General features: G+C 50.4%; 5 protein-coding genes across 12 annotated transcripts; 3 read left to right on the top strand and 2 right to left on the bottom strand.

The window, feature by feature from the left end:
• The first annotated feature begins 11,970 nt into the window (after positions 1-11,970).
• Positions 11,971-16,347, top strand: Atg101 (autophagy-related protein 101). The gene is made up of 6 exons (XM_037233976.1): positions 11,971-12,103; positions 13,457-13,521; positions 14,077-14,238; positions 14,613-14,826; positions 15,100-15,266; positions 16,009-16,347. Exons 2-6 carry the CDS (start codon positions 13,492-13,494, stop codon positions 16,090-16,092), a joined length of 657 nt encoding a protein of 218 aa, XP_037089871.1. The 5' UTR covers positions 11,971-12,103; positions 13,457-13,491; the 3' UTR covers positions 16,093-16,347.
• Positions 16,348-16,983: 636 nt separating this feature from the next.
• Positions 16,984-23,194, bottom strand: Mdh2 (malate dehydrogenase 2). The gene is made up of 7 exons (XM_037233975.1): positions 23,004-23,194; positions 20,462-20,656; positions 20,064-20,231; positions 19,243-19,368; positions 18,684-18,821; positions 17,769-17,960; positions 16,984-17,359 (listed from the first exon to the last, which is right to left on the bottom strand). Exons 1-7 carry the CDS (start codon positions 23,079-23,081, stop codon positions 17,231-17,233), a joined length of 1,026 nt encoding a protein of 341 aa, XP_037089870.1. The 5' UTR covers positions 23,082-23,194; the 3' UTR covers positions 16,984-17,230.
• Positions 23,195-23,428: 234 nt separating this feature from the next.
• LOC119110360 (pyrroline-5-carboxylate reductase 3) lies at positions 23,429-35,625 on the top strand. 2 transcript variants are annotated; one of them, XM_037234153.1, is made up of 10 exons: positions 23,429-23,473; positions 24,316-24,363; positions 26,392-26,469; positions 26,743-26,838; positions 27,542-27,717; positions 28,078-28,165; positions 29,153-29,298; positions 34,090-34,176; positions 34,778-34,902; positions 35,203-35,625. In XM_037234153.1, exons 2-10 carry the CDS (start codon positions 24,360-24,362, stop codon positions 35,264-35,266), a joined length of 864 nt encoding a protein of 287 aa, XP_037090048.1. In that variant the 5' UTR covers positions 23,429-23,473; positions 24,316-24,359; the 3' UTR covers positions 35,267-35,625. The 2 variants fall into 2 exon arrangements, with proteins under 2 accessions (XP_037090048.1, XP_037090049.1); XM_037234154.1 differs by lacking the exon at positions 23,429-23,473 and adding an exon at positions 23,482-23,494.
• A 404-nt stretch (positions 35,626-36,029) lies between these two features.
• On the top strand, positions 36,030-37,751 carry LOC119110077 (S-antigen protein). The gene is made up of 2 exons (XM_037233820.1): positions 36,030-36,083; positions 36,551-37,751. The coding sequence occupies exons 1-2, from the start codon at positions 36,030-36,032 to the stop codon at positions 37,724-37,726; spliced, it is 1,230 nt and encodes a 409-aa protein (XP_037089715.1). The 3' UTR covers positions 37,727-37,751.
• A 1,879-nt stretch (positions 37,752-39,630) lies between these two features.
• On the bottom strand, positions 39,631-44,995 carry LOC119109586 (neuferricin). 7 transcript variants are annotated; one of them, XR_005095433.1, is made up of 4 exons: positions 44,417-44,563; positions 40,552-42,598; positions 40,038-40,224; positions 39,631-39,718 (listed from the first exon to the last, which is right to left on the bottom strand). XR_005095433.1 is itself a non-coding variant. In XM_037233271.1 (2 exons), the coding sequence occupies exons 1-2, from the start codon at positions 44,942-44,944 to the stop codon at positions 41,520-41,522; spliced, it is 1,104 nt and encodes a 367-aa protein (XP_037089166.1). In that variant the 5' UTR covers positions 44,945-44,995; the 3' UTR covers positions 40,238-41,519. The 7 variants fall into 7 exon arrangements, 5 of the variants coding, with proteins under 5 accessions (XP_037089166.1, XP_037089169.1, XP_037089167.1 ...); XR_005095434.1 differs by having other exon boundaries at positions 40,038-40,193; XM_037233271.1 differs by lacking the exons at positions 39,631-39,718; positions 40,038-40,224; positions 44,417-44,563 and adding an exon at positions 44,920-44,995 and having other exon boundaries at positions 40,238-42,598.
• Between the last annotated feature and the right edge of the window lie 24,710 nt (positions 44,996-69,705).

Below are 69,705 nucleotides of genomic sequence, written 5' to 3'. Positions count from 1 at the left end.
AATTTAGTTTGTATGTAAACTCGCTAACGTCAAAATCTGAGATTTCTCAGAAGTGATCTTGGCGTCAAATATGGTCAACAAGGGCAAACTTCAGATTGATGTGCAAAGTGCCTCCAGACCTCACGCAACCGCCGTGAGCGTAGATACCTGTTCTAAGCAAAACGTCACTGTTGTTCATTGAAGATAAGTTACCTTGTTTGACCTTTACAAGGCAAACGTGACCAGAAAAAAATTGGAATTGCTACTTTTCTGTCATTCGAATAAGCAACGGGGATTATGATAGGGCGAAATGTTCCTAAAAACGAGGTGTTGGCCTGGGTCATTTGATCTCAGTGACCCAATTATGACCTTTTAAATCGAGATGTGCACAAAAAACTACCTCTTAAAGTAAGCTCTCGAATAAAAGCAAGTTAGTTTGTTTTCATACCTGACCCTAGGCCATTGTAGTGCTATGCAATTCTAAATTCATTAACAATTTTGCCCAAGAAACTATCTCGGAGGTGTACGGTTTGTGTAGCACCCGTTAATGCATCAGATTGAACAATTCCCTAGAAATGGCCTTCGCTGACAAGCCACTGCATGACTTTGACTTGCTGTAGGTCAGCAATTTTTCAAGGTGCATCAAATTTTTGGTGCCAAAGAGGTTTTACATTCAATTGCCTACAGCTATGCAAAGTTCGGTGCATAGATAACCGCGCAAAAAAAAAACAGGAAAATGGAGATATAAACTGCGTCGATATTTCGGCAACGTGCCTTTCTTGAAACGAAAAGCAGAATATATACCACTGATAGCACTTCTGCTATTCATTTCGATAAAGGCATGCCGCCGAAATATCAGCGCATCATTATCTCCATTCTCCTGTTTCGCTCCGAGTAAAAGGGCTATTACTACTGTCTTATCTATGTGAGTGATAGTCATCGCAAATGCACTTAACAACTTACGCAAGTTTGGTGTAGCTTCACTGCGCCATTCGGAAGTCGTTCAGGAAAACTTTCGGCAAGACATATTGACGCCCACCCGAGCGCGTGTTAAAAATGGCATGTTTCGAATGCATGTGCATGACTCCTTGTACAAACTGTGATGCATCATGTATCACGCACGACAAAAACCGAGCTAGACTGTGGGCATGCAGTGTAAGGGGGACACTAAAAAAATCGAATTTTGGACCTAAAGTGCAATAACAAACTAAAAAAAGTAATAATTTCGAAGCAAGCCTTATAGTTTGAGGCACATTCTTATTTTCTTTGATACGAGAAGCAATGGAAACAGCCGGTAATGTCTGAAACAGTTTGCTTTGCTCTCCAGACAGGGTTAAACTAAAATGTTCACCCAGTCCCCCAGCAGGTACTGATGAAGGAAATTATAATCCAGTACCGCCATACTCAGTGCTCAATGTGACGGCATGTACAAACACGTCTTTCGGAACTTGATGGTTTAATTATAAATTGGCATGCCTTATGTTTAGAAAAATGCTTTCAGCACGCCGTGATTTTAATCCAGGATGTTCGAACAACCTAACTTGTATGAGTGCGTCAATAGGATTACAACCATGGGGTTGTAATCTAAGTTGGTGCAAGTTGGATGGGCACCAGCCCTCCTTCCGAACTTAAAGCTCAACCCCTCCCCTCCCCCCAGCTGACCCATGACCCATGCCGTGTTTGTGATGTAGGAGTGCATAATAATGGCATAACACATGTATTAAGAACGTGATGCACAGGTATGATAGGTGTCACACACTCAATAACCAACGGAAATGACACATACAACACCTGCGGCATAAACAATTATGTTCAATAATTGCGCGTAAAAATTTATCGGCGCATGTCCTACTGCTGCTTTTATGCTAAGGTCGCCCATACCAACAGGGGCGGAGCGTGAGCAATCATGGACACCGCGGCAGCCAGCAAAGAGACTTCCGTCAACAAGTATAGGTCCTGAGAGTAAGCGAGAAGAACCCAAGACTCATGCTGGTGGGCCCTGAACGATCGGTAGTGCACCGGCAGGCTAACAAATAGGACCCCGGCCAGAGCACAAGGCCTTCTGAGAAATGGGAGAGTACATAAGACCAGTATATATAAAATAATGCCCCTGTGCGATCAAGGTCGCCCGGGCAAGCTAAAAGCAAGGACCCCAATAGGAGTGAAGGCTCCTACACAAGCAAGATCAAGGGGAAAGAGCTCTGGACCAATGCAGAGGGCTCCTGGGCATTGAATGGCTCGGTGTCTGGCCTTATGTGGGCCCAGCAACAGCACAAGGGCCTCCGAGCAATTGGAAAGATCCCCAGAGTAATATGAAGATCCCATGAGCAACTGAGTGTACTCCGACACGGCAAAAGCGTATTGAACCTTTCGGGTAAATTGGAAGAATACGCTGAGGGCCGCTGATCGATCAAGAATGCCCAGGTATTCTGCGGATAGTGCCCGAACGGCAGCGTAAGGCCCTACGAGAAAAATGCAAGGAGATCAAGGTCAACTAGGAAGGCTCCTTAGCGAACGGACTGACCCGGCAAGTGCGGACACATAATGCCCCGGTAACAGCGTAACGCCTCTGGACAACGTAATGAACCTCAAAATGTCCGCCAGTCTCCACTTCCCGAATCAGCGAGGAATTAACTTAGTCTGCTCTCGGGCTATTCACTTTCGCTTCTCTGCAGCCGAGGCCTTCTCATGAGAAGTGCGTCGACGCTGCGTTTTGAATCGGTATGGTCGCGCTCAAATCTCACCGCGTTGTGACCATACCCAAATTTTCGCGAAATTCCTCGGTGGTACAAGGACTATGCGGGTGCTTGCTTGGTGCTCCTCGCCGGCGAGGGTTAGTTCGGGATGGTCGCACGGCCTGGTACCCGTGGACTGGCAGCAACGAGCCTTTGGTGGGTTTGGTTATGGACACTGATGTAAAGGCCACGTTATTGTTAATCGTGTTGGAAACGCAGACCATTGATGATCGTTCTTGTTGTGATGCATTTTGGGTGCCACCAAATTATGGTCAAATACTGAAGAATGGCATGTGATGTTATCCGTCCACGCAATGATCAATGTCGCTGGTGTGGTAGTGTGGAACTTTGTGTATGGCATTTAAGCGCAGTCATTAAAATACATATTTTCCTGGGCGCAAACGGTCATTTGTTGCCCAGTCTTGCGCAAAAGGAATGGATGATGTTTCATGCAGGGAGCACGCTCTCCTAACCAACGGCCGGGAAGTACGCATAATGGAATTACCTGCATGTTGGGAGCAAAGTTCACTTCCCCTAAAGGACGTGGGGGGTATTTCAAACGGACAGTCCTTCCAGTAATGGTTAACGTCACGAGTAACTGCTGGCGTCGGCGTAAATTGAATTGGTAAACCTCGACGCCGGGAGCCACGTGGGTGAGTCAGCACACGGCGGGAGGGTACTCGACTCCTGGCGGAAGGCTAACTGCACCCATGGTTCGAGAGTAAAAAACGTCTGTGTGTTACTCCTCCGAGAACATGCAGATTGCGTGTTCACTCGCCAGCCTGGGTTCATCTGCTTTCAGTGTCTGTTTGTCAAGTTTTTGTCAAGTGCATGCACTTCGCGAGTAAAATCGTCGATGTCCGACCTCAATCCCAGCAGATTGTGCACTCACCCAAAGTGTGCAAGCAAGACGAAATTGGGTTTTAGAAGCTTTTGCATAAAAAGCTGCAAAGTTTGTGATACAATAATAACACATTTAAGGCAAGCAGGCTCAGGCACATAACGTCAAAATCTTTGTTGCGGTAACTTGGATAATGTTGCAGTGAACAAGTGAAGTTATGCAGTCGAAATCTGGGCCCATATAACCATTGCAGATGATACGCCATTAAAATCCAATAACTAACAAACTAATGTAGCTGAGGTTAAAGCAAAGCGCATGGGAAAACTCAAAGAACGCTTCCACTCCCCACAAAGCGTGACCGCGAAATGCGAGGAGGAATGCCAGCAACGGCTGTTTAATGACGTCACAAGCTTGCGATTTCCAGCAAGCCAAGCATGAGTCGAGATACCCGCCGTGTTCACCTGGATTGCACACTAGCGAGACGCCTGTGATGCTCAGCTGGTTGATTGGGTTATCGGCCACTGTCGGTCCCATATCAGTCCAGTGGGGTTTGGACTTCCGCTCTGGATACCGGCTCTCCTCGGGCGCCTGCCGGGGCGGAACACGTTGAATGGCTGCAGGGGAAAGCTGACAGCCAGCTCGAAGACTTCGAAGAGAGAAGCCTGTTTCATATTTTCCTCATGGCGTATGTAGGAAGCAAGGTAACGCGGGTGCCATGCCAGACAGCCATAAGTAACAGCACGTAACTTGTTCACCAGCTGAACGGTCGGTCACGGCAACATATTGGGTGAAGCTGGACCTCACTTGGAGTCAGCTTTACTGGGAAGCTTATAACGAATGCTTTCCATTGCCCTTTGACACGACCAAGTCCATAATACTGTTTGTTCGTGCCTTGACACGAGCTCGGGTGGGGGCCAAGTTGACCCTCAGAGGGTGTTTTTCCAAAATAACCTCCAAACGACGGGAACCAGCCGCACTTAGCTTTGCCTGGCAGTATACAATTAAATAGCCGATGTATTGGCATTTCAGAACAAGATATTTCTTGTCAGGTCACTGACCTATAGCAGGTCAAAAACAGGCTATACCTCCCAGCGAGGCAGCTTTTTAAGAATCGCTTCATCTTCTGCGGTGGCAGAGTGTTAGGCGAAGCCATACATCTCTGAGACGTTTATTTCGATAGCTAGACAGCTGAATTTAGGATTATGACCGATTCATCTAATTCTGGGTAAGGTATGAGAATCAAGTTAAATTTAAAACCAAACAAACTTTTTTAAATACGTTGCTATGCAGGGATAGTTTTTTATGTTCAATTCAAATTTCTTGATCACGGGTAGGTCCAAAAATGTCACTAAAATGTAATGACACGATTAGCCTTTTGTTTTTGGGAACAAAGGAAGCCCGGCGTAATCCTTGACGTGCATTAAGGATACACAATACAACACAAAATACGGACCTATCTATCTTGCAAATTTGGTGTCCAACGCTCTCAGTTAATGAGATCTCAGGGAGCGAATTGGCCCTCTAACCGAACGGCGTCGTATTCAACCGGCCACCCGAGGGCATGCTAATAGATCTTTCAATCGCACATTAGTTTTTGGACAAGTGCATTAATGTTCCAAGAAGCCAACAGCAACATCATTTGCTTACTTTCTTTGCGTTTTTCAAAGCAGGTTGTCATTTTTTGTCTCCGATCAATTTAGATGGCACAATACTAATTGTGCACACCGAGCATCGGGTGACAGCGATGTCTACAGGGACACACACACACATCCTGGGACAGCACAGAATATCTTGTCGAAGAAGACTGCAGTCACCCTGCAGCAAAACGGAAAAGAAAAACGATCAGATCATTACCTTGCCGGGGTCATCCCTGCGGCGGTCCGTCAGCACCACAGACACCTTTGTTGTCGGCGGGCCGCCGGCTGAGTGCGGTGCTACCGCCTTCTTCTGGGCCCACATTCCCGGGTCCAAGTCCATCGGCGCCTTCCGCCGGTCAGGCTGACCCGCCCCGGCTCTGCGACGGTCTGCTGGAAGCGTCGGCCGGTCGACTGGAGAAAGGTCAGCCGCGGCTCGGCCAGGCGCAGGCGTCATGGAAGCCTGCGCACCACCCCGTTTCCATGGCGTGAGCGTGACATTCGCAAACCTGTGGCCAAGATGGGGGGGGGGGGGGGGGCGATGCCAGCTGTTTTGTTGGGGTACAGCCTCAGTTGGGGTATATGCTATTAACAACTCACCCATGGAGGCCATGATGTGGTCGCTTCGCTGCTATGTTCGTTTAGTTTTAAGCAGGGCTGTAAGCGTCTTTTTACCATTGAAATACTCCTACATCAAAGTAAGTCATAAATTGATAATTAGCATTTGCTTAAAGCCAGGTCTTTGCAGTTCTAACCCGCACCTAATTTGGGATTTTTCATTATCGATGTAACGTGTTCAACGTAAGTCCCTGCAGAGGGCAACATTTCGAAATAATCGTGTCGCCCCTGTTCTTACTCTGTTGGTCTTCGTGCAAATAGCTTAATGAAACATGGTGGGCACATCCGTGGCATACCTGCACTAGAATATCTAAGCATACAAAGTGACCTTCATTTATTTTGAAATGGTCACCTTACTTCCGACAAACAAATTCATTAGCATTGTTGACACTATTTCCTCCGTTATCCTCCACGTCGCGTGCCGCACGTCTGTCACGCGGTTTCACTATTCACTTTGGTGATCTCGTTAAAGTCTTTTTTTTATTCCGGGGTCAGCGCCAGAAGTTCGCGACGAAAACGCTCAACGTGCAATATTGCTCGGCACAATACGTCTTGCCCTTTGATGTCAACGGCCCTTTAGCACAGCCGCTGCACGGGCCGCAAACCATCTCGGTAGGGGCAAAAAACGAGCGCCTGAAGCGATCCGAACCCACCCCGTCACGGATGAGTGAGTCGGACCACGGTGTCTGTTTGTATTCTTTTAGGTGGACCACTGCCCCCCCCCCCGCCCCATCCCCCCATGCCCAATCTTGCCCCAACGATGAGTTGCCCCCCCCCTCACCTTATGCGGACTAAGTGCAGGCAGGACATTAGAGATTGTAGCAAAGATGTATCTTAACTTTAAAAAGGGGTCTACTAACTGTTTCATAGGTAAGAGAAACAGAGGCAATATTATTTGCGATGTCTTGTTCAGTTAAGTGCAGCTGACTAGGCTGATCACACTTTTAAAACTCCACGTTTGTATCCTGTTTAGTTGACTTTTTCTGTTTTCCCTACATGCTGTGGGCTTTTAATTACACGACGTTTATGTCTTGTCTCTGGCCTCGATTTTGTGCACGTATGTTGTTGGTAGAACTCCTAACCTACACTTTATCACTAGGCTTCTCAACACACATCACCGTTGGGTTGGGTTACTTTCACCTCACCAGTTTATTGTGAAGGACCTGGGGAAAGTAAGTTTAAAACAATCGCTTCTCGGTTAAAAGCGGTAGAAATAAAAAAACGTGCTCGATTTGAGGCATAGTTCAGAAGGAAATTTATGTACCGGGCAGACATCACCTAATAAAGGCTGTTCATCTGTCATTTTTCAGTCACCATTAAGAAGACCCAGCAACTTAACGACAACCGTAAAACGAGCCAACGCTGCCATCTCCAAATGGCTACCAGAGTCACGGGACCGGAGAGACGTGCCTCGCCCGTGTGACGGGACTGCATAGTACCTCTCCATTGACATCAGATCGTACTGCAAACCCTTTGGCGATCTGATAGTCTGGTGGTGATGGTCTGCTGCGTCAGGGGAGCTGACATTCACCGAGCACAGCTATATTAATGAATTATGCACATATTTCACTTTTCAGTATGCTGTAGAGGTGCAAGTGCACCCTTTCAGCTCAAAAAAGGTAATAAATGTATGCTGATGTAACTAATGTTTAAAAGCATATGAAGGAGTAAATATATATATATATATATATATATATATATATATATATATATATGGGGGGAGGGTGTGGGGGTGGGGTTGTGGGTGTGGGTGTGGGTGTCATGGAAAGTCAGAACAAACGACATCCGGGAGAAAAAAGGCACTATTCCCCTTATGGCGGTTTCCAAGACTCCGCCCCCCAAACATCTTGAGAAATGGACACCCATGAATCGGAATACAGGCGATCTAACCAGCTGAGCTACCGGGACGAGCATGGAAACCCCCTCCCCATCCCGTATGGATTCAAATGGCCCAGAAGAGGCCCTTGAAAAAGTAATTTTACAGGGTAGGTTTGATTTTTTACATAAAAAGATACGCAACTCAATTCTCTACAGCTATGCACAGTTTAGCGCGACAACGCCGCTCCGTTCGGAAATCATTCTGGAGAAGCCTTTGAGGGGGGTCGAATTGTCCTCCCACCCAACCTGAGCGCGTGTTAAAGGTCAGTCTAGAAAAATTCATCCGCTGCACCGGACACTCACGCGACATTTGGTGCGCTGAATCCCGCGCTCGCGTGAACCGATCTTTGGCCGGGTTAAATCACTGGGCGACTTTAAAATATCTTGAAACATCGATTTTCTGTGCGCTGGCGAGCCCAGAGCGCTCGGTTTTTGGCATACGTGCACTAATGTGTTTTCCGAGGTGTCATTGCTACGCCGGACATTTCGGAGCGACGTTTTTTTCAGCCTGGACCCAAGGCTCTTCGGACAACACGACTTTACCACCATCCATGCAGCCAAGTTGGAACTACGGAACTTCTGGTCCGATTCTCTTCAAACCAGCAGCAATCGAAAGCTGGTATGTGGTTTCATTAACCAGTCTGAAACCGGTGACTTTAGGTTGCCATCTTCACCTTAAAAAACCGCATAAGGCACTCTAGCGCGTTGCAGCCAAGCCCAAACTCAGAAACCGCTCAACCGATCTGCTTGAAACCTTTACCAGAAGATAGAGCACATGCAATTTCATCTGGTGACTTCGGTGACAACTTCAACTGGTGACCTCGGGTCACCATCTTCACCTGTAAAAACCGCACAAACCACTTTAGGGCACTACAGCCAAGTCCAAGCCCGGAAACCGCTCAACCGATCTGCTTGGAACCGTTGACGGAGGAGAGAGAGGATGCGATTTCATCAGGCGTACTGAAATTGGTGACCTCAGATTTTCATCTCTCTCTTCAACACTTTCTCACAACATCATTGCTCGCGCGGAAGACCCGACTAAGCTGGACAAGCTATGGAACATTCTTATGCCAATAATTTGTCATCTGCCTTCTATCGTATGTATATTGTGTATCTTTTTTGTTCCCAGTGTGAGTATCGGGAAGCTGAAAGAATAGAAACTGAACGAATACGCACCCTAAAAAATATAAATCACTTTAGCACACCGAAGCGAAGCCCACACTAGCAGGGCACTCAGCTTGTCTGTTCGGAGCTTCAGCAAATAGCACATCGACGATCTCATTTGCTCCTCTGAAACTGCGGACCATATTCACCTTCAAAAACCGATACAGTTGGAATTCGGATAGGCATCGTCGATAAAAGGGACCGTTCCACAGAGGTATGGGGTTTTAAACGACTGAAAGCCATCTTGACGGTCATTCGGTGCAGTTCACAGCTCTAACCTATTTTTAAAAACCCTCAAGTATCCTCTAATCCTCTTCTTAACCCGTCTAGATGCTGAGCTTTACCGCTGTGAAGGCCGGCAGACTACTTTAAGGGGACTAGTTCAAGGTCCCTCATGCATCTATGGCGCCACGATGGAGTCATTCAAATCCTGACATGCTATTGGCATGCAGCGATCAAGGTCAAGAAAGATATAACCGTCGAGCAGTTCATACCTTGTGTTCGCAAGCAATATTTTGTGATATAGCGGCCGTCGGTTGGCTTTTAACCAATGCTGTGCAAGGCGCGGTGACGTAATCAAACAATAACACATTGACGAGCATATTTATCATCCTGAGAAATTGTGGTTTCTAGAGCAGTCTTTTTCTCTTAGGCGTATACCTATAGTTATAAGTGAGCTTATTTCATCATGTTGCATGCATGCGTCAATTCTTCAGATGTAAAACAACCCATGAAGGCATGTGGTGCCTCTGGTTCTGCTACCAAAACGCGTGTGTAAAGCTTACCCTGCTCCACGTTGTATTGGTGATGCAGCTCCAGCCACGACACTCTTCCAGCGACATGACCCACTGCCGCCGGCTACGGGCGCATGCCCGCTGACCGAGGGTCACGCGGCGGCCGACCGTGGCAGATCCGAGCGCGCCAGACGCACGTCAGGCCACGAACATGTACCATCCGATTTGGATTTTTATTGCTCCTTGATGCTTTCTGGCGGGTACCACAAGTTTATCATCCTGAGGGTTTGAAGGGGTTTGTGTGGCAAGAACCAGGCTCTCAAGATTTGCAGCTGTTGAACTGGATTGCTTATGATGGGTAAGTTTGGTGTATTTGGCATGGTTCTTCAGAAGGACTTGCAGCGGAGGAGAATGATTGCTTGAATGAGGTATCAAATGTTTTCAAGGTGGTGTCTTTCTCTTCACCTGAGTGGATATTCCTCCTGCCCCCACCCCGCGCTCTCCCCAGCGGCGGAGCCAGACTTTGCGGCAGGGGGCTACCGTGATTTGCAGTGGGTGGAAGCTATTTTTGCGAGGTAGTTCCAGCCCTCATTTGCAGTGCCTACGCATTACGAACAGACTGACAGGCCCCACAAACTGTTATAGGCACAGTAACTAGCGTATTAATGAGCTGCCAATGTTGGCTTGCCTCGGTGGCTTAAACAATATTATTTTAGCTACGTATTGCCATTTGCACACGGCTTTCTCCTAAGGTTGTCACCAAATTGCGGTTGCTGGACCCAACATTTAGTTCCTCATGTCGCGTTTATCAAGTTTAACACGCACCCCGGTGGCCGGTTGAATACCCTTAGCTCGGGGGGGGGGAGGGGTATGTCAACTTGAACCCCAAGCAGGTCTCGAAAAAATAAGAAAGATGTAGATATCAAGTTCACAGGGTAGGCTAGAATGTACGTGAACTCACTTGTGTCAGAATTTGAGGCTCCTAAGTCATGACCTTGGAGCTAAAATAGGTCAGGTAAGTTCAAACTCTGGGTAAGTGTCTTGGTTGTTTGGTTGTATATATAAATTCTATTGATCTATTGTCTACGAAGCTTTCTCAGGTCCGTATGGATTCGTCTAACACTCAGTTGCTGCTTCACATTAAAAGATTCCGTCAAAATACTCTTCGCTGGCATTACTATATCAATGTAAAAGCAGACGCGATCCGTTCTTCAACCATGCACCGAGGCCGTTATGCACCAAAACTGGTGAGTCACTGACAATCCCACCTTCAGTAGGGACGAAGCCACATCAGCAACCCCTCAAATCTAGGATCCCAGTTTACCACAATAAAGCACCTTTCTTCATGGTTACAGGCTCTTCCAAAACAAGAAAATGCAAGTTTTGCAATAAAAAATAATTTGAGAGCGTTACGTGAGCGTCACGATATCGACCTCTCATAAGGAACGATGGGAGTTTCCTAAAATTGTTGGAGTGCAGTGGTTTCCGAGTCTGGACTTGGCTGCAGTGCCCTAAAGTGGCTTATGTGGCTTATAAAGGTGAAGGTGGTGACGTGAGATCCCCAGTTTTAGACCGGCTGGTGAAATCGCACGCGTTCTATCTTTTGGTAAAGGTTCCAAGCGGATTGGGAGAGCGGTTTCCGAGTTTGGGCTTCGCTGCAATGCCATAAAGCGGTTTGTGCGGTTTTTGAAGGTGGAGATGGTGACCTGGGGTCACCAGTTTCAGGACGGCTGATGAAATCGCAACCTCTCTCTCTCTCTTCTGGTACAGGTTTCAAGCAGATCTGTCGAGTGGTTTCCGAGTTTGGACTTGGATGTAATGCCCTAGAGTGGTTTATGCTGTTTTTGGAAGGTAAAGATGGCAACCAGAAATCACAAATTTCAGAGCGGCTGAATGAAAATGCATGCGTCCTATCTTTTGGTAAAGGTTTCAAGCAGACCAGTCGAATGCTTTCCGAGTTTGGACTTGGCTGCACTGCCCTTAGTGGTTAATGCGATTTTGAACGGGAAGATAGCGATCTGAGTTTCTACAAATCGCATAGTGATCGCACGGTCCACCAGTTCCTAGACGGCTGATGGAACTGCCTGCGCTCTATCTTCTGGTAAATGTTCCAAGCAGATCGGTTGAGTGGTTTACGAGTTTGGACTTGACTGCAATGCCCTGAAGTGAAGCCACATACTAACTTTCGAGTGGTGCTGGTTTAAAGAAGGTCTGACCAGCAATTCAGTAGTTTGAACTTGGCTATACGGTTGGTGGTGACGTAGTATTTTCCAGGCTCTCTTCAAACCGCTACTTGGCTCAGCCGTTACTCACTTTTAGCCGCCAAATAGTTGCCCACCACTAAATGCAATCTTATTGGCGCAGCTGCGTCATGTTGGGATGATTGCTATTTATCGAAAACGCACCAGCCAGTTCCGTGAACTTGTTTTGTAGGATGCGTGGGTATCGTGGCTGTATGGTGGTGTGAGTTAAGCAATGACTCAGGGCATTCAAAGTTCGCACATAATACTCGACTCAGAAGTAAGTATGGAGGTGGAGATGTGTTTGACTGTTTTCACACATTTCTGGGTGGGGAGATTAAGTTTCGGCAATAAATTGGACCAGTTCCACATCTGTGTGGGCTCAATTTAAAACCTTACGCTTTTGTGATAACCTTGCGCCGTAATGGGTGAATGTTTGGGTCTGCCAAGGATGAAGTGTTTCAAAGAGAAGAGATGTATTGCATTGTTTTTTACAACCATGTCTTTCAGGCTATTGCATATTTTATCATTGTGTATGGCTGCTGTGCCTAATTTGTACCATTGGAGCTCCGTACTATATGAAATGTCTAATTTATATAATTTGCATGATATGCATCTGCATGATTTCTGGCAGATTGCCCTATTATGATACTCCAGTTTGAATATTTGATTTTCCAGCATCTCCTCCATTAGTTTGCTTGCAGATGATTTGGCCACAGTCAACTGGACTGGAATCATAAGTATTAGTCAAAGAGAGTGAAAAAATCATGACATTTGGATGTATGCTATGAGGCACATTTTAGTATGTTGTCTCCAGTATGCTGTCAGGACATTGAGACCGAGATGATTATACAGTCAGTTGTCATATGCTGCTCATAATGTTAGTACAATTATACATGCCAGGAGGCAGATGTGTACAGTAACTGTATGGCTGTATCTTATTTTGATTCATGTCCAAACATGAATAACTGATTAAAAGCTATTGTGAGGAGATTTGAGATGAGTTATGCTGGACCAGAACAGTCCAGCTCAGCTTGTGGTGACTTGTTTTTTAAATATATGATGAGGCATAGATGCCTTATATTCATGTATATATATATATATATATATATATATATATATATATATATATCATCTTGAAGACCTCATAATTGCACCTATAAAGTATCCAACCTGAGCATAGAAGCAAAGGTATAAGTGTAGCAAGGATTCCACCTGTAAAATGTTCTGAACATGTTTCTTATATTTTTTGCTTTTCTGTAGGGTGTTCCTGACCTTGACCCACCCTAGCACATCAGAAAAAGGATAAATGCAACTAGCACTTCATCTGACAGGTGCAAAGATTCTTACAACCTGTCAGTGGAATGAAAATGTTCTTGGGCTCTGGAAACCAATGCAAAGTAATTTTGCACTGCTTACCATAAATAGATTGTATTTGCTGCATGGTAATTCACTGCATTCCACTGACATGGTTCTAGTGGAATGCATATCACTTAGAAATAGCTATCATTAGACTTTATATGAAGTTAATGATTTTGTATGTGCTATCTACATGCCAATAGAATTTGGTGTGTTTATGTGTTCAATGTTTGTTAACAAAACACTCATGAAAGTTCCACTTTAACATTTGCAGGAAAAGACGGAATTGAAGAACACAGAGACATCACCATGAATGCTCGAACACAAGTCTTTGAATTTGTAAGTTGGATTGGATGGCTGTCAGAAGCAGTCACACTGAACAATTGTATCAAATGCCGTAGATCATTTTTGCAATTTGCACATTACCACAGTTGTCATTATTTCACCTCTTTTCCATGTGAGTTAGTTATTGGGTTTTAAGGATGCATGAAATGCAATGTTATTTGTGCCCTTTTGTGTTGGTCTGGTGCAGTGTCCACATAATGGCTGCCCCCCCCCCCCCCCCCCCCCAATTCACCTGTCATCTTGTCATCAGTGGCAACCCAACAATGGCGAGAGCGTTAAGTGGCAGAGACATTGTGTGGACACCAACACAGCAGATGAGGACAATGGTGTCAACAATTAGGTGATCTGTAATGCTGACACTTCAGCTCCATTATTTTGTTAAGCTGCACACAGCTTCCTGCTGGTCACTGCTCTGGGTCTCCGATTGCTGTTGAGCAAGGCACGTCATGTGCTCTCGTCGTTCCATCAGCTGTCCACTTGTCCCTGTGCGTGCACCCGACCCCGTGACCTTGTGGTGACCTCTTGTGTGGCCGGCGGCCATTTCGGCAGTCGTGCGAGGCCTGTATGGTGAACGACATCGTGAGCAGCGTGTTCAGCACGGTGCTCTTCCACCGCACGCTCGGCAAGTTCAGCTGCCACAGGCACAACTTGTACTCGCTCGGCTCGGTCGGCTTCCTGGACGTGGACCTGCCGGTGCTGGAGATCACACATGTGAGCATATTGGTGTCAGAGGGGTGCTTCCATGCGTGTCGTCTTCTCGCGAAGGCGTCTGTAGCGTTGTCTACCGCCGTCCGGGTTATCGGGGTCGCCACCGTTGACAGTGAGAGTGTCACTGACACTGCTGGCAGCCACCAAATACTTCTCACAACCGCTCACTGGTTCGAGCTGTGTAAGCTGTGCTGTATCATCAACCCGTTCCTGGATGCATTACGAAGGCCTTCTAGAGCGGTGCCGAAGCAACGGCGGCCGCTCTGCTCCAGCCGTTTCACCCTGGCGCGTGTGAGCCGACCGGTGGCGACACGTGCGCCTGTGCGGCGTCGCTGGAGCCGGCTCTGACAGCGCGTGCGTCGCCGTCTGTCCGCCAGGTGCGCTGCTCGTCGCCCAGCATGCAGCGCGTGCTGGAGCGCGAGGTGTCCCAGTTCAGCGCCATGATGGCGGCGGCCGAGCGGCCGCACCAGGGCCAGATCTCGCTCGAGTTCTTCCAGAAGAAGCGCGGCAAGTGGCCGTTCGCGACCGAGCGCATGCCCTGGGAAGTGTGGACGCTCCGACTGGAGACGGTCGACCTGGAGAACGAGCGAGGTCAGGCACCGTGCTAGACGCTGCGTGGTCCGCCGCAGCAGCTGGCGTGAATGGAGAACGCGAATTCTGAATACTACCATATTTCACATGTCTTATATCAGCCACGATGTCGCTTGGCCATGCCGTTTTTGCGGTTTTGAGTCTCAGCGGCTGTCGCCTGCTCAGAGTCAAGCCCTGCCAGCACCGAGCAGTATTGAGAAATGTTCTGCTCTCTGGTCTGCTGATCGCTGCCGGTGTCCTCTCCCGATCTGACCGTGCCTGACCGGCCGACAGAGCGGAAGGTGTTCCGGGAGAAGGTGGTGGACGTGCTGGCGGAGAAGCTGCGTCACGTGGTGCAGGCCATGAACCGGCAGCAGTACCTGCCGCACACGCCGCAGCAGGCCGACCTGGACCTCGTGTTCGACACCTCCTTCCCAGACGTGCAGCCTTACCTGTTTAAGGTGAGGACTGGCGGCAGCTCTCGGCCTTGTGGCCTCACCCGCGGCACGGCGGCTTAGATGTGGCGTTGGAGGTGGGGAGCAGCAGGCATGGACAAGCGAGGCTGTTGCGATGGATGATCTGTGCGGCTGGCAGCTGTCTTAACTTGGCGCCACCCCAAAGAGTGGACGTGATTTATGCGTGACATGACATGAGTGAGTTACTATGCAGCTTTCCTGGGATGACACCGGGTTTTGAGCCCGGTGGCAGTGTGACCGATTGATTTTGCGTGACCAGGGTGTTCGTGAGAATGGGAACAGGTAGAACTACCTCATGAGGATGTTGGATGAATCCCGCAATGCTCCTAGTCCTGTCGATGACCTGGTCAGAAATCTTTAAAATAGAACGCGGGCGGCTGAGAGGCAGCCGGGGCAACGCAAAGGACGGAACAACCAAGCGGCTCGATTTCATTACTTGGAATGTCAAAAACTGTCAAAACAACTCGTCAAAGGCTGCCTGGAACCATCGTGGGATGACCAGCTCATGGAGAAAGGTGACGCCTCTCCTCCCCCCCCCCGTCCCCACTCAGTCACGATTTCGTTTAGTTTTACCTACGTGTCGGACGATTTCGACCCCCCCCCCCCCCTCCCTGTTTGATAGCCCCGACCCGCGCGTCATGTCCTGGTGACGGGACAAAGTCGGCGGCGGTCCAGTGGTGACCTCCGCCGTATGTAGCAGCATGACGGTGACCGGCTGTTGCCACAGGTGGACTACCAAACGAGCGGCGTCACCAACCCGTCCGTCGGCACGGCCGTCAAGAAGCTGCTCAAGGACACGCTGGCCATGTGACGCCGGCCCGGCTAGGCGACCAATGGCGACGCGCCCGGCCGGCCAGGCGACCAATGGGACGCGCTCGGCCCAACCAAGCGACCAATGACGACGCGCTAGGCCTTGCAGCTTTACTGGCGGGCTGGTCGGAGCCGCGCCGCGCAGATCGCTTATTTATTCGGTGACGCAGACGGGTGCTTCTTTCAACACACTTGTCCGCCACACGTTGTCCGTATGTGTACGCTTTGCAATACATTTTTATTTATATTGACCCGACGGCAGGGTATCTGCTGCCAGCCTTGGGAGAGGATGACAGGAGCGTTGGTGTTATCGGGGCTCAAAAGATAAGGCGTCCGTTTCGCCATCCACCACTGGCTGTCCGTCGCTGCCGCGACACAGCTGGCGGCACAGGCTGCGGAAAAAAACGCCACGCAGACCGGGCGCTCGTTCAAATATTACCCCGCGCGCAACCTTCCGGTGAGGGTACCGACGAGAGGGTTCGTCGCTGGTGATTTCCAGTGACAGTCGTGGTGTGGACGTCATTGATAACAGCCCGATGGCGCTGAACCGTTTCGGCGGCGGAGCAGCGGGCGCTAGGCGGTTTGAAACAAGTTCTTCGCCACGATGTCTACGCCTCTACTACCTCAGTGTCTTTGCCGCGGCCGGCCGGCTCAGTTCAGTAGAACACCCAGTGGGACATTCCAAATTAATAGAGCTAACGAAGCAACCAATCACTTAAGCGGCAACAATATAGCTGGGGTTTGTTCTACGCCACTTTGAACCAAACCACGCATTATATCAAATTACGGAGTCGCGAGGCAGGCTGCGCGATCAGGGGTATCCAAATTTCATAATGGTTTTGTTTCTACCTGGTAGCTTCTCTGAAGGGGCCATCCGCAGGAACAGACAATGGGCGTTGCGGTGTGGGTACGCATCGGCACCCAGTGAGGATGTATTATAAGTCCGGAAACGCTGACGACACGGAGCTCATGCCGGCTGAATCACAACCGGGGCGGCGGCAAAGCCTCCAGCTAAAAAGACCGATAAAACCCTGCTATTAAAAGCGGCGTTTGTGAGCCGCTTACGCCATCCACTTCACGAACGTAACAACGACTGTCCTGACATTCAACCGCCCTCCAGTTGACCTGTGTGGGCCTGATCACTTCTTGGCGGCGAAGTCCTCGCCCTTCTTGATGGATGCCAGCAGCTCGGGCAGCGCCTTCTTCACGAGGTCCGACTCGAACTCTGACAACGTGCCCATGCCCAGGTTCTTCTCCAGACCGTTTTTCTGGAAGCCACGGAGCAGCGTAAGCAAAGCCATCGGGATTGCGCATCGCGCCTCCCCAATCAGTCTTGACCCGGAACACCACAAACCGCTGAACACTGGCCATTTGCATCGGCGACATCACGCAAATCCTCCTATCACTGACTTGCGCGATATCAGGAAGGCATGCGACTCAATTGGCCATACTACTGAAATCGGAAGGCGTCGGAAGTCGAAACCTAAGCACGCGAAGTGATCCATACGCCATCCGGCGTGCGCCCCCTCCCCTCCCCCTTATTGTGTGGCGACACCGCGCAGCGGGCCACCGGCGGCTGAGTCGTTACGCCCAGACATAAGCCCGCCGCCTTTCCCATCCCGAAACCGCCCTGTGTGGGTCACAGCGAGTAGCACGCACAGCGTCACGAACACTCACCCCGAGCAGACACGGCGTGGAGAAGTAGGGGCTCTCGGTGACGTCCGAGCGCACGTACGAGCACTCGACCACGCCCTGCTCGCCGTCCATTGCGCGCAGCAGTGAGACGGCGAACCGGGCGCCGGCGTACGCCATCGAGAGGGTGGCAGAGCCGGCGCCCGCCTTGGCCTTCACTACCTCCGTGCCGGCGTCCTGTGGAGGGCGGGGGAGGGGTCACCGCCGGTACCGCGGGCCGGTGACGTGGTCCGTCCTTGAGACGGAGCGGTGACCGGGGCCGGACAGTGAGGCAGGCGGGGAGGGAGTCGTTACCGGTACTGCGGGCCGGTGGCGTGGTCCTTGAGACGGAGCGGTGTCCTGGGCCGGACAGTACGGCAGGCGGGGGGGGGGGGGGGGCGGGGGGTCGTCCCGAGAACCAAGAGGGAGAACATCACCAGATCACCGGATATACGGGAGAAATGCCTAGAGTTTTCGATCTGACGACTAACTACCTGCGACATACTTGTAGGTACGGGCTAGTCGACGGTATGAAACCAATTTTGTTGGTTATATTGGCAGTATTCAACATTTCGAATTGTGCTTATGATCACGGGTCAGCAACCACGTTGGAAACTCCGTTAAAAAAAATCACAAAAATTCCTGGCAAACCGCTCTTCCACGGGTCAACCTCGTAATCAAGAGCACAACTTAGATAGGCTGGGATTAAGCGCAAAACGCGATGCAACTGCTAAGGTCTTCGATCAGGACGGTAGTGAAAATGCCCCGTGACTTCGACTAGACTTCCATTTAACCCCTTCGCAATCAGAGCGCACAAGCCGGCGTTTGTTGCCACATCGGTCTGGACTAGGCGGCCGTCGGTCGGCGAGGGGCTGCGCCAGCAGGGCCCGCTCGGCCCGCCGCAAGGAGCGGGCGTCGCACCTGGATGCGCTCCGTCAGCGCCTTCAGCTGGTCGGCCGGGAACTGGACGGCCGGCGTGCACTGAGAGATGACCGGGATGATGGTGATGCCCGCGTGACCGCCGATCACCGGGCAGTTGACCTCGCGCGGGTCAACACCCTGTGCGGACGGGAGGATGCCGGTCAGCACCGCTGGATGTCAGCAGAACGGCCAGAGCGCAAGTTGTACAGAGCCGAATAGACTTTGACAAACAGAGGACCAGGGCCATGGCTGTCGGCAACCCGATGCGAAGTGAGTCGTATATCTGCGCTATCCATCCCATACCCCGGTAGAAAACACGCCATTCCACACATCCACCATATTTCCCTCGCTCATGATAACCTTATCTATCCGTGGTCAGACACTTCTCCTCACAACATCCTGATAACACCCTAGCACCACCAACGATCAGGGCACACCACTCACAGAGCGAGGCGACACCCACCGAGCGGAATGGAAGCCCGCCCGAGCCCGGCGCCCGGTCAAGCACCGCTGACCGAGCGGCGCCGGCACCGACCGCGACCGGCGGCGCCGCACCCACCTTCAGCTCGCCGATGAAGGCGTTGGCGCGCACGATGTCCAGCGTGGTGACGCCGAAGATGCGGCTGGGGTCGTACACGCCCGCCTGCTTGTACACCTCAGAGGCGATCGGCACCGTGCTGTTCACCTGGCGGCGGATACGGGGTCAGTGCGCGCTACCGATGAGCGCACCTGCTCACAGGCGCCACGCAACGAGCGGCGCTGCAGCGCCACGACCGGTAGATGGTGCCGATCACGAGAGGGCTGGCAGTTAGCACTTACGGACCCTGGCCTGCGATGGGCCAGCCCAGCGAACCCAAACCAACTAAGTCGCCGATGAGTTTCGCATGCTAACACCGGTCGGCGGAAAAACGTACCGATGCTTCGAACCAGCGATGCCTCGTACCCTGTCGCACATACATGGGAACAACCTGCGACCACTGAAATGTCTGGCCAACCACGTGTACCGCAGAGCATACACAGTTCTGTGGTTGTGGCATGTCTCAGTGAGCGCCTCACCACACCGAACGTAAGGCCAGCACAGGTTACCAGCTAACATGCATCGGTCACTGGCTGACCAGCACAGGTCACTATCTGGTCAGCACAGGTCACTGGCTAGCCTAAACAGGCCACTAGCTGACCAGCACAGGTCACCACCTGGCCAGCACAGGTCACTGGCTAACCTGCACAGGTCACTGGCTAGCCTGAGCAGGCCACTGGCTGACCAGCACAGGTCACCAGCTGACCAGCACAGGCTAAAGGCCGGCCAGCACATCACCTGCCGGCCCACACAGCGCCAGCCTGCCCTGCCCCGCGCCGTGCAGGATTGTGCCGCCCGCTCACCGGATTGGAGATGATAGCGATGAACGCCTTGGGGCAGACCTCGGCGGCGGCACGGCACAGGTCGCGCACGATCGAGGCGTTGGTGTTGAAGAGGTCGTCGCGCGTCATGCCCGGCTTGCGCGGCACGCCGGCGGGGATCACCACCACCTCGCAGCCCTCCAGCGAGGCCTGAGGAGGACGGCTCGGTGTCAGCGCCCACTCCACGCGTGGCCGAACGTCTTGTAGACACACCGGGACCAGTCCAGTCTGGTGTTCTGTCGCGGCGCGCGGCTCAGCGGTGGAGCAGTCACGAAAAACAAAATCAAAACCACTGCCGCAAGCCTGACGGGATTTGAGGTGAAGGCTCTCCTACCGCCTGCACCACCAGCGATCCATCCCCGAACCGCTGCCCCTCTCACCTTGAGCTGGTCAGGCCCCACATAGCCAGTGACCTTGGCTGGGCTTTCGATGTGGCCGAGGTCGGCCGCCACGCCCGGCGTGTGCACGATGTCGTACAGAGAGAGCTGCGACACCTGCGGCGCCTGCTTCATCAGCAGTGACAGCGGCTGGCCGATGCCGCCGCTGGCGCCCATCACCGCCACCTTGTGCTGATTCTGTGACACAGACAGATGCAGACTGGTAGGAGCTGAGTGGCGGCGAAACTGCAGCCACCCAGGTCAATGGGGCTGAGGTGGAGCAAGCAACTGAACTTGAGGTTACTTTTAAAAATGCTGGGCCAGGAATTTCTAAAGCAGGGCAATTTACATTTCACTGGGGCAGCCCACAGCACTGCAGGGCAGGTCCTGAGCTTGGACACAGGCCAGCTGAACTGAGAAATATATAGCAGTGCAGGGTCCCCTGTGGAGCTGCAAGTATAGCCCTGTAGGCAGAGATCTACCAATTGAATTACAGAGCTGGTGCAAGAAATGGTGCTTATGCTCAAAACTTTTTGGTTGTGGGATTTTATGCTGCTTGCACTGAAACAGGTAAACCAGACATGCAAACAATGCCGAGCCAAATATACACAGCAATGTGGAGCAGTGTGAATAGTGATATCATGAACTCAATGCAGCCATCACTCTTTCCCTAAACATCAAAGTGGTCATGGCCTGGATTGCAAAAATAAAGTTTAAGGCCATGCACCCCTAGTTCATATCATCAGCCATTGTCCATGCAGTGCTGGATACCACATATAGGACAGGACGGGGGCTGCCAAAAACACCTCGATCATCAATCAGTCCGCTACCCAGGCTACAAAAATGACATGTTCAAACATGTACAGCATAGCAGCAACGCCTCTATGGCAGTTTATAATTTGGCAGTGCTGAGTTTGATGTCTGGTGGCTACTCATTTCAGGGCATATAGAACCAAGAAATTTGATGCTTTTTAGGTCATCTCAAGAGCAAATTACTCCCTCAGAAAATCCCAAGCTGAACTAAGTGGAAAATTCAGCACAATTTGGTCTGGCCCCAGATTAAAGCACACATGCTCTAACTTCAGTGAGCCTACATACGCCTCCAGCAAGGTGGAACAATAATTTCACAGGCTGGTCCCCCCTCCCATTTTGAAGAAAAGTCTTTGTGATGATTTTAAACCCAGCTAGACTGCAAAAAGAGGTTATCACAGACATGTCTGTTGTAGCAATGCCAGAAGAGCAGAGTTTTCCCAAAATTAAGATGTTATGCAGGTAATGTGTTGTAAAAATACTCCCACCAAATCTTGATAAGCAAAAAATTCAAATTTGATGAAATAAAGTCCGAAACATTCAGGGCATGCTTTAACAGAAGCATCACATTGAGGTCAAGCAGATATCAGGGAAGTGGATGGAGGGTCAGGGTATACATTGCTACCTCATGTTAAAAAAGAGCATCATACATTAATCATCATTTTTAAGGCAGAACATATCAATTAATCATATAACAGGTCATCTTAACTCTTACCTTGGAACTTAAATAACTAACATAGCGAACATCTGAGAGCATCAAACACGCAGCAACTGTGACCCGGCCGCCGCTGCTACCAGCGATCACAACATTACTGCCTAGGCCAAGGTAACAAGAATCCAATCACATATGTTTCTTGCATATCCAAGCAGTCTTGGGTATTGTTTGTAGATTGGTCCATATGGTGGGGAAATATGGCATTTTTGGGTGGGAATGAAAAGCAAAATGAAAATATGGTGGCTAAACAAAAGATCTTAATATGGTACATATATATGGCATGGAACATGGATGCCAGTGGGGCACTGGGTTGAAGGGGATAGGGTGGGGGGCATTAGGTTAGGCTGGGTTAGGTTAGGTTAGGTTAGGTTGTTAGGTTAGGTTAGGTTGTTAGGTTAGGTTAGGTTGGACTAGGTTAGGTTAGATAAGGCTAGGTTAGTTAGGTTAGGTTAGGTTAGGTTAGGTTACATTGGGTTAGGTTAGGTTAGGTTAAGCTAAGTTAGGTTAGGTTAGGCCGTTAGGCCTGTCCGTTTCATAAATCTACATAGACGCAATAAGAAACGCTTTTCATTGCATAATTATTGTTACCTTGGCCCAGTACATTTTTTATGGTTCCTGATAAGCAGAAATATTGTAATTACGCAACAATAACGCAGAAACGGCACTAGGAAGTCGGGGCGGTGGGGTGTGTGCAGTGCTCAGGAGCTCCCTATCGTAGTCATTAAAATTTGAAGGTAGGAGCATGAATCTACCTGTTTTACGATTATTTACGATATGTTCCGCCTTGACACGATGAATGATGCACAATGATATTTTCTAACATTAGGTACCAATGTATACCTGCACCGGATGGAGTTTTCACTTATTGGTAGCGCGATAGGTTACAATAATTGATTCAAATTTCTGCGCTTTTTAAACTGAAGCGAAGCATTACTCAACGCTGAGCCGGCAAATTCACTAAATAATAAGGAAGGACTTGATACGGAGACATGAAACCTGAACGAACGCCGATATTCGTACCTGGCTAGAAACTGAGAAGTTTCGTGAGATCGCCTTCAAGGCAGCAGCCTGCTGCGGACGAGCGAGCCTGGAGAACATAATTGTTGTTGAAAAGGTATGTGATTTCCTGAACTAATTTCTCTAAAATCCAACCAACTGCTCCCGGACGCAGCGACTCGACCTCGACGACCTTCGGGCACAAGAAAAGAGGAGGAATAGTTTGCAAATAGGTACAGAAATAGTTAGTGTACAAAATACTTGCCAATTATAGGTTGTAAGACCATGCCTGTTGGGAATTCATGATAATAAATCAAAGTAGTTAAAAATAATGTCTTGCATTCTCATCAGTTTAGGCACCAAATTTTTTTCATAGCATAATGCTTGAAATGAAATAATTATATTTTACATGAAAGCAATGCTTATACGTTCGTAGCGCGATAGTTACTTTTCCCACTTGGGTCGCGACGTTAGGCTGGCGCCGGTATTTTACGGTATGTATCGATGTACAAGCAGTGGGTTACTGGTGCTTCTACTGTGACTGTAGATATGAAATGAACCTAAAAAAAGACTTCAGTGTATCCGTCGCTCGCAGTGAATTTTTTTTTGTCTTGTGTGAGACGTCTGCTATTTTTAGCGGGTTGATCTCATCGCAATATATCCTGTTGGGGTCCACAACGCCAGGCTGCAAAAAATCCATTCACTGTCTTGGACACTGTTACATACTGGCGGTGAACCTGGAACGCGCACGCACGTAACCTAGAGGTGGCCCAATTGTGGGGTATTTTTAAGTAAGTTTCCTTGAGGAAATGTTTTGATGGTAGTTCTGTGTGAAATTACCATATAAACACATTTCTCTAAAATATTAGCTATCTGTGCACTGAAATTGGTGGTGAATATGCACAAAGTTTTGTTTTGTAGACTTTTGGTGTGCATCCATTTCATTTTTGCCAAGATATTGCTACATGGGGTATAATTATAGTTAACACAATTTTTTGCAGCCTGGTCACAAGTTGCAAAATACAGCTTGGGTAGCCAACTTATTTTCCCTAGGATGCCTGTGGGTGCTGGAAAGAGCTTAACATTCATGGTTTGGTGTATTCTTGGGGCCTCAATCGTATTATATTTGTTTGTATGCTCACCAAATGAGTCAAGATGCTGGTCACAAGAATGGCTAGCCATGCCAGCTAGCTGTCTGTGTGGGATTGGCTAGCCAGTAGCCAATATCCTTAAGGGCTGTTTTTGCAGCCAAGCTTAATGAACTGATTGAAGTGACCCTCATCCCCATGTGTCTTGCTTGTTTTAGCTGGATTGTATTGACTCTTGTAACTTTCAGGCACAACAGCCCCAACTTACCCATCATAGGACATCACAGAAATCATGGGTAAGTTTATTTGCATGCATCAGAAAATGAATCAGAAATCATTTTGTAAGCATCCCAGAAGCATTGAGCTAAAAGTCTAGGGCTGCATATGATGGGTTGTACCAATAACTTGCATTTTATATCATCCATCAAAGTTGGCATTTCTGACTACCTTCTTATGAGTCATATGTTGGGCACCTGGTCAGACACACTTAATGCCCACTTTTCTGGTGTTGGTCCCACATCATTGCAGAGGCAGCAGCAGTGCATGGTAATGCAGGTGCTCCCCTGGCTGGACCTCGCCCCTATGGTGTCTGTGCCTCAGCGTCTCCTTGCATCCAGCCACTCTACCCGAGCTGTCTGCAGCCATCAGGAAAATGAGCACGTCAGGACTGTGGTGTCGATGGCGTACCACTCTACATAGTGAAAAAGTGTTTTCCTGTAATTGCTGCACAACCAGATATGAGTGACTTTTCTCATATCACGCACCTTTCCATATGTCAGGAAGATTGCGCGCGTCACCCCGGTGTTCGACGATGGATCAGGCCTGAATGACTTTTGGCCCATTCATATTCTCTCTGTTATGTCAAATTATCGAGAAGGTCGTCTGCTCACAACTCACTGCTTACCTTCGTGACAATCATATGCTGACGCCATCGCAATATTCTTACCGTCCACGTCACTCGACGGAGGACGCCCTGATCGACGCTATCGGATGGCTGACAAGGGCTGTCGACAACAGCCATGTTGCTTCGGTAACGACGATTGACCTAGCAAAGCCTTTGACAGCGCTGATCACGGCTTCCTCCTCAGCAGGCTGGAATGGTGCGTGGTGTCCTCGGAATAGTTCGCGGACTATCTGAGCGGTCGGAAGCAGGTGGTCAGTGGTGGCTCAGCTGCCTTATCTCTTTTCCACGGGGTGGCCCAGGGATACCTTGTCGGCCCATTCCTGTTCCTCATCTTTATCAACGACCTATTCAGCCTACTACCCCGCGGTCGTCTACTATCCTACGCCTATGACACCCGAATCCTTGACACCTCTACCTCCGATGTCGTCGGCCTGTCCAGCCTGAAAGCCCGTGTCGAGGAGTCCATTCAGTGCATTCAAAACTAGTTTCAGTCAAAAAGCTTCAAAATGAACCCCCAGAGGACAGACTTCATGCTGATTGGCATCAAGCCCTCTATCACAAAGACCGGCAACTTCCACATTACCATCTCCGGCACAAACATCCGTCATCATCTTCAGTGAAGGTACTGAGTGTACTCCTTGACCACCAGCTCACCTTGGAGCCCCACATCTCCTCTCTCGTTCGGCGCTGTACTGCAATCGTCATATCCCTGTTCAAAATCCAACACCGCTTCACTCCTGAGGTTTTGAAGCTCCTCTTCGAAATCCACGTCTTCCCCCACATTCTCTTCTGCCTGTCCATCTGGGGTGGAGCGGCCGAGCGTCACGTAGACAGGGTGCAAAGGGTGATGCACTTGGCAGCCAGGCTAGTGGGTGGTGCCCGTCGCAGCGATTATATCTCACTCGTCCTGGACGTGCTCGGCTGGCGTAGCGTCGCGGAATTTGTGCAGCCCCGGGGCTGCCTGAATGTGTTCAGGGCACTGTGCATCCCCGAATCTCACAGTGCACTGCGTGCTCTATTCAAAACGCGCGTCGAGGCTTCCCAACGCCAAACTTGGGCTGTTTCGGGCGGTGCCGGCTCGCTGCATCGGCCTGCGGCGGCAGTCCGCGCCCCCTCGCGCCAGGCATTCTTGACTGTTTTAAATCGCTGACTCATCGACTGAAACTGTGTGTCTGTGTGTATGTGTGTATTTCTGTACTGTGTGTGGGCTCTTTCCCCTTGTACGACTAGGCGCGGAACGGCCACACGTGGATGTGCCTTAAATAAAATAACTAACTGTAATTGTGTATGTTGGTGATCTTTCCATGCATGAGTGTTTTGGGCTGCTTCCACTGGGCCTGGTGATGCAGGATCAGGTGCTGTGTCGTTTCAAGCCAACGCTTTTTCATGAAAATAATACATTGCTTGTGTCTGACCTCAGACATTAGCAAGAAGCAAGTTGGATTTATTGGTGCTGGCAATATGGCCAAGGCTATTGGGAGAGGCATCATTCAGGCAGGTTAGTCGAATAGATCCTGTTTAAATTCGCTTCCTGCTCAGTCATATTCCAGATTATTTAAATGAACACTATCCATCTTTAAAACGCCCATGCCTAATGTTTCGTGTTAGTTCAAAATTGGATATTTTTGCTTCACTCCATCTTACCTTTTTACATTCAAGCCAATTAGGTGTCAGTGACTACTGGGTACAGACATTTGACTTGGTGGACCCTCAGTGTCTGTGTGCTGCCCTGCTGTGTGTTGTGTCTGACTTTCGTTGTATGGCACCGCAGGGCTACTAGACGCGTCTCACGTGCACGCCAGCGCCCCCAGTGAGACGAATCTCAAGGAGTGGGCGTCCTGGGGCGCTAAAACGACCAACGATAACTGTGAGTGGTGGTGAGGGCAATGCATGTGGACTGGAAGTTATGTCCATTGGGTCCGTCTTGGAAGATTGTGTTCTGGAACCCGCGCTAAGACCAAACCCGCTGCACGGTGACCCCTCGCCTGCAGTGACTCCAGCTATCGCAAAGTGATCTGATGACTCCCCAATGGTGACTCCCCACTGCGCCCGACCTTCCTGTCAGGGTGAGAGGCAGGCGGCGCCATATAGCCTCAGCAGCTGAGCATTTTGTAAAGCCGTGGTGACAAAATTACCTGATGCACATCGGTGGTAAGAATATTCGTCTTGTTCCACAAAGCTCACCTTTTCTAGCTCAAAAATCACGTTCATATTGCGGGAGCATGCATGTTACGCTTTTTTACTCTTACGAATCTTGATGTGGATAGTTATCAGCGACTTGTGAATGTCTGCTTGGAAGGCTGAGAACATATCGTCGCACAGCGGATGCCTTTTTGACACAGAATGACCTCCGTGCGTAACTGTCATCAAGCTGTCACGCTAGCAGCAATGCTGCATACTCCACTGAGCCATGAGCCCTTCAGAATTTCTTTACACGCTTATGAGACTGGGTGTTTTTCGAACTCGGACATTCTTTTGGTGTGTTTTCCGTCACAGATATTATATCCTCGGACGTGCCAGGACGTTCCCGTCCCAGCGGCTTAACACGGTCCGTCTGGCGATGCCCTCAGGTGATATCCTGGAGCTCTGCGACGTGGTCTTCCTGGCGGTGAAGCCGCACCTGCTGGAGCGCTCGCTTGACGGCGTGCTCGGCAGGATGAGCGCGGACCAGCTCAGCCGCGTCGAGAAGTCGGACAAGTTCTTTGTCTCGGTCATCGCCGGGCTGAAGGTGGACCGCGTCGAGCAGGTAGCAGCCGGAGCGGCCGTGATGGACTGGTTCGGTGCCATCTGCGAGCCGCGGGGCGGAGGCTCCACGGCCGTCAGCGGTCTGAGGGAGGGTTTGTTGGCCTTTCAGCAGACGCTCGGCGGCCTATGCCTGGTCGGGGCTTGGGTTGTCTGCTGCTCTTAACGGACGGTGTAAAGATGCTGCACGTACAAAGGCGCTCGCGCAGCTATGCATAAGCGCATCGCACTTACCGCGCGCTTTCGACGAATCGGCTTATTTGAAAATGGCATTGCTTGTGCGCACCAAACTCACGAGTTCATGGGTTTTCAGCGAACTCTAGCCGGGTTACACGCGCCTGATGCGTTGTCATGCTGTTGTCAGATCCTGCAGCAGAAGCTGGGCGTGTCGTCGGCGTATGTGATACGCTCCATGCCCACTACGCCGTGCCTGGTCGGAGAGGGCCTCTGCGGTGAGTTGCTTCGGTCGCATCCGTCGCTTCGGCTAGCCCCGACAGCGTGTTAGTAAGCCGGCTATAACAGCCGCACATTAAAACGGCCACGAAGTGGCGCAAGTGGAAGTGTCTAATGGTTGGTTTGTCGTTAAGGTGATGCATTTGAGTGCGGCTCACTCATCAGGCGAATACTCAATATCCACGTTTCGGCTCGTCTGTTAACGCGCACCCGGGTGGCCGGCTGGAAACCCTTCGCTCGGGTGGGCGGGGGGGGGGGGGGAGAGGTCAATTTGAGCCGCCGCCCCCCCCCCCGCCCCGAGATCTCAGGTCTTAAGGGAGTCAGAGACACCAAATTAAGATCGTGTAATGGCCGGTACGTGAACTCACGTGGGTCAAAGTTTGAGGTCCTTTGGTCATGACCTTCGGACCAAATAAGGCGAAACAAGGTCAAATTCCAAGTTGGTCTCCAAACTGTCCCCAGAACCTAGATGCGTGTTCTAAGGAAAAGGCCACATGCTCATCTGAGGTCGGTGACCTTGTTTGGCCGTTTGAAGTTCATGATGATCAGAATCATAGAAGACGGGGGTGTCGGTAGTGTAGTGGTTAACGCGTCTGCGTTAACCGCTGTACGTCTGGGAAACCAGAGGTACGGGGTTCGATTCCCCGCGGTGCCCGCCCTTCCTGCCAGGGTGAGAGGCAGGCAACGCCATATAGCTTCAGCAGCTGAGTGCGTTGTAAAGCCCCAATGACACGCACGCACGCACGCACGCACGCACGCACGCACGCACGCATGCGCGCGCGCACAAAGATTACGTTAGGCAGCATGGTCCTAAAAACGAAGTGTTGACCTGGGTCAGTTTAGGTCAGTGACCTCTTATGACCTTTAACAAATCCATGGAAGACGCCTAATGCGGCTCCTCTTGTCAATCAGTTTGAGATGAGCACCAGAAACTACCCCTTACAGGAAGTCCGCCCGTCTCGTCAGCTCGCCCGTTTTGCCGGCAGCGTACACGCTACCCCGGAGCAAGCGGGAGGCGCCGCAGTACTCCGAGTTCGCGGAGCGCGTCTACTCGTCGGTCGGCCGCTGCAAGAGGCTGGAGGAGGCGCAGATTGACGCCGTGGGCGGCGCATTCGGCAGTGGCACGGCCTTCGTGAGTCGGGCGGCGCTCGGGGGGGGGGGGGGGGGGAGCTCGTGTCGGACGCTGCTGTGGTGTTGGGAGGGCGGACCTCCCGCCTGGGCGGGCGCCGCTGCACCCGTGCGTGCAGTGTACGCACCGCACCAAATGCGCGTCGACCAGCTGAGACCCGCTCTCTGCTGACCGCCTCCCAGCTGGCACATCACGGAAGCGTTCCGAGCCGTTTATTACAAAGCACAGTTACAAATGTGGTGCAAAAGAGAGCGCGTTTTTTGATGGGATCTCGCGTCAGGGACGTGATCGTGGGCGTGCATGCGGTGCTGTCAGGTGCTCAGGGCATATACCACTGGTCTTTTAAACAGTTCATGCATATGATTAACGAGCTGAGCCGAATAAATCGGACGGTGGTAATCTTACCACCCACGTCCTTGCACGGTGTATAACTCGAAATGGTGCGCATGCGTGCAGGCACGAACGCGCGCGCCAACCTATCTACACACTCCGCACGCATCCACGAACATTACATCACACCTACGCAATGTATGTGGACTGGATCCTTTGGGATTCGGTAAGAATTGTGTATGATGCATACCCTGCAGCAGATGCTTGTGCGTGTGAGTACACGTTGCGGGCGATTGAAACAGCTAGAGCATTGGATAGCCTCCACGCTGCCGACTTCCCTTCAGACACGTACTTGAACTATGTGAAAGGCGGTCTAATGAAGCTTTGTTTGTGTAGGGGTGGGAGGAGGGGGGGGGGGGGGGGGGAGGAGGCATGCTTGACAAGTGGGTGGTCGGTAGCAGGCAGGACTCGTGGGATTGATTTTTGTTAGCAAATGGAAGGGGCTGCGTTTGAAGACATGTTGCGCTACAGATAGGAGTAACGGGATAGGGTGGCCTATCTGGGCCCGTTTACCGCTAGTTTGTCACCGAACTTGTGATGCATGGGAGGAGTTCGGCTGGAAAGTAAATTTGTTCAACCCACCCTACGAGATATTGCCACACCTCTGCGCTAGTCAACTTGGGAAGCCGTTATTGCGCACACAGCGAACAGCGCGATATTGGGAGTATTTCTAGGTCACTGATGACTGGTGGTTTAGGCGTGTCTCGGCTTCAGAGGTTGTTTTTTAATCAGCCTACCTACTCCATCCAGAACCAGTGACAAGGTGCAGGTGCACTGAAAGTGAGCACATCTCATGTAAATGGTGGCCAAATAGTGGGACGTTCAACACATAGGAACAATACATATCCTATTTGAGCACAGAGTTGTACACGCATGGAGGGGCAGGGCACGTATCATATAATCGATAGCTAAAAGCTGATATAAAACAACCATACTCTGCGATTCGGTATAAATGACTCGAAATGAATACACAATGCCGCACTCCCACCGTTCGATGCGAGCAACAGCGGCTAGTATTGCCAGCGTTCCGAAAATGATATAAGCCAGACGTGAATTTGTTGAATGAATGAATGAGTGCGAGATGTGTGTTGGGTTTTCCAGCTGTCTCAGCCAGTGCGGCAAGACGTGGCGTAACCTTCTGTAACGTTGTCAGCGGTATTAGCTCACTTTCTGTTACGGGAGACGTATTCTGGGGAGGCAGGCTGCTCTTAACAGAAGTGTAAGATTAAATTGGCTGTAACTAGTCATAAGGTGTAAGCACGGCACTGGGAAAAACAACAAGCGCCGGCCCTCCGGAGAGACATTCTGCAAAATACATTGGGACCATCTGATAAGATACGAATGTGCCGAGTGGCCAGAAGACAGTGACTTTGTTACAGTGAGTTCCGAGGGTAACGACCTGTTGTCGCAGGCCAGAGTATGCAGCATTCTCGTTGCATCTCGTGACCAGCTGTGCCGTGTGGCGTGATGCGGCCGTGGTGACACCGAGCCCCGGTCGGCACGTGCCGCCGGCCGGGTCGCCTACCGCGGGTCGCTGGCCCTCCGGTCGGCGGCGTCGGCGGGCTCCGGCTGCCCGCCCAGCAGCGTTCGTAGCAGGTCCGACAGCGAGACCACGCCCACCACGCGCCCCTGGTGGTCGACGGCCACCAGGCGGTGCACCTGTGCGCGCGCCGCTCGCTCCAGCAGCGTGCCCAGCGTGTCGTCCAGCCGGCAGGTGACGACGGCGCCTGGCGGGCCTGCCGCCGAGATCGGCTCCTCGAGGCGCGCGAACGCGCCGGCCGCCGCCTGCGCCAGCAGGTCAGCTTTGGTGCAGACGCGTACCAGCCGGCCGGCGGCGTCCACCACGGGCAGCGCTGAGATGCGGCGGCGCAGCAGCGCGCCGGCCGCCGCCAGCACGCTCGTGTCGGGCCGCGCCAGCTCCAGCCTCTCGAACGTGCCGACCGGCAGCGCGCGCAGCGGCCGCGTCAACAGCGCCGGCCGCGGCAGTGCGTGCTGGTGCAGCCGGAGGAAGCGCAGCAGCCGCTGGCGCGTCATCAGGTGCAGCAGGTCGCCGGAGACCGGGTCGATGACCGGCAGCCGGTGCAGCCGCTCGTGCAGCAGCGTGCCGGCGGCGCGCAGCAGGCTGCAGTCGGGCGACAGCGCGACGAGCGGCCGCCGCCGACGCGCTGCCAGCCACGGTCCGAGTCGCGGCGGCGCGGCGCCGCCAGCCGCGCCGCAGCTCACCAGCATCTCCAGCAGGTCTGTCATGGTCAGCATGCCGACGAACTGCTGGCGCCGGCCGTCCCAGAGTGGCGCCGCGCGCACGCCGTTGTGCACCAGCATCTGGAACGCCTTGGGCGCCGGCAACTCGGAGTCAAATACGATGAGCTTCCCCGAATGCGGCATGATGTCGTAGCAGCGGTGGAAGGCGAAGAACTTGGCGAACACGCGCTGCTGGTCGTCCTGGCTGATGTGCACGGCCTGCTGGCCGACCGGCGGCGGCTCGTCGTCGCCGCTCAGGCGGCGCAGCACCACGCTGCGCGGCCGCGCCTCCGCCGCCTCCACCTGCGCCGCGTCCAGCTGCTGCTCGGAGCTGGCGCGCAGGCTCAGGCGCAGCGAGTCGAGCGCCTGGGTCAGGCAGAGCCGCCGCGAGCCGCCCTGGTTATCCACCGAACTGCTGCGCGGCCGCGCGCCTCCCGCCGCGGCTGCCCGGTGCGGCGCCGCCGCCGGCCGCAGCAGGCTGACCAGGCGCCGCGCGCGCGCCTCCCGGTCGTGCGCCTCGTCGGCACTGGCGCTCAGCCACGGCGGCAGCGGCGAGCGCGCGCGCCAGTTCTTGCGCGGCGTCCAGTCGGGGCGGTAGGTGTCGTGTCGGAGGCCGCCCTCCATGGCCGCGCTGAGGATCGTCACCACATGGTGCGCCGGCCGCCGGCCGCGCGCGCGTGTCGGGCACTCGACGCGTCGGCACGCTCTTGCGCGTACGCGCGCCGCCCGCGACCACCGCCGTCCGCTGCACCCGCCGACTCGCGCGGTCGCAGGCCTCGTTCTCCCCCCGTTAATCTCACCAGCGCAGCACGTCACCGCGGTCGCCTCGGCGCGGCCGTCGCCGTCGTGGCCGAGCCGGTGGGCGCGACACCGCGCACGTGCCGGCCGGACCCGACCTCCGCCGGCGGCCACAAGTGCCGAGCCTGCGGAAGTGTTCCGCTCGGGCCACGCGCCTGCAATCGATGGTGCTGCGCGGCCCCGGAACCTGGCGAGCGAGGCCGCTATCGACCGCCGGCGGCCAAGGTCACGGCGGCCTGGAGGTGCGCGGCGCCGCGCTGGCTGTCCCCCCCCCCCCCCCCTACAACGGACAGGGGATGGGAGACTCGCTTCCGTCCGGGTGTGCAAGGCGGATGGCACCCGGTGTGGAACAAACGGCGTAGAAGGCGATGCACCACGAGTGCTGCGACTGAGCTATGTCTAGCGCTGTGGACAGTTTCCGGTGATGATGCAACCTATCGGGAATGATTGGAGTGTTTCTTCTGAAATCAGGTCGCTGGGTGAATGCGCCGATTTAGTGCGTCCCCAGCTGTGTGGACTGCAGCTAGTATGTGAACCACTGAGTGGATAACACGTACGAGAGATATTGCACAAATTACGTGTTGGACGACATTTAAAATCACGAAAAAATATAGTAAGCCATCGGCCTCGGGCCTTTGACGGGCTGGCTAGGCCTTACGGGTGCCAGACGCATTACCCAAACGACACAGTACTGAGTTCGCGAGCACACCGTCCACACAGTGGCCGTGACATGTGTCCGATGCTTGGCGTGTAGCCTCCGAGGCCTACCGTCCTGCTAACCCTCGGCTGTTGGCACGTGTCCGCCTCCCTTTTAACCTCTGCTGTTGGCAGATGTTTGGGTGTACTGTGTCCGCCCCCGCTCCCCGCTGTTGGCAGGTGTCCTGGGTCCGCCTCCCCTTATCCTCGCTGTTGGTAGGTGTCCGGGGGTCCCGTGTCCGCCTCCCCTTACCCTCCGCTGTTGGCAGGTGTCCTGGACCCATCTCCGTCTAACCGTCAGCTGTTGTCGTGTGTCCTGGATCCATCTCCGTCTAACCCTGGGCTGTCGGCATGTGTTCCAGATCCGCCTCCCTCTAGCCCTCTGCTGTTGGCAGGTGTCCGGGTGTCCCGGGTCCGCCTCCCTCTAGCCCTCTGCTGTTGGAATGTGTCCCGGATCCATCTCCCTCCAACCCCCGGCTGTTGGCATGTGTCCGAGTGTCCCGTGTCCGCCTCACTGTTACCCTCTGCTGTTGGCATGTGTCCCGGATCCGCCTTGCTCTAGCCCCGTCTGTTGACAGGTGTCCGAGTGTCCCGTGTCCGCCTCACTGTTACCCTCTGCTGTTGGCATGTGTCCCGGATCCGCCTCCCTCTAACCCCGGCTGTTGGCAGGTGTTCACCTTCATCGACGCCATGGCCAGTGGCGCTGTCAAGATGGGCCTGCCGTGGGCCACGGCCCGTGAGATGGCGGCGCAGACGGTACGTCTAGCCCCGCTCCGCCGGAGCGCACAGCTGCTGTCCGCTCCTTTAAGTGGCAGTCTGTGCACATATATATTAGGGCTATATTCTGTATATTTTTCTAAGTGTTGTATTTTGCTGAACCTTTCTAAATCCTTAGCACTCTTGAGGATGAACGCAGTTCGAAACACGGCTAATGTGTTCAGATCACTGCTGCGAGAATAGGCTACCGTTGCGAACCTCTGGGGATGGACTAGCTGCTTACGGCTCTGGGGACGGGTGATTTGTGTCAATTAGCGTCTGTATCGGACAGCTGCTTCTCAGCTCGCGGCTACCCGCTAGTGTTGGCCTTTGCCGGGCTACGGTTCTGGTTACTGGCGAACTATGCGAAATAAGGCACCCCAGGATGAGCGGCGCTTGGTGGCGGCTGTCCGTTATGTGAGTCATTCGAGATGACATTATGACGATGGTGTTATTTGCGTTTTCTGCCCCCCCCCCCCCCCGCCCCTCCCCTGACCGCAGGGGGTCGGGTGGCCGGTGGCAGTCTGTGACCATTGGGCCACGCGTGAGCGTCCTCGGTTGTTGTCGGTGCGTGACGGTCTCTTACGCCTGCGGCCGGCAGGTGCTGGGCGCCGGAAAGATGGTGCTGGAGACGGGCCGCCACCCGTGCCAGCTGCGGGACGAGGTCTCGTCGCCAGGCGGCGCCACCATCGCCGGCCTCCACCCGCTCGAGGAGAGCGGCTTCCGGTGAGCGTGGCCAGCGGGGTAGCCGTCCACCGCGCTACATTGTGATACACCTACACCGTGCTACACCGTACTAACGGGGCATATAAGCTTCGGAACGCCTGACCGAATCTATGCATTTCAGATGAACATAAGCGGCTGACGTCCCGTCTGGCTGTTGCGTGAAGAGTCTTTTACAGGCTCGGCCGATGCACTGTGAGAGTGCCCCTGCTACCTATGCCACTTTTTGCGACACAGTGCAAGTGCTGGTATTGGGCTTCGGATACATGCCAGACTTATGGCGTTATTTTCCTTATTTTCCAGCGCCGGGATTGTGTCGGCTATTGAAGCAGCTGTGAAGAGAAGCGGCGAGCTGGGCAAGAACTGACGAATGCAAGGGTCATAAGCGTCATAAGACATTGAGATCTAAGACAAGACATTGCAAGATGCACGACGTCATTCCACAGGAAGATACGCTCCGTGAACAAAAATCACATTCCGTCATAAGAATGCTGGTGAAGAAACAGACGGTGCCGGGGTTGCGCGTGGGGATACAGTTTGTTTCGCTGAGGGAGATGGGCGCGCGGTTATCATGATTCTGAGAATTGGCGAGTCGTTTTGTGGCGATGTAGAGCGACGTGTGCCATGTACAATAGCTGTTTTGATAATTTTTTGAAGAACTGGCGTAGTTATACACACATTGCGTTACACCTGTCGCATACAATACAGGGAGCCGTGCCACCGAAACTGTTGCTGGTGACGCGCCTGCCATTTGCTAGGTTTGTCTCTTCGAAGGGAGCAAGGGGTCTACGTACCACGCATTTAAATGTCAGGCCTCGTCCACTGAACGCCTCCAATTTTATAGAAATTGCATTCAAGCGTTCATATATTTCAAAAGACACACGGCGCAGCCCTCGCGAGTGATTCCTGCTCATGGTTTCTCCGCCAATAATCTGCGGTAAGATAAGAATGCTGAATGGCATATGCCCCCTTTCTCCACAGCCAGTTGCTGGCGTCAATCTTTCGGCTAAAGTCTGGATGCTGCGCATTGAATGGTGTATCTGATAACTGCGTCATTTTTCGTTTCCAATGCTTAGCCAAATTTCCAATTTCCAGCAAAAAATAATCTGAAAGATCACTCAGCAAGGAACATGGCGTTCTCGGCTTACAAGAACCTCGTGCAGAGTCAACATGCAGAGCTTACGGTCAGCTCCAGCAACAAGCGTTCGTTTCTCGCCGTGCAGGCACTCGGGCAGCTTGGTCGGTTGTAGCACTAGCCACGTGACATGTCAAGGTCGGCTCGCCGAGCTGACGTCGCGACGGACGGGTCCGTTCCGAGGTGGCACTTGAAACTGAGCCTGAGTCACCAAATCGGGCAGTTGACGCTTTCCGTGCGTGTCAAACTGACTGCGATCTCGGCTGGTGAGCAATGGTACAGAATCCTCGCGCCAGGCATGAAACGGACCTCCAGCCTCGATGCCAGTGTCATTTTCACGAAGGTGGTGTACCCGGCGCGATATTTACGCCTAAAAGCTAGCGATATCCGTGATAGACATTTGACCGTTTTCGTGGAACGAAGGGCAACGTCAGCGACGACGTCAAACGGTGACGGGAGTTTCGTCAGCTGTCTACGTGACACCTGAAAGCGCTGTGAGACCGCTGTCGGCGTCAGGAGCCGTGCGGACGTCCTCTGAAGCGGCAGGTGTGTGCGGTGCCGGACGATGGCCGGGCCGTGCGCGCTGCGTCCCCTGCTGCTGACCAGCTGCGGCCTGCTGTCGGCGGCGGCGGTAGCGACGCCGCTCGGGTCCAGCCCTCCTCCCCGCCTGCCGGTCGTCGCCCGGCACCGGAGGTACGTAGTCCGGCCAGGCCGGCGTCTGCGGTCTGGACGGGTCGCCTGCGGACGCCGCTGCATCAGGCGCAGGTTCCGACGGGCGACGGCGGCCCGGTGGTGGGCGCGACGCTGCGGTCGCCGCTGCCGAAGAGCGGCAAGACCAGGGCGCCGGAGGGCAGCACGAGCAGTAAGGGCAGCAAGAGCAGCACGCCGCAGGGCAATAAAGGCAGAAAAAGCAGCACGCCGGAGGGCAGCGAGGACAGCAAGAGCAGCGCGTCGGAGGGGACTGAAGGCAACAAAAGCAGCACGCCAGAGGGCAGCAAGGGCGGCAAGGATAGCAAAAGTAGCACACTGGAGGGGATCCAGGGCAACAAGGGCAGCACGTCAGAGGGCAGCAAAGGCAGCAAAAGCAGCACGCCGAAGGGCGGCAAGGGCAGCAAGAGCAGCGCGCCGGAGGGGACTAAAGGCAACAAAAGCAGCGCGCCGAAGGGAAACAGGGGCAGCAAGGGCAGCAAGAGCAGCACGCCGGAGGGGATTAAAGGCAACAAAAGCAGCACGCCGGAGGGCAGCAAAGGCAGCAAGAGCAGCACGCCGGAGGGGACTAAAGGCGACAAAAGCAGCGCGTCGAAGGGGAACAGGGGCAGCAAGGGCAACAAGAGCAGCACGCCGGAGGGGACTAAAGGCAACAAAAGCAGCACGCCGGAGGGCAGCAAAGGCAGCAAGAGCAGCGCGCCGGAGGGGACTAAAGGCAACAAAAGCAGCGCGCCGAAGAGAAACAGAGGCAGCAAGGGCAGAAAGAGCAGCACGCCGGAGGCGACTAAAAGCAACAAAAGCAGCACTTCGGAGGGCAGCAAAGGCAGCAAAAGCGGCGCGCCGAAGAGCAGCAAGGGCAGCAAAGGCAGCGCGCCGGAGGGCAGCAAGGGTAGCAAAGGCAGCACGCCGGAGGGCAGCAGAATCAGCGCGTCGGAAGGCAGCAGAAGCAGCACGCCGCAAGTCAGTTGGGGCCAGCAACCATAAGCCAGCAGGACCCGGACATCACAGAACGGTCGTGACCGCCGGCGGAGTCGAGCTCCACTTCCCGTACGAGGTGACCGTACACGTCAGGAGGCGGGGGCCCGGGGTGCACGTCGCCGACACGGGCGTCAGCAGCCGGCTGAGGCGCGTCGAGCACCTGCTGCAAAAGCTGGTCGAGCGGCAGAAGACGCCGCAGCAGGTGGTGCACCGGCACGTGCACCACAGCCCGCCGCCTAACGTGACGGTGCACCTGCACCAGGCGGCGCCTCACATCAACGTGCAGAACCGGGTGCAGGCAGTGAGTCGGTCGGAGAGCGGCGCAGAGGCGAAGGCGGACGGCGCGGCGGCGAAGCAACGCAGCAGCCAGCAGAGCCGGGTCACTGTCTCAGATGGCGGCACTGCGCGCCCACCGACGCAGCCGTGACGACCCCTCCCCCCTCTCCCAGGGGTCCGCGCCACGGCGGGGTGCGCCGCCGATCGTCCTGCGACTTTGCATTGGAGCATTTGTGTAGGTGATGTGTCAAATTAATCGTTTCAGGCGGTCTTCCTGTTTTTGTTTTTTTTACCGCGTGCTGTGCATGACGCGTTTTCCGATGTATTGCACATCTGGTAGAGGCCGGTGACTACAACAAAACAATCATAGCGCGAAGCGGCTTGCCATTCCCCGTATTTCACTCAACCTTCAGGCCCAACAGGTAGCGTTGGGTGTATATGTCGTGACGGCAACTGTTCGCACATTCTGAAAAAGCAGATGTGTGCATCAACCCTTTTGACCGACTACCAGCCCCACGACCCATGCCAGCACTGTGGCGACAGCTGTGTGCGTCCGTGAGCGATCGTCGAAAAAAAACGATATATTCACATCAAAATTCAGAGGCGCGTACCACGTCCAGCACAGGCACATTCAGTCAGATGCAAGTCCGCTCAGGTACCGTAGCAAATCGCCCACCGCCTCTACACATCCCATGCTAGCTCGGTGAGCACAGCACCCCCCACCGCAGTGGTCGCGAATACACCCAAGGAACACTGTTATCACAGCATCATCCGACAACGCACACGCGGTCCCATCGCGTCCCCTGCACAGCCGTCCCGCCGGCAGAGCCAGGTGGGGCTGCCACGGCCACCGCCGGCGCTTTCAGTTGTTAAAGAGGTCGTGCACGCTGAAACTGAACACGCGGTGCAGCTCGCAGGTGCAGCTCGGTCCGCCGAGCTTGTACTTGCAGAGGTGGGCGCACATCTCGGCCCAGTCCACGTACGAGCCCTGCCGGCAGGTCACCAGGTCAGACCGGTCACTAGGTCGGGTAGGTCACCAGGTTAGGCAGGTCAACAGGGCAGGCAGGTCGCCAGGTCAGGCAAGTCAACAGGTCAGAAAGGTCAACAAGTCAAGTAGGTCAACAGGTCCAGGTCAGGTAGGTCATCAGGTCGGGCAGGTCACCGGCCGGAGGGGCCACAGCCGATGGCTGGCTGAGCGAAGCGGTCATTTTTCGCAGCCGCCTTCCTGACACGGGGACAACTTCGAGCGTAACATGACTGCCTAGGAAGGCGACGCCGCCCCTATCGGTTCGCATGTTCACATGCTAGTTCACATGCTGACACCCATTATCTTGTTTTCTGTTATCAGCTTGTTGGGCCAACAGCACATTACAAGTGCGTCACCACGTTCCTATTTTTATTCTGCAATGTATTAATCACACCCGGATAATTGTAAGCGTGGTGCTCAAGCCAGGTACTGCAAACAGCAAGTTACACAGCGTGCACGTGTGAGCGATCACATCGAGCACGTAATTATCGTGCGCGTCCGCGATTATAAGAGTCAGGCAACGTGCTGTAAATCAAGGGACCTTCAGCCGGCAGCTGGCGTCAGCACAGCACACAGAGCACAAGCGCTGCAGAGGGCTCACGAAGTTCTCCGGCGGCGGGACGTTCTTCCTGGCGCACACCCGGCGGCAGTACTCGGCCGAGGTGCGCGGCGGCAGGGGGCAGGCCACGCAGAACCTGCAGCGGAGCCACACACCATCACGCTTTTCTTAGAGCTGCCGCAGCGCAGGATGCGCGCGAGGCACGCGCAGTTGTGTCGCGCTACTCCGCTTTGTTTCCCCGATCTCGTTCGCGTGGGATCTAGCACGAGCTGCGCTCCGTAACGGATCTTATGATCCGGAGCGTCGTGCTGCGAAACGCACGCGCCCTCTCCGCGTACATGTCGCTCCCGCCCATCCGTGCGTGCGCCGCTCTGGGTTCGGCAGACAGCGCGTCCCACGCAGGGACATGTGATGCGCCGCCAGTCGATGAGTCTCTGCCACCGCGGGCCACCCACCGGAATATGTCGCGGTCCATGTCCGGGATCCAGTTCGTCTAGGTTCAGGTCCTCCCTGGCGGCGGCCAGGCCGGCCAGCAACAGGCCGGCCAGCAGCGGTGCGGCCGCCATCGCGGGACACTCCTCACACTGCCCGTGCGGCGCGAGACGTCGTCGCTGGAGACAGCCCGTGTGCAAGCGGCGTGCACTGGTGACAGAGCCTTAACGTGGGAACGAAGTTCCCTTCTTCACGGCCTCAACTGCGACTTTCGGGTAACGTCACTTGTATTAGGTTCAGCCACGAGTTCTCTGAGTTAGGTACATCGTGGGATACGGAAGCGAGGGCATATTCATCAATGAACAAGGGCACGACTAATGACCTCGGTTATATTAACAATGTGTGACCGAGCACTGAGGGATATATCTGCACGGTTTGCAACGCTATCCGCGACACTGATCAGCTAGATGCATTTGTGAAAATAAATTCAAGGACACAACAAAAGAAAAAGACGCTACCTCGGCACACCCTGCAGACCTTTTTTGATGCTCAGATTCAATCTCCTTTGGCTTCACGAAGTATGTCCGCGGAAATCTCCGATAATCAAACGTGCATAGTAGTTTAGCAACCACTCGAAGAATAAACCGCAGCCAAATGAGCCAACTGATTGGGACGACCTCTTATCGCTGTTTGCTGTTTGTAAACTATTTAAACGGGAGCTTTGAAAAGGCAAATTCATAAAAAGCACGGGACATTTATAAATGAGGATTTCCAGTTTTGGAGCGCACTCAGGTACCGACAAAACATTCATCGTGATCTATCCATTCGAAATGCATATGCAATATAAATGATGGAACACAACGGCAACAAACAGCGCGCTTTCAGGTATTTGCCTGGTCCACGTACAGGCAACCAAAAGCCGATATTGGCCTATATTGCATGCTCCTGCCCTTAAAGCGCATGGGAGCACACATGCTTCACAACCTCTTCGTCGTCACAAAGCAGTAGCATCGGAGCATAATGTTCTGGATGTCACGGGCCTGAACATATAACAAAAACAAAAACAAAAACAAAAACGAAAAGAGAACATGACTGGAGAAGGGGGGGGGGGGGCTCAAACGGGGAAGGGAACAGTTCAAAGTGGGTCAACCAGTCTTACACAGCATGCTAAGAGGTGACGCATTAGGACAACATGTCATGTAAACTTAAAGCCAACTTTCCAATTCCTAGTCAGAATAAGCCATCGGAGAATGGTTAGTCAAATACCTACATTCATCAAACAGCCATCAGCCGATCGTTATTGCTAATGTTATCACTCAATGGTCACATCTAACGCCATCACCAGAGCCATGTCCAACTGCCTTACGTTCTGCGCGTCCCCATCGCCCACGCGGCCCCGTCGGAAGCCGTCACAGCCTGCTGCAGCAGCGGCTGCGGCCGCCGCTGGACGTCTCACCCCTAGATCTCGGTGGCGCCAGGCCATCAGGCCCCGGCAGCGACCGTGCTCAAGCCTTGGTGACACACGAGTCGGCGTGCGGCGCGCAGCCGGGGAACTCGGCCAGCCGCGGGTCGTCCAGGTCGCCGCGGTCCGTGCCCGGGTCGGCGCCGTGGCTCGGCGCGCCCCGGTCGCGCACGCACGCGCATCGCTTCTTGCCGCCGGCGAAGTACTCGCGCGGCACGCCGGCCCAGTCGCGCGCCACACCGCCGCTGCGGCGCGAGCAGTACACGCGGCCGCCGCGCTCTTGGCTCCACTCCGAGTTGCACGGCGGGAAGACGAGCTTCTCGCCGTCGTCGCGCCGCCGCTGCTCGCGCGCCTCGGCCATCCAGCGCTGCAGGCGACTGTAGTACTCGGTCTCGCGGCCGTCCTCGTCGTAAAAGCGGCCGACCAGCCGGCCGGCCGGCCGGTAGTCCTTGCGGTAGAACTGCAGCCACTCGTCCAGGCCGAGGTAGTCCTGGGTCGAGAGGCCCTCCACGTCGTCGATGAGGCCAGCCTCGCTGAAGTCGCCCGACACGAAGGCGCGCGATGCGTCGCGGCCGGCGAAGAAGGCGTAGCCACCGCCGGGTCCGTAGTGCTGGCGGCCGCGACTCACGTCAAACACCTGGCCCAGCAGCGCCAGGTAGGGACCCTTGCGCGGGTTGGAGCCGTCGTGCTCGGCCAGCTCCTCGCGCGTAAAGAGGCGGGTGGCCGTACCGCGGCCCGAGCGCTTCTTGTGCTTGGACGTCGGCTTGGAGTCGCCGGCGGGAGCGGGCGGCGGCGGCGGCGGTGGTGGTGGCGAGCCTGAGAACAGGCCCGTCACCCTGCGTTGCACGGCCTCCTTCAGGGGTGTCACCCGACTCACCAGGGCATTCAGACACGAGACGACATGCTCGTGGGCGTGCTGTAACGCCGAGCGAAGGCCGAAGCGGTCCTCCTTGTAGAACTGGCTTTCTGTCACAATCTCCACTGGGATTCGGTTGAGTGCATAGCCCAGCAGGATAGACACCAATGGTGCCAGCAGCATTCCACGCAGCCCCATGTTGGCTGACTTCTTGCTTTTCTGTGTGGGCCTATGGCAGATGAGCACCAACTGCCAAACTGCAGCCCCTGTCAGACAGAAGGCATGTTGATGCACAAGTTGTGGTTAATGACACCATGAAGTTTCAAAATTACATGTCAAAGGACTTTTCCTCCTTTTCTTGCTCTAAAGCCAGAAAAATGTGCTGATTACATACACAGGATTTGACATATTGCCACTTCTTCACTGTGTGTTTGGCTAAACGGCTGTGCCCGAGTATACTGTCGTGATGGAAGAGATACTAGTGAGCATGCACCCTCCTGTGAAGGTTTTGTAATGTCCAAAGTATGCAGTGGTATTAAAGCATAAACTAAAAACTTCTGAAGCAAAGAAAGATATCATTCATGTAAGAGGTGCATGCTACAGCTCTTTTCATGGTCATGGTGTACTTTCCTACCTCATGTTAGAAAAAATAATTGTACACAATTTGTCATGTTTAAGGCAGGAAAAATCATCAATAATCACAAAACAGGTAGATTCGTGATCTTACCTTCAATTTTTTTTATAATTGCCATGGCAAGCTCCCGAGTGCCGCACACGCACAGCAGCCGCGACACCGGCGCTATTACTGCGCGCGGTCACAACATTACTGCGCATCAAGCAGCATCAAGAACCATAAAAATGTACCAGGCCAAGGTAGCAAGAATCCATGAAGTTAGGCCAGGTTAGGTTAGGTTAGGTTAGGTTAGGTTAGGTTAGGTTAGGTTAGGTTAGGTTAGGATAGGATAGGATATGTTCTGGACTATTCTGGCCTGTGTTTCATAAACATACCTAAACGCGAAAAGAAATGATTTTGATAGCTTTATTATTGTTACCTGGGTCCCGTACATTTTTTATGGTTCTTGACAAGCAGAAATATTGCACTTACGCAACAACGCAGAAACGGCGCTTGGGAGCCGAGGCGGTGCGGTACAGTACGTGCGGCGTTCGGGAGCCCGCTATCGTATTTATTAAAATTCGAGGGTAGGAGCATGATTCTACCTGCTTTGAGATTGTTAACGATATGTTCCGCCTTAAACACGGCGAACGGTTTACCTTGGACCCATACATTTTGTATAGTTCTTGGCAAGCAGAAATATTGTATTTACGTAACGGCAACGCAGAAACGGCGCTGGGGAGTCCAGGTGGTGCGGTGCGCACGGCGCTTGGCAGCTCGCCATCGTAGTTATTGAAATTCGAAGGTAGGAGCATGATTCTACCTGTTTTGAGATTATTTGCGACATGTGCCACCTTAAACATGACGAATGGGGTGCAACGATTTTTTCTAACATTAGGTAGGAAAGTACACCTACACCCTTTTCATAAAATAAATAACCAGTTCTAGGGCCCATATATAACATTATCAAAATGTTGGTATTCAGCAGTTTTCCACTGAAACAGCATAAACAGCACCAACAAGACAATACTAAAATAAGTAATCATGAACACATTCACAGTAAAATTACAATTCAAGATGTCCCCAGTAAAAATATACACTATCATGACTGCATAGTGCACTAAAGGATCTCACACATAACTGTTCCTTGATCCTGCTTACAAAATGGTGTGATATGAAGAGCAAGCTCTTGAGATCACAGACACATTTTTGTACACATATATATATATATATATATATATATATATATATATATATATATATATATATATATATATGACCAAAAGATAGCACATAGATGTAAAAACCAAATAACCAAATATAGCTAAGGCTTCAATGTTACAACCATTTCAGGTGATTGAGTAAGACAGGATTGACGTTAAGCACATTCAGCGTTTGAAGCTCCCCACATATCACAGGAAACAATCAGTACCGCAGATAGCATCGCATTCTGTTTACAAGTCTGACATACTCCGGGTATCCCCCTCATAGGACTCGAACGTTCTAAAACCATAAAAATCAACCGAATCTAGAGGGCAAACCATACAATATTGGTGCCAGTAAATACACAAACGATTTTTGAAAACATCTAGCTCCTTTATTTTCCTCTATGTGGTACAGAACAGCAATAAACAACACCCCCCACTCACACACCCAACCCACCCAGCCGGGAACAAACGGAACAAGCTGGAGCATAAATCTGCGGCACGTCGACGGTACGGGTCTAAAAGACTGGCGCATGAAGCCGACACGCTTGTTCTGTAAAACGGCTAGTCTGATCGCCTGGAAAGCCTCACCGACTGATTACATAGAATAAGATGGGTAACAAAAAGAAAATATCATCGAGATCTGGTTTGAGGTAAAACATCTCGAAAACGTCTTAGGGAAAGTTTTATATGCAAAAGAAGACAAACACAGGTCTCAGAACCTACCGACCCGATCGCTGCGTAACCTGCAGCAATGGATCCGCCATACCTGATTTCCTTCTACCGTTGAACATTTGGTGAAGGTGCAGTAAGAGGTCGCCGATTTTCACAAATTCCAAAATTCTTGCTTGCAGAAAACTTAGTTCTCAGAACCAACCGAACCGATCGCTGCAAAACCTTCACCATAGGATGTGCCATACATGACTCTCTCCTACAGTTAAAAATTCGGCGACTATTGGTCCGGCCAAGAGTCGTCATATTTCACAAGTTCTAGAGTTCTTACCTGCATACAGCTTATAAAGAGCTTATCGTTCTGATCGTCTCCAAGCCTTCACCATTTGATGGGACATACCTAGCAGTGCAATGTATGCCATTGTTATGCGGGGATTTTTTTTTTTTGCTGAGAGAATTGAGATTCTCGATGACTTCTCTTGTTCTCTTAGGAGGCATCACCCCTACGGACCGCCAATATGTTACGCTCGGTTTTTGCATGCATCGTGGTTTCCTTTAGCTCGATGTTTGCCCTCCACTTAACTACGAGTACTGGCTTCTCATTTCTCTACAATATTGCCATGCTCACCCGACGGATTTCTCACTGATGCCAAACGGCAATCACGTGATTCCCAACGCCCAACATACATAAAAGCAACAAGCACCGTGCCTCACTCAATGATTTGGATTAGGTTTCTGTATGGTTCATAAGTTATGTACTCGCACATGCCGTCATGTAATGCATCATATTTTGAACACGCTGGCGCATACTGTCCAGCGAGGTAATAGAGTCTCTTCGTCAGAATACCGATGCTTATGAAATATCTTAATTTAGTTGTTTGGACTAGCTGTGCGTGTGGAAATGATTGACAGCACCTTTGCCTCTCGCATTGATCCAATTATTGGGGCTTTGCAACACGATCATTCGAGTACGAGTGGCAGCCACTGAAGGCCTACAAGTTGTCTAGAGGTAGCGAATGTTCTTACAAATAATCAACCTCACAAAAGAAAAAAGGCTCTTTGGGACTACAGGAAATTATTGTTTGCTTGGATTACTTATATATGACATTGTTAATAATGGCTCTTGGCTAATTAACTGGCCAATTGCATTGACACACAGGTAGTTATCACCGAGGCAGTCCTCTGTCATAAAACGACTAGCTGGAAGCGACTGCAAATGCTGGTGCAAACATTGGCTCACCGACGGCACATATGCTTTTACGAAACAGATGCTTCCGTCCTAACATAGGCAGCAAACGGTACTTCGCTGAAATTCCGCAACTAGCATTCATACATTCACGCTGTCTCATGCACGCTTGTCACCGGTCATATTAACACGCGCCCGGGTGACGGGTTGTATACCCTTCGCTGGGGTGGGCGGGGTTAGTTCGACCCCCGAAGAGATCAAGAACCAAGAGGGCTAGAGACACTAAATTTACAGGGTGTGTTGGCCCGTACGTGAACTCACTGAGGTCAAATTTTGAGCCATCTTAGTCATGGCCTTCGGGTCAAATAAGGTCAAAAATGGTCAAACTCCAAGATGGTCTCCAAAGTATCTTAAAAACCTAGATGCGTGTTCTAAGAAAAAGTTCACATGCTCATTCAAAGTCAATGGCCTTGTTTGACCTTTCTAAGGTCATGGTGATGAAAATCATAAAGACTGTTCTGAGTTTTGCATTGAAACAAACGACAGAGATTAAGTTAGTCAGTATGTTCCTAAAAACGAAATGCTGACCTCGGTCGTTTTAGGTCAGCAACCTATTCTGACCTATAAAAAGTCCATGGAAGATGTCTAATGCGGTTCCTTCCATCAATGAATTCGAAATGAGCACCAGAAACTATCCCACACAGCAAGTTCTAGAGTAAGAAAACAGAATGGTGTTGCTTGACCTTGGTTTGACCTTTATATCTGACCCTAGATCAATATAATTTGGTCATTTAAGTGTTGTGCTGCCTAAGAAAGTATCTCAGAGGTGTATGGCTAGTCTAACACTCCGCTGTTCTATCAGATTGAACGATTCCCTTGACATTGACCTCGCTGAATCCATGGACTGACTTTGACATGCTGTAGATCAGCGACCTTACAAGGTACATCCCATTTTTTGACACCACACGATCCGTTATTAAATTATCAGCAGCTAAGCAAAATTCGGCGCGGCTACGCCGTGCTGTTCGTAAGCTGTTCCGGAAAATCCTTGCGGATTCATCTAATCCCCCACCCGGGCACGTGTTGAATGGAAGTCCTATTGTGTGGTTGCTGTACGCAGTCTGCGCATGCTATGTGCAACGATTAGACCTCTGCGGTTATGGGCAGAACCGTGCAGCCTTACACCACACATGCCTCAAAATTTGTATCCAGCGAATAGTAGCCCCCTGGTGTAGGGCTCACCTTGACATCACCACGCAGCTCCCAGTCTCTATCGCCACTGAACTATGCCGACACCACCTGTCGGCCAGCCGGAATTTGTCATCGTCTTACAATACTCCATCGCTACCCGCGAGGAGCCCTTGCCAATGTGACTCGTAGACCCACCTCCATCGCTACCCACGAGGAGTCATTGAGTCAAGCATCTGCGAGGCATTTAGTCCCGTCAGGATAACGCAAATTCGATTGAACTCGTGGAAATTCATCGTCGCTCTAAGCCGCCCGCAGTATATGAGTCATGCAAGATAGAGATATCAACGTCACTGACCTGAACTCGACGCTTCCTCCTTCGTGGAACAAATTCAGGCTGCACGGTATTCATTGCCCTACTATTTTGCCGCAGACTTTTCATTGAAGCGTGTATAGCATTACCAGGCAGGGGTAGGCTGCCATTTGGCAACGCACACTAGCGGCACATTTATCCTTAGACGTGTTAAATACTGCGATGCGATGCAAACACGAAAAGAGTGCACGACATATAACGGATAAAAGTTAATGTGCGCTTACGCAATCTAAAAAATCCACAGAACGCGTCTTAAGAAGACACGTTCTGTAGATTTTGCCAATGTGACGCGCAACTTGAACTTAGACCAGAACGCGTCTTAAGAAGACTGGTCTAAAGAGAGGGGACTTAACTTAAGTATTCTGGTCTAAAGAGAGGGAAAAACCGGGCATCCCAGGGAGCCGCCGAAAGGTCGGCGATTCCCCCGCCGGGCCCACATTTTGCCCTGGCGTAGGCACCGAGCGCACGGCCGTCGGCGCGTCGGGCCAATACGGTCTCCCATCGCTCTGTCCGCCTCAATGTCCCTGCGACAGCCGACTGTCGCTGTTGCTGTACTGTCTGAACGTGCCCATACTCCAACGGGATCGCCGTTGCTAGCCTAGCCTATGCGACGCCGTCCCCGGGATAACAAAAATACACACCTCGCGAGAATAGCCTCCTTGAGCTAAGAAAAAACAACAAAAAAAAAACAGCACGTGGCCCACGGCGGATACATACGGTGCGCGCCATACTATGAAGCAATATGCTTCTGTCTGCTTTCTTTTTTCTATATTTCTTTTTTTCCTTCCTTGTTTCGATAGCTTTTAGTTCTAGACAGCTTCAGCAACTCCCGCTCTAGTTGGCAGCCTTTCATAACGCGGAATAATACGGGAGAGCAGGAGTCGATGTAAAACCTTATTAAATTAGGAAAGATAGAGTATCGCAAAACAACGCATCATTTGATTGCCCTGAACGAGATCTCGCAATTGTTAACGGTATTATGTAGTTAGGTTAATAAGTGACCTCACTCCATTTCAAAAGCCAAATTTTCATGAAAATCGGCCTTCGAGCTTCACATGCTCATATATGCAAAACCATGCCCGACAGCGACATGAAATTGAAACAACAAAGTTCTTTGTTTACTTCTGAGTACAAAAGTGTGTATTTGTATGTGTTTTGAGCCGATGTTAATGCTGTCGGGCTACTTTACAGAAAATGTTTTGCATTTGATAACGTTGAAGCAGGCACTACATATGGTGAAATAAGCTCACTTATAACCATTGGTACACTTTTATGAGGAACAGACCGCTCCAGACCACAAACTGACTCTTTTTAGTAAATATCTTCCCCCATACGCCATCGTTTGATCGCGTCATGGAATGTTAGCATGACGTTACGGTGCTGCCAAAATAGTCACGCGCAATTGCCACCGTAACACTCCCTGAAGCACTTTTACTCGCTGAGAGATTATAGGGGCGATGCTTGAAGTGTTTGCTGGGTCAAATATGTCACGTGTTCTTGTTTTGGCCCTTTGTCGTCGTGTTCTTGCAAATTTATCCGTGGGCTTAAGATGCTTATTTGAATTTACACACTCGGTTGCGGTGCTATTCTTAAGTTGTTCGATTGCAAGTCTTACATCCGTAATGACCAGCAACCATGTCCAAATTTTCGTCTTACGTAGCAAAAAACCTGATCCGAAGGTGAAGCTTGCTCATTTTTGATAGGGCGTCAGATAGGGCGCCGTTAAGTTTATTTGGAGATCGTGCTCACGTACAACTGAACTCTATTCATATCTGAAAATGACAACGGCGGGGGGGGGGGAGCCTGAAAAAGGCGACCGAACGCCTTATGACTGTTTGCCAAGTAACCGAGAAAGCTCTTCGTGGGGTCAGCGCCCGATTTCCAGACGGCATGCCTCGTGGCTCTGTGAGGAGCATCGTCATCTCGGAAGGTGTTCTGGCGATCTCACGCTCACGTCTCTGTATTCTTGGATGGTCAAATGCTGGATACCAAGCCCCACAAAAACTACGTGCACCGCCGTATCAAGAAAGTAAACTAGTTGTTTCACTCTGTGACCTCATCGCATAGCTCGCGAAGGAACGGCCATGAGCGTGGGGGAGCGGCTCAGGAAGATTCTATCCGAGCTCATTCTTTCCGGCACCAGCAGAGCCCGTTAACAGCAGTTGTGATGCCCACTTGAATCCAGTGGTTTGGCTTGAGTAATGCCTTATGCCGTGCTGTGACGTGTGGCGAAATGTACTCTGTACCGCTTGTGATGTCCCAGTGTGCCCGATGATCTGGAGCGATGCCTTACGTCTTGTGTTAGCTTTGTTGTATACCGCTTGTGATATCCTAGTGTGCCCTGTGGTCTGGAGCGATGCCTTATGTGATGTGTTAGCTTTGTTGTGTACCGTTTGCGATGTCCTGGTATAGCCTGTGGTCTGGAACGATGCCGTACGTCATGCGTTAGCTGTGCTGTGTACCGTTTGCGATGCCCCGGTGTACCCTGTGATCTGGAGCGATGCCGTACGTCATGCGTTAGCTGTGCTGTGTACCGTTTGCGATGTCCTGGTATAGCCTGTGGTCTGGAACGATGCCGTACGTCATGCGTTAGCTGTGCTGTGTACCGTTTGCGATGTCCTGGTATACCCTGTGGTCTGGAGCGATGCCCTACGTCATGCGTTAGCTGTGCTGTGTACCGTTTGCGATGTCCTGGTATAGCCTGTGGTCTGGAGCGATGCCCTACGTCATGCGTTAGCTGTGCTGTGTACCGTTTGCGATGTCCTGGTATACCCTGTGGTCTGGGGCGATGCCTTAGGTCATGCGTTAGCTGTGCTGTGTACCGTTTGCGATGTCCTGGTATAGCCTGTGGTCTGGAACGATGCCATACGTCATGCGTTAGCTGTGCTGTGTACCGCTTGCCCTTCGTGGGCCGACGCATGCCTCACGTCATGCGTCGGCCGCCAATGTTGTGCATGGTAGGGTCAAGTAGTGTAAGATTAACCATTTCTACGTGTTGACAAACTTTGTAACCTCTTAAACGATTGTTAAACATTTGTATGGGAGTGGGAACTGAAAAAGCCATCTTGAAGATTGTTTGATGCAGTTCACAGCCGTGTCCTGCTCTTAAGACCTAAACCCTTCTAGTTTCTGGCCCACTCGACAGGACCTCGGATAAGAAATTACGATAACATGAATGGAAACTTTGACTTTTTGACTGTACACGGTGAAACGTTGATATTTTGCACACATATTAGTGTAGCAGTGATATATGTAACTTTCTTTACAATAAACGCAATTTCTAATTTTTTATCGCAACGCCCGATTGCTCATCTGACCCCGTGAGTGGGGTAATATGTTACACGTAGTTTAACAAGTTGAACAGTATTTGTCATCTATGAGAATGGATAGATGCTTCTGGCTTTTACACAATGACAGGCAATGCACATCTTCGTTTTCATCATTGCCATCGTCGAAAGACGGCATTCTTTTCTTCATCGACTTCCGCTTCGCTTTTCTGCCTTGTAGCTTTGCTGTCACACTTAGCGGCTTGCTCCTCTTTTTCGCGCTATTCTTGCTGGAGTCGCTTCTTTTCGACAGCCGATGCCAGTACCATCTATCTTCCTCGCTTACGCTTGCTCTTCCTCACTTATTTGGAAGCCAGAAATGCTAGAGAAATTTTTTGGAGCGCTCCAAATTGATGGCCTAGAGGCCACCAAAATTTTCGGGGCAATTGGACGACCTGCCGGAGAGAGATTCTCTTAGAACTTTGGCGTGTATGTGAGGAGAAAGCAAGCACATCGACTCTACCTCCCTTTCGCGGTGAGGTGTAAACACGCGCTTCAGTGGGGGTCAATTTGACCCCCAAAGGTCTTTCCGGAACAATTTCGGAACAATGTGGCGTAGTAGCGCCAATTTTTTCAAAGCTGTAGACAATTGAATAGCGGCTTGTTTGGTGTTAACCAGTTAGATGCACCTTGTAAGGTCGCTGATCTGCAGCAGGTCGAATTCAGGGCATGGATTGGGCGAAGTTAATTTCTAGGGAATTATTTAATCTGATGCGACAACGGAGTGTTAGACGAATCCATACATTTCTGAGACACTTTCTTAGGCAACAAAGCAACTGAGTAAACAAAGTCCACTGACCTGGGGTCAGACATAAGAGTCAGACCAACGTCAAAACCAACCTGCTTTATTACTCTAGGGCCTGCTGTATGCGTTAGTTTCTGGTACTCTTTTCTAATTATTTGTTAACAGAAACCGCATTATACATCTTCTGTGCACCTCTTAAAGGTCAGAATAGGTCACTAACCTAGAATGACCCAGGTCAATATTTTGTCTTTAAGAACATACTGCTTAGCATTGCCTTTGTCGCTTATTCAAATGCAAAACTCAAAGCAGTCTTGTATGATTTTGGCGACCATGACCATTACCTCAAGATCAAACAAGGTCACTGACCATAAATGATCATGTGACGTTTTGCTTAGAACAAGCATTTCTACGTTCTGGAGACACTTTGGAGACCAACCTGGTGTTTAGCCTTATTCGATCCTAATTGACCCGAAGCTCACAACCAAGGAGCCTCACATTTTGTCTTAAGTAGATTTACATAAGGGCCAACACACCCTGTGAATTTAGTGCCTCCAACTCTTTTAGTTCCTGAGATCTCAGGGGGGAGGGGGGGGGGGAGGTCCTCCCGGGCGAAGGGTATCCAATCGGCCACCCGGGTGCGTGTTAATAAAGCCGCTCCAGTCTTAATTTCTTAAATTTGTCAGAATGACAAACGCAAGCAGCCATATTTATTCGGCGATAAAGCTGACTGGAAGCCAAAACAGATGAGTTTATCATCTTTATTATCTATCATTCCCAGGGGTGACGCAATAGCGAGCGACTGGCCCCTACAGCTGTCGTCGATTGGCCCCTATAGTTGCCGCTGATTGGCCACTAGAGTTGCCGCTGATTGATCCCTATAGTTGCTGTCGATTGGCTCCCATAGCCGCCGCCGAGCTGCTCCTATAGCCGCCGGATGGACCGTGATGAGACCAGATGACAGCGTATGATTTTATATGGGTGTAGAATCAGGAAAGAGGGGGGGGGGGGCAGGGGGACAACGGCACCGCACTTTTCAGGGTGAAGGGCAGCATGATGCTATCTGCCCCCTCACGCACTTGTCAGGCTTAATTTGTGTTTAGCTTCCTTTCATTCAACATGCATGCCGATAAAAATGGTCACTAGCCATCTTCCTCAAATCGCACTGGACAAAGCTGCTTCATGTGTTAAATGCTGTATCTTATTGTGCCATGTACGGCGATGTGTTGTTCATTGGCGTTTTTGGGTGCGTCGACTGCAATGAAGATATTTATGGGCAAGCTTCAGGTCGCCCATACTTCAGGTTGCCCAAGAACCAAAGGCTCCGTTTTATTTTTTATATGACCTTGTTTTTGTGCCTGACGGCTAATTCCCCTCAGCATAGGCACATTAAGTTTGATATGGAAGTGTCATAGGCGTTTGGCGCAGCCCAGCATGCCTAGTGAAAACTAGGCTGTTATATTATGCAGGGGTTTCATGAAGCGTTTGCAAACCTACCTCTATTGCGCTATCTGGTTGAAAAATTTAGGCATTACTTGAAGCATCCCGTTCTGGCGGGCGTTATATACAGGAAGTATTGCTACGCTATTTGTCTGGCCGATGTCTTATTTCTAGCTATTCTAAGAACCGTTACAAGAACGATGGGCGTTTCAAGAAAGGCCTGACTAAACCAAGCACAAATTATAACATGTGGCTGTCTTACTTGCATTTTTGAAATGAACCAGTATTGCCAATTGTGCTTTTGCCTTACGGACGTAATTCATTACACCAACTCTGCATGCGTGAGCCATATGGTATTCAATTGTTTTAAAAGCAGATTTTAGTTTGAGGAAGTCTTCAGGAGTCTGCCGGCACGTTCGGGCACGTACCGGCAACCGCTGCGGCTAGCAACGACCGCCAGAGCCTATGCTTTTGTGAGAGGCTGTGCTGAACGGTTCTGGGTGAGGAAAGGGTTTTTAGCAGGTTCGTTCGATGGGCAGGGGCGTGGCAGTGTAGCACCATGCACTCGAGTGCAACATGGCGTGTGCGATGCGTTTGTCTAGATGCCGCTATTCGGCATCCTGTGTCAGCGAGCAGTCTACGACAAACGGCGAAGCTTGGTGTAATGAAAACAACGCAGTTATGTTCATATACATACATGCACAAATGCATATATATATATATAAATATATACATATATATATATATATGCATATATAGATATATTTGTATATTTATGTATTCATATGCCCATATATAGATTTGTACACACACACACACACACACACACACACACACACACACACACACACACACACACACACACACACACACACACACACACACACACACACACACACACACACACACACACACACACACACACACACACACACACACACACACACACACACACACACACACACACATATATATATATATATATATATATATATATATATATATATATATATATATATATATATATATATATATGCACATACCTATATATGTGTGTGTATACTTACCTTGTTTCTATAGCCTGACGGCCACCCATACTGCCAGTGACGTGGGAACGATTTCAAAGTTGGGGCGCAGACGAAAAATCATCTCACAAACCACTCCCCTATTTTTTCTCACCGGGCCTGTCATACTTAACTTTCAAGCTTGGCGAAAAGGGTTGCTTTTCAACAAAAATAATCACCGACTTCCGCATGTGCCCTGGGCGAGCAGTGGTTAGATAAGAGCCATTCTACTGAACCTAGACAGGGTCTAATGGTCAGGCATATGAAGCGGATGCGCCCGTTCTACGAAACAGCTCGGCTGATCGCCTTGAAACCCTCACCAATCGATTCGATGCAGTGAGGCGAGAAATAGGGTGGCAATATTGATATCTGATCTAGGATCAAACACCTTGAAAATGCGAATAGAAAATTTCACAAGGCAAAATGCCATTTCAGATCTCATAACCTACTGCACCAATCGCTGTCAAAACTTTCTCATTGGATGTGTCATATCTGATTTCCTCTTGCAGCTGAAAATTCGGTGGCCCAAGGTTAAGTCAACAATCATTCAAATTTCACAAATTCCAAATTTGTTTGTAGAAACTCAGTTCTCAAAGCATACCACTCCGATTTTTGGGTAACCCCATCGTTCAATACGGCAACGCCTGGTTCCGTGTTGAAGCTGTACAAATATGGTTCCATGTCCAGTTGACGTTATTCGTTATTTGAATTCATTCTTAGCGGGGGTGTTCAACTGGAAGTCACGTGCTGAATTGATGGTGTTGCCGTCGTCATAGGACCCGGCGTCGCCGCGATTAAAAAATGGCCGTGGTGGTGCGCGGCTGGTCAATGTGTGTGTCGTGCGACCACTGTTCTGTCCTGATTATGCGTATTCTTCCTCATCAACCTTTTGTTGGTTGCTGGCTAAAATTGTTCAGATGTCCGCCAAATCCCTCGGAGCCTGGCCATGGCTGTGACGGATACTGTAGATTTGGCGTGCTCGGAGGAGCAACTAAACGGCCGACCAAACCCTGTGACAGCCCCATGCTCCCAGCTCATGTCATCGATCGACATTAAATGTTCCCCATTCGATGGCGCTTCGTCGATAACCCATTCTTTTCAGAATATAGTGACCTTGTATTGGGTCAAAGGTCACTAGAAATACAACAAAGGGGTAAATAAGGTTGCAGACAACCAAACAAACAACTCCGAGGCTGTGGCACCCATCCAGCCCCCACCGAAGTACGTTAGAAGCAAAACCACTCCACGGCATTCTTTTTCTACCACCCCAGAGGCCTGGGTATTGAAGGCCTGCTTTTCGCAGAGATGCGAATCAAACTATTCACTAGAGGATTCGTATGCCGTTACAACGCTACCTTTCATCCTTCCAGCTATTTGCAGCCTGCGGTCGTGATGGCCAACCAGCCCAGGCTGTGGGCTCACTGACCGCATGGTCCACGACTGGTCAGCGAGTGATGAGCAGTCACCTAAATATACACATTTTCCTGACACCGTCGCCGACACCGACACCGTCGCCCAACAAATCGCATCTCCTCACGCCGTCGTGACAGTGGATTGATAGAGGAGGCGATCGTTTGGCCATAAAACCATAATCACATAATTATATATGAAACGACAGCGTTGGGATCGTCATCAGGATCATTATCATGCATTTCTTTGATATATGGCGTGAATGACATTACAGAAAACAGAGAACAGTACGGCACAATATATGTGTTGCCATTTGGACCATGGAAGAAAATGAAAGCATCCTAGGACTTTTCTCTTTTCATTTAATTTCTTACACCAACAGAACCAGTTGTGTATACAAGTGTTCGAGCGATAACAAATTTATAATGAAAATAAATAAATACAAATAGGGCTCAGGTATAAGTCCAGTAACTTTGCCGGTGATGAGACCGTAGCATAACCGACTACATAGAACTCCGGGCAAACGATTCGGTCTGTTGAAATGACCCAGAAGATGATTGTTCTGTGTCGAAAGAATCTTTATATTTTTCATTCTCAAGTCCAGTTGGAGAAAATCCGAACAACTAATGCACTTATAGACATCGTTGGCAACGGATCATTTAGGTCACGGTTCCTGGATAAACGAAATATCGTAGATGACAAATACTTCGTGGTGCAAACCAAATTTGGCGCTTAGCCTTAGGAATAGCTGCCTTATTTCTTCATTTAATAACGTCAGATTTCCACGCGGCATGTTAAATGCCCTGAATGCTTATCTCACCAAATCCTATAGAAATATGATGTTTCGTATTGATTTGGACCTGTGTTATAACTTGCTCGAAATGCTGGTCTCGACCCAAAACACACACGAATACACAAGGTCAAAATGTTCACAGTGGGTATGCACTGAGTGATGCAGATTGCTTCGGTCTTATACTTTATTGCTTCCTATTAAGCTTTCATTTGCCTTGGCTACTAAGCAAAGAGTGTTTCTGATCAGCGAGCCAGAGATCGTTAAGCAAGTCTGGTTGCCGCTTGAATTTGCCAGTGAATCACTGGCAAATGCCATCCGCTTCGTTTCCCCAGGTCCTGGGGTATGAGTTTTGGAACACAGCTGTATGCTGTAGTCTCAAATCCTTGTTGGAAGTGTTATAAGGTCCATTCGTGACTGACTCGAGCTCTTGGCAGCGACGGCAAAGGAGTTTTGTTGGGCTCTTTGCCTCTTATACCGCGACGGCGTGGATATTGGCTGGAGTTGTTTGACATTTTTGCCTTCCCGAATTTCCTCGTCCTTGGCTGAAGTACTCAGATTGTGTACCGTTCTTTGAACTCAGAATTCAAGCATCTAATGAAAAATGGATTGTTGGTTGTGGCCTTTTCTCTTCTCGAACTAAAGTGGTGTCATTGGAGTATTTTCTCTTTTGAGACCGAAGTGGTGGGCAAACTTTGAGAGGACCTGTTGGAAATATTTGGTCGTTGAATACTCTTCAACACATAATGCTCTTATCTCAATTGTTAACCACATATTGATCAGACCTTAAGCACCAGAATATCCAAGTTTCGGAAAGAATAACCCGTGGTGCGTGCAACGCGTTCCAGTTATTGTGTAAAAATAGCCATCTTATCCTTAAACTACACAACAAGCACTGCCCAACGTGAGCTCTGACCGCAGAAATCCAGCAATTTTTGAAGGGTTGAAATCAAATATTCAGAAAAGGAGCTGTAGTTGTAGCGTGTGTCGTAGCATTAAAAACGGGCTTATCGATTTTCGCAAAAGCTTGTGTAAGAGATATATGTAAATCTCCTCACCAAGAGTGCAAAAACCGGACCGCCAGGACCTGTTGCGGATCCCACGCGCGTGTAAGCCGTGAATATCGATCGGAATGTGAATTTGGATATGATGCCAACTTGACGCATCCATGTTGAGTGGTCTCTTCTGGACGACATCCTACATCCATCCTTGGGTCCGTGGCGATAGCAGATACCAACACTTATGCTCATTCCTCTGATGTAATACGTGTGCTTTGCATGACGATGAAGAATGATGAACGTAAACTAAACGAAACGGTGTGCATGCTGTTATGGACGGCAATGTGTCATTTCGACAAAGCCCTCAAAGCGACCAACTTGCACCAATATGAAATTTAGTCTCACTGTTATGGAAAAGCGACCGTTGATTGAACGAAAATGGTGAAGAAAAACAAAAGCGTCGGATATTTTCTCCGGGGCTTATAAAAAAATGCAACCTGATTTACATCTTTTAGGACTGTATGTGTTAGGTCAGCTCGATTTATTTTTTGTATGCAATTTAAGATAAGTCCTATCATAGTTGCTGGGGGGCACCATGAACCTAAAATTTGCTCTCCTTGTTCTCAGACCTTTGCCTACTGGTATGATCGAAAAGGTTCAAATTCACATTGCATCTGCAACCAAAGGTTTTCCAGCACATCCCTGCAATACAAACCAGCTTTCGATTATGTTGAAATGCATCGGACACTTACAAATTTTAAAAAGCTTTAGGCCTATTCAGAACCACCAGCCGCCTAGCCCTTTTGATACTGAGGTACTGACGTGGGTGCAACCGCCGCTGTACCGAAGGTTTTGTTTCATCTTAACCAAAATCAATAATCCCTGGACAACAAAATGGTACTGCTGGTACTAATTCAACTTAAAATTATTATCTTCATTTCGATTGCTTTAATACCACAGTGCACTTGAATGCTTTCTCTTATGAAAACAGTTCCCGCGCCTGAAATCGGCTTAAACGTTTAGCTGCCTTGAAAAGAGCCCTTTTAGCCTAAAATGGGCCGTTTTGTGGAGAAGGCTTGAGACTGTTCACTTCCACACCTTAGACGGACATTTCTGGACCTGAGCTGGGCCCTATACATTCACTTTGGTACCACCATAAGTGAATTATTTTCGCTTTTTCGATGACCTCTTCCGGGCCATCTGGATCTGCAAGGTCGGGGAAAGGCATGAAGGTTTCGGTGGATCATTTAGTTAGACCGTCTACTTCCCGATTCACTTTAACGTGACGGGGTGGGTGTGAACTGCTTTCGGCGTTCGCTATCTGCCCCTGGCTGAGATGGCCCGCGGCCGGTGGCAGCGGCCGCGCAAAAGGTCGGTTGACGTCAAAGGGCAGGATGGACGATGCTAACCAGTAAGGCCCCTTAATCATTCGCCGCAAAAGGCGCTGACCCCGGAATAAAAAAAAATAACATAAAAAGATCGCAAACGTGAATAGTGAGACCACGTGCCAGACGCGCAGCACGCGACGTGGAAAATAACGAACCAAGCTGTCTTAAGAATAGTGTACACTTCCCACGCATGCGTTCATGAGATATCATACAAGTCACCTGCGCGAGGGCCAAAAAAGCGAGAACAGAAGCGTAGCGACAAGTTCAAAAAGTTGCCCTTTGTGGAGATGTACGTTGAATACATAATGTTGGCAATTAAAAGTTCAAGGATGTTCGAATTTAAGTTACATAAACGTAACTATAAACCAACTTAATTCTAACTTATGGATAACTTGATTGTCCGGGTGCTTAAATGGTAAACAGATATTAACAGCCCTGTTTACAGCTAAAATAACTTGGCGAACAGAGCGACTAGCTCATGTTCCTCCTAGATGAGTTGTTGATGACATGTGCCCCAATTACTTTAGGTAGGGCGTGGCATTGTACCTTTTAGTGTCACCGCAGTATATGGCGTTGGTCGTAAAAGATGACAGAGCTCAGCCAGTTTCTTAGCAACTGGGTCCATCGCTACCCCCCCCCCCCCCCTCCCCGACTACAAGTTTGCGAATGTCACGCTCATACCATGGAAACGGAGTGGCGTGCAGGCTTCCATGACGCCTATGGAGCGCCGGGCCGCGGCCGACCGTTCTCCAGTCGACGGCCGACGCTTCCAGCAGACCGTCGCAGAGCCGGGGCGGGTCAGCCTGACCAGCGGAAGGCGCCGATGGACTTGGACACGGAGATGTGGGCCCAGAGGAAGGCGGTGACGCCGCACTCGGTCGGCGGCCCTGCCGACAACGAAGGTGTCTGTGGTGCTGACGGATCGCCGCACCCACGGCCACGGCGAGGTAGGTGATCTGATCGTATTTCTTTTCCGTTTTGTTTAAGGGTAGCCGCAATCTTACTCGACAGGATATTCTGTGCTATGCCAAGGGGTTATGTGCGTCTCCCTGTGGACATCACTCTCAACATATGCTCGGTTGAATAATATTGCTGTGCTATCTTAATTTACTGGAGACAAAAAAAGGTGACAACTGACATTGAAATACGCAAAGAAGGTAAGCCAATGAGATATGACGCTGATGTGACCTTAAGTTTTTAAAATATAAGTTCACTTAATAATCTTGAAAGTTAAGTGCCGATTGCAGGGTCTCTCAAAACGCGCTCCAGTGGCCGTTTGGATAGGACGCCGATACGGTGGCGGCGTCAATTTGACCAACTGAGATATAAAAACTGATAGGTAGAGTCACCAAATTGAGGACATTGATAGGCTTGTGTGTCAACTCACTTGTTAAAAGATTTCAGATTCCTAGGTCATGACATTCGAGTGAAATCAAGCCAAACAATGTAAAACTTCACATTCGTATCCGACGTTTCCTCATACTTTTGGAACCATCTTTTACCTGGATGCCTCCACTAAGCAAAAGGTCACTGCCGGTCATATCAGGTCAGTAACCTCACTTGCCTTCAAAAGGTCAAGGTGACCAAAATATTGCGAGGTTGTTTGATTTTGATCTGCAATAAGCGTCAAGGATTATGCGAGGCAGCATGTTTACAACAAAAAAACAAGGTTGATGGGTGTTAATCTAAATCATTGATCTTTTCTGAACTTCATAAAATTCAAATAGCACAGTTTCTCACGTCCATGCAACCATGAAATTCGAAATGAATGTCAAAAACTATCCCGAAAGCAACGTGGTAAAAAGCAACTCTAGTAAAAAAGTGGTTAGACTCGATTTGACCTTCGTACCCGTCCTAAGGTAATTGTTCGCCACAATTCTATATTCCATGGTGTAATTGTTGAAGAAACCATTTCAGAGATGTATGGCTTCCTCTAACACTCCGTTGTTGTGTGAGAATGAGCGATTCCCTAAGAATTGCTTTTGTTGAAAGCTGTAGCCTGACTTAGACCTTCCATAGGTCAGTGACCTGACATGGTTCACCTACGTGATACCGAAGCATTGACCATTTAATTGGCTACAGTTAGACGAAGCTATGTGTGGCTGCACCCCCTCGTTCGGAAGTTAGTTTGAACAAAACCTTCTGCGGTCGAATTGACCCCCACCCGAGCACGTGCTAAGGCACGAACAAAAGAATATTATGCACTTGGTCACGTTAAAGGCCAGCAGAAAGCATTTTCTGTAAACTTGGCAAAAAAGCGACTCAGTGTCAGGCTCAGGTTTACCTGATATATTGTAACCGACCGCTCAGCTGGTGAATTAGTTACGTTCAGTTATTTATGGCTGTCTGGCATGGCACCTGCGTCACCCTGCTCCCTATATTTGCCATAAGGAAAATCTGAAACAGGCTCCCCGAACTCTTCGAGCTCGCTGTAAGCTTTTCACCTGCAGCCATTCAACGTGTTCGGCCCTGGCAGGCGCCCGAGGAGAGCCGGTATCCAGAGCGGAAGTCCAGACCCCAGTGGACTGAACCGGAGTCGACAGCGGCCGATAATCCCATCAGTCAGCTGAGCATCACAGGCGTCTCGCTAGTGTGCAATCCAGGTAATCACGGCCGGTGTCGCCGACCCTGCCCAGTTTGACCATCATGAGGCGATGCGGCATTGCGGTACCGCACCAGTTTGCTCAGCCGCTAAAATAGACGTAGTCTGCAGGAAATCGCAAGTTCGAGAGGTGATTAAACAGCCATTGCGGGTGTCCCTCCTAGCATTTCGCGATTGTGCGCATTGAAAACGTTTGGAGGTTTTATGTGTTTGCGTTCTGACTTCAGCCACATAATGCCGCAAACAACTAGCTTGGCTGATTGGAAATTATAAAAACTCCCGCAGTAAGGTTTGTGACGTCAAATGCCTAAACCTGTTTACCAAAAGTAACATCATTGTGGCCCGATCATCGCAGTTCTTTGTACGAAAGCTTCTTACATCTTACGTTGTCTTGCTGACGCATTTTAGCCGTATGCACAATTTGCTTGACATTGATGTCAGGCACACACGATTTTCTTCGTCCAGTGACAGTTAAGGCTCCCAACAATAATAAATTACACACGTGCCTATCTTGTGTCGTTATCATTGAATTGCCAAAATGCAGTTCTGTCAGTTTCCTCAAATGGGCTGGGCGTGATCTATTAGGTTATTGCTGTTGTTGTCACGTTGTGTGCGTCACTGACGATCCAAGGCAGCATCTCACTTTGCTGTTCCTAGCTTACAACGCAATGTCATGAATCATAAGTTGCTGGCACCGTCCACGAAAGGTAACAAGTGCCTTTTGCATGAGTTTTTCAGTGATTTCTGATCAGCTCTATGATATATGATCTTTTAGACCCATACAAAGTCTGCGCCGGGGCTGAGGATTCACCCTCGCAGTAATTGAATAGATTTGATTTTTAAGGGATTCAACCAGAAGTTTTTGACCGGCTTTATTTTTTTTTTAGATCAGAGCTCACGCTTAGCGGTGCTTGTTGCGTGAACCCTGGCCTTTCATCTCATCGTACAATTCCACGTCAACAGCAGAATTTAGTGGCGAAGGTTTGAAGTGCTGCAATATCGGCCATATTTGTCGGCCATATTTGTCAAGGGAAATGACGAGAGCCCAAAGCGAGTCAAATCCACCCCGCGACATGTGTGCATGGATTGGGAGGCAGGTGCTGGATCCAACTGAGCTATTTGGACGGACATGTCATTTGAATCTTGCGAATTATCAAGCGCACACCGAATCATCAAGGTTTTTGTTAAGATATGCAGGTTAAGGTAAAACTATTTCTGGGTTTATGTTATTTCGTTCACAAAGTAAAATATAATACGTACATACCAGGTCTGCACCGACCTGAGTAGTCCATCCTTCTCCTTGCTTTATTGCTTGCATCAATTCGAGATTTTGATGCGAATCCCTCAATTCATTCAAAAACTATTCAGGTCCTAAATCCAAATGTAAGCCCACTTGTTATAATATGATTCAAATCCCCAAACATATTCTTTGAATCCTCAGTTCTAGTATACCCCTGCTGTTTTCTCTGCCATGTGATGCCAGTCAGTTTTCAATCAGTTTTATCAATTAGTTTTGTCAGTTTTCTCAATGTTCGTGGCCACCACCACACGCTCCCAGTCGTTCGCAGCATGCTGAGCATAAATCATGGTCACCACGTCGACCGACTGCATTTGCTCAACAGGGGCCTTCTGGCTGCGGCGCGTCGTCTGGCTTGTGGTCATCAGCAGCCTGCTAGTCTGGCTGTGCTTCCAGCTGAAGCAGTGCATCGAGCGTGCTTCAGCCGGCGGCACGGTGCGCAGCTGGTCTCGTCAGGTGGTCACCAACATCACCGTGCCGGCCATCACCGTCTGCCACGGCAACACCTTCAAGAAGAGCCAGGTGCTCCGCCACGCCCTGGACAACAGCACGTGGTCAGACTGGCGTCTCCATGGCTACGGAACGCTCAACTGGACCACCTTTGATGACATTCACGACTTTTACGACAAGGCCACCTACCAGTGGAAGGATATGGTGGTCAAGTGTCAAGTGGCCGGGAAGCCATGTAGTGAGGTAGGAACTTTGCGAGCAAAACCATCTCTACTGCGCGGACTGTGCAGCACTATCAACATCAATGTGACGGTCACTAAGCGAATGATGTCTGGACAGATCCATATAGATTTGGTAGAACATGAAAAGCTATTGGAGTTTGAACACGGTGGCTGGTGGGTATTTTTTCATCCACAAAACATCGAATTCAATGACTTCATCGGCTTTACAGGTCAATCTACGTTGCTTCGACTTTATAAAAATCGTTTGCATCAAATTTATCTAAAACGTACCACTCTAACATCTCTTCCGTTGGAGGGCAAGTGCCGCGATGCGAACGATGCACAGCATAGGCTCCTCGGGTGTTGGGCACTGTGTATGAGGAATGCGCTTAAAGTCCCCAGTAAAGCAAAAACATGCTCAGTACCTTGGGTCCCGAAGACTTCCTACGCTCCCGGAACCAGGTCTTGCAGAACATCGCAACAGTTTGCCAAAGCCAGTGATATTTGGGAAAGCGTTTCTGAAGAGGAGTTTCTTCGCTGGACGGCGGCCTGCGGATGCCTGCCTCCCTGCACCTCAGATAGGTACCAAATACAGTTCTACGAGAAGTGGCACATGGACGAGACAACAATGTACCAGAACAGGCCGAAGATACAGAACCTCACCCTGGCCTCGTTGAACATCTGGCTGTCGGACATGGAGGAAACGGTGACGGAGAAGGAGGCGTACTCGTTCGAGACATTCATCGCCGAGGTGGGCGGCAGCTTGGGCCTCATGCTAGGCGGCTCTCTCCTGACCATAGTTGAAATACTCGACTGCATTGTCATCGGCTGCTATATCAGGAGACAGAAGCGTAACGGTGCTTGATTATTGAGACAAGAGAAGTGAAGTTCTGTCGCTGATTTGTAAGGAACTGGCAGCAGTGTATGCTTTTATGTTCCAGGTTTTAATGATTTGGTTATATATAGCTTGTTGAAATTGCAAGCGTAATTAAGCATATGGCTTGTGATTGTTTTTATTTCCTATTTCCTTATTTCCTCTTTCGTTCATTCCGTTTTACGCATCTTTCCATCATGCTAAGCATGGGTAAAAATAACATGATCAAGGAGAGGAATTATCCACGCGAAATGTAATGTGTGATGTCCCTGATTTGCAATGCATGCCGATTCCAGGTAATCGCAAACTTAAAACATTCTGGGGCTCTTGATCTCCCACGGGACGTTCGGGAAATCATGTTATAACCAACGGCTCCACTTCTGCAAGCCATCTGCTTTTTGTGCAAACATTTCTGTGTGTGTGTGTGTGTGTGTGTGTGTGTGTGTGTGTGTGTGTGTGTGCGTGTGTGTGTGTGTGTGTGTGTGTGTGTGTGTGTGTGTGTGTGTGTGTGTGTGTGTGTGTGTGTGTGTGTGTGTGTGTGTGTGTGTGTGTGTGTGTGTGTGTGTGTGTGTGTGTGTGTGTGTGTGTGTGTGTGTGTGTGTGTGTGTGTGTGTGTGTGTGTGTGTGTGTGTGGTGTGTGTGTGTGTGTGTGTGTGTGTGTGTGTGTGTGTGTGTGTGTGTGTGTGTGTGTGTGTGTGTGTGTGTGTGTGTGTGTGTGTGTGTGTGTGTGTGTGTGTGTGTGTGTGTGTGTGTGTGTGTGTGTGTGTGTGTGTGTGTGTGTGTGTGTGTGTGTGTGTGTGTGTGTGATCGTCAGAAAAGTGTCAGTCGTGCTACGCTGGGTGGGAGTCCACACCGGATGATGAATGGGATTGGTTAAAGGGAATGTTCCACATTTGAAAATATTGAGATAGGCACCAGATATGATGGAAAAAGCTGACGTGTAACTAATAGTAAGTTTTCAAGGCTCAGAAGCGAGTCTAATTAGCAAAATTTCGAAGTTTGTAAAAATGCGCCCCATTACGTCATCGCTTGGTGGCGTCATGGAACGGTTTTGTGGCGACAGCAATACCTGGCAGCATCTCGTAGCCAGACCTAAAGAATACCTCGAAGCACGCCAAAGCTGACGCCCGCCGGCTCTTCTGGTGGCGAGTGCTGTGTGGGGTGGCTGGCCAGTGATTGGCTTGGTTGTGAATTTTTGTCCTGGCACTGGTTGTAGGACAAGCTTTGGTGGACGGTTTGACGCACGCAACGCAGTGATCGCCGGCCTTTATGGTGGATTTTTAAGAATTTGTAGCATAAAAAGCATGATATGCTGTGAAAACTGTCATGTAGTGTCGTGAATCTCCAACCGAAACCTGCCGAGGATTGTTGCAGATGGCAGTACTGCACTGTCGGTAAAATGTTACCGTCGTACCTGCCCCGCCGATGGACGAAAGAACTACGCTGGCTGCAATGCGTGTGCATTGCCATACCGTATTTAGACATTGGGGCATCAGCTGGCATTGTGACGTCACTGCGTTCTTGGACCGACGTAAGGTCATAAGGCATCACCCGACGTTATGATGTCACTGGTATTTGACTGAGTGTGCGACGTCTCTCGCCGTGGGTTTGGAGGGTTCTTTTGGGACGACTTAATGCCGTAACGCATCAGCTGACGATATGATGCCGCCGATATTCGGCTAAACATCAGGCGCAACAGGCCATATTATATATTTACCTTTCGTACCTCCCTATTGCACATATTTTACCTTCACCTTTCATCCCCGTCTACTGGAAGTATTTGTGTGCTGAATAAAGGCTCTGCCGAGTATTTGTGTGCTGAATAAAGGCTCTGCCGAGTATTTGTGTGCTGAATAAAGGCTCTGCCGAATCACCTGAGTGTGCGATGTCACTGGTAATGAATTTTTATGTTTTGGGGGCAACTGGAGGTCATACGCCATCGACTCACGATATGACGTCACTGGCACTGGACTGAGTATGTGAGGTCACTGGTCATGATCTTTCAGGTTTTTTGGAGAGACTGGATGTCATTAGGTTTCAGCTGACGATGCGACATCACTGATGTTCGACTAAACATCAGGCGCAACAGGCCATGTTCCATCTTTGCCTTTCGTACCAGTCTACTGCAAGCATTTGCATGCTGAATAAAGGCTTTACCGAACCACCGGAGTTTGTGCCGTCACTGATCATGATTTAATACGAGTGCACTTTGGCCCCCACGTCCGCGATGCATCATATCCCGTGAAGCACCACCTGACGATATGATGTCACTGGTATTCGACTTAACATAAGGCACAAAGGCCATGTTCCATTTTTACTTTTTGTACCTGTCTATTACAGGCTTGGCGCGCGAAATAAAGCTCTGTCCAATCACCTGAGTGTGTGATATTACTGATCATGAGTTTTCACAGGCTCTTTTGAGCCCACTATAGGGCATAATGCATCAGCTGACGATATGACGGCACTGGTATTCGACTTAACCTCAGGCGCAATAGGCCATGTTCCATCTTTTACTTTTGTACCTGTCTACTTCAAGTATTGGCGTGCTGAATGAAGGCTCTGCCGACTCACCTGAGTGTGTGACGTCACTGATGATGAGCTTTTACTTTTTTTTGGCCCGACCGTATGCCGTAAGGCATCACCTAACGGTGTGACGTCAATGGTATTCCACTGAGTATGTGAAGTCGCTGGTCATGAGCTTTTACGGGCTCTTCCGAGCCGACTGAATGTCGTAAGGCAGCAGCTTACGATGTGACGTCACTGACATTCGACTCAACATCAAACGCAACAGGCCACGTTCCATCTTCACCTTTCGCACCTGGCTACTGCAAGCATTCGCGTGCTATGTGAAGGCTCCGCCTAATCACCGGAGAATGTGACGTCACTAATCACGAGTTGGTGGGAGGTCATTTGGCCACCCAAGGCTACGAGGCATCATATTCCAAGGAGCATCACCTGATGATATGACGTATCCGGTATGATACCAAATATGAGGCGCAACAGGCCATGTTCCATCTTTACCTTTCGTACCTGTCTACTGCAAGTATTGGCGTGCTGAATAAAGGCACTGTCGAATCACCTGCGTATGTGACATCGCTGATCATGACCTAATATGAGCTCACTTGAGCCCCAAAGATCACGAAGCATCATATCCCGTGAAGTATCACCGGATGACATGACATCACTAGTGTTAAATGAAACATCAGGCGCAACAGGCCATGTTCCATCTTTACCTTTTGTACCTGTCTACTGCAAGCATTGGCGTGCTGAATGAAGACTGTGCCGAATCACCTGAGTGTGTGGCGTCACTGGTCATGAGTTTTTGAGGGCTCTTCCGGGCCGACTGAATGTCGTAAGGCATCAGCTTACAATGTGACGTTGCTGGCATTCGATTTAACATCAGACGCAACAAGCTATGTTCCATCTTCACCTTTCATACCTGCATACCGCGGGTTTGAATTCCTGAATGAAGGCTGTTTGTGGTCATCGGAGTGTGTGACATCACTGGACTTAAGTTTTTACGGGTTCTGCTGCCCCGACTAAAGGTGATAAGGCATCAGCTGACGACATGACGTAACTGGTATATAACCTAATGTCAGGCGCAACAGATTATTTTTCATCTTTATCTTTCGTAACTGTATACCATGAGCTTTCAGGTACTGAATGAAGACTCCGACGGGTCACCGGAGTGTGTGACGTAATGGGACATGAGTTTATGCTGGTTCTTTTGGCCCGAATGAAGGCCGCAAGGCATCAGAGGAGGCCACGTCACGAGTACTCCACTAAACATCAGGCGCAACAGGTCATTCTACATATTTACCTTTTACACCTGCCCATCAGCAGAACACAGATATACGCGTAAATGGCCGTGTTCAGTGAAGGCTTTGAAACAAAAGCTGTCCGTATGACATCACCGTCGTTATTTTATAGAAATTCGCGTGCGTCGAATGAACGCCGCAAAGCACCACCTGACCTTATGACGTCCTAGGTAAGTGACTTAAGATAAGGCAGAACAGGCCATTTTCCATCTTTGTCCTTCCTTTCGCAAATATTTGCATGCTGCACAAAAGCTTACACTACTTTCTCCCCAAAACGAAATTTTTGGGAGCCGAAATTGACAGGTCCATATGAGATGAATTTCCCGCTCATTCCTATAAAGATTGATGTTTGGATGTTTTTCGGGACACTAAGTCAAGTCACACTGCAATAATACTGCTAAACAAGTTTTTTTGTGGCATAAAAAACGTGACGTAGGACCTCCATACGAGTACTTTGTTGTTTGAAATTTTGTAAGCGGTCGATCATTTACCACATTATTGCCAGAAATCTGAGTGTTGCGTAACGCTATGGGAACACGCTTCATCGGGATGAACGCATTTTGAGGACGTCAAGTGGAACAAACTCTGGAAATGAGAGATAGCACTCGTCAGGTGTACTACGCCAAACAAACGGAAGCAAAAATTTGTATGTAGGTTTTTTGACCTAGCATGGAAAATAAGCCAAATTCATCCTCGCTTTTACGGGTCTTTAAATCCTAATCAAAAGAGTTTTAGTGTGTAAAAAAACGTGTCATATATGTGTCAAAACAGTCAGGGGGGATAATCGTCGGATAAATCGCCTCACATCACTGGATATGATCCTTTTGTTTATAAGGGTGTGCTTCTGTTAGATGTCTTCAAGATTCCTTCAATTACTGAAATATAAGCGAGAAGAGGTACCGCGAAATCAATTTTGAGTGAAGTTTTCAGTCAATAAACTGAAAAAGTAATGCATTAAACAACTGCATGACATAATTCACCGGCGCTCTTCATCTTACAATGGCCCAGTTGACTCCTTTTAAACCGCTAGGACTCAGAAACATCAACATTTTTATCTAGGTTGTATAGAGATATCAAGGATCCCGTGAATGCAGCTTGTAAATCGAAATTACAACGTGGCCCAGCCATGGCTCCACGTCCCCATACCCGTCCCCGCAGCCCGGGCCTCTGAATAAGATTTCAACCATCCCTTTGGGCCCTCCAATCACTAATCAGGCTCTTGCTTGTCGGACCCGGTGAGGTCTCTAGGCATTTCGGGTCTCCTTGAACACTGCTTCTGCCCTCCTCGAACCGATGCCTTTGGCCGACTTTGACCCCTTGCCAACACGGAGCGTTCAATAGGCGCTGTCGGGCACTGGCAAACGGTGCGACCCAGACCAATGTAAATCGCTGGCATCAGCTTAAAGACCGCTCTAGACGACACGATTTGCCTGTATAGTGGACATACTCCTCAATACGTTATTGTCTGATGACGTCACAGTACCATGCACAACGCTGATTGAGAGCTAGTTGTCGGCTGATATATCCGGAAATTGCGTTCACAAACGCCAGATATGAATGGCTCGACAATTATATTTGTTTTGGCGTTCATCTCAGCATAGTCCGTGGAATAACAAGATTTGAACGACGCAATTGTGACGTCATGAATCCCCAGGTGGCCTTGAAATAGTCTTGCACGCTTAAGTCTGCACAGAGAGGGATTTAGGTCTTAAGAAA

This window comes from Pollicipes pollicipes, unplaced genomic scaffold (assembly GCF_011947565.3).
Source record: "Pollicipes pollicipes isolate AB1234 unplaced genomic scaffold, Ppol_2.1 Scaffold_7231;HRSCAF=8579_pilon_pilon_pilon, whole genome shotgun sequence".
Taxonomy (NCBI): domain Eukaryota; kingdom Metazoa; phylum Arthropoda; class Thecostraca; order Pollicipedomorpha; family Pollicipedidae; genus Pollicipes; species Pollicipes pollicipes.
This window is presented reverse-complemented; position numbering and strand designations above follow the sequence as displayed.

What these genes read in the sequence shown, in the direction of transcription:
- Atg101 (XM_037233976.1), top strand. Translation starts at nt 13,492, where the DNA reads ATGAATGCTCGAACACAAGTCTTTGAATTT. An exon ending in CGGTGCTGGAGATCACACAT is followed by an intron (nt 14,239 to 14,612) that starts GTGAGCATATTG and finishes TCTGTCCGCCAG; the next exon opens with GTGCGCTGCTCGTCGCCCAG. An exon ending in TGCAGCCTTACCTGTTTAAG is followed by an intron (nt 15,267 to 16,008) that starts GTGAGGACTGGC and finishes CTGTTGCCACAG; the next exon opens with GTGGACTACCAAACGAGCGG.
- LOC119110077 (XM_037233820.1), top strand. Translation starts at nt 36,030, where the DNA reads ATGGCGTTCTCGGCTTACAAGAACCTCGTGCAGAGTCAACATGCAGAG. An exon ending in GTCAACATGCAGAGCTTACG is followed by an intron (nt 36,084 to 36,550) that starts GTCAGCTCCAGC and finishes TGTCGGCGTCAG; the next exon opens with GAGCCGTGCGGACGTCCTCT.
- LOC119110360 (XM_037234153.1), top strand. An exon ending in GGTCGGAGAGGGCCTCTGCG is followed by an intron (nt 28,166 to 29,152) that starts GTGAGTTGCTTC and finishes TTTTGCCGGCAG; the next exon opens with CGTACACGCTACCCCGGAGC. An exon ending in GTGAGATGGCGGCGCAGACG is followed by an intron (nt 34,177 to 34,777) that starts GTACGTCTAGCC and finishes TGCGGCCGGCAG; the next exon opens with GTGCTGGGCGCCGGAAAGAT.
- LOC119109586 (XM_037233269.1), bottom strand. Translation starts at nt 44,489, where the DNA reads ATGGTTTGCCCTCTAGATTCGGTTGATTTTTATGGTTTTAGAACGTTC. An exon ending in CTATGAGGGGGATACCCGGA is followed by an intron (nt 42,599 to 44,416) that starts GTATGTCAGACT and finishes TCTGTCTGACAG; the next exon opens with GGGCTGCAGTTTGGCAGTTG.
- Mdh2 (XM_037233975.1), bottom strand. Translation starts at nt 23,081, where the DNA reads ATGTTCTCCAGGCTCGCTCGTCCGCAGCAGGCTGCTGCCTTGAAGGCG. An exon ending in TGGGGCCTGACCAGCTCAAG is followed by an intron (nt 20,232 to 20,461) that starts GTGAGAGGGGCA and finishes CGTCCTCCTCAG; the next exon opens with GCCTCGCTGGAGGGCTGCGA. An exon ending in TCGCTATCATCTCCAATCCG is followed by an intron (nt 19,369 to 20,063) that starts GTGAGCGGGCGG and finishes ATCCGCCGCCAG; the next exon opens with GTGAACAGCACGGTGCCGAT.